Below are 72,089 nucleotides of genomic sequence, written 5' to 3'. Positions count from 1 at the left end.
CTGATTTCACGTGCCTTGGGGAGGGGCCTTGCTCCTGGCTCCCTCCCGGCGGCCCCCAGCGTGTCTCCCTTCCTGAAACGGGGGCCGCCGTGCCAGGGTCGCCGATCGATGCTACAACCTGATTCATCTGTAGCCTATGGGTAGCATAAGCCTGTTCCTGAGAGGTTAGCAGTACCCTGTAGTTGCCGTCGCCATCGCGATCGCTGTGGTTCTCCGCTGGCTCTTGGAAGGCTTCGACTCCTAACGCCCCTTCTCCCCAATCTTCTCCAACGAATGATCTGATGTCGTCCTCTGGTGCGTACCCTTGGTCCATCATGCAGGGCATGTAGGCTTCTGGGGCCGTCACCCCGAACACCTGCCGTGGTGCCCCAAGCTCCATGTTGCTTCGCCCATGATGGCGTCATGGGGATTGTCGGTGTCAAAACCGGCGGATCTTGGGTAGGGGGTCCCGAACTGTGCGTCTAAGGCGGATGGTAACAGGAGGCAGGGGACACAATGTTTTACCCAGGTTCGGGCCCTCTTGATGGAGGTAAAACCCTAGATCATGCTTGATTAATATTGATGGTATGGGTAGTACAAGAGTAGATCTACCACGAGATCGGGGAGGCTAAACCCTAGAAGCTAGCCTATGGTATGATTGTCTATTGTCCTACAGACTAAAACCCTCCGGTTTATATAGACATTGGAGAGGGCTAGGGTTACACAATGTCGGTTACAAAGGAGGAGATATACATATCCATATTGCCTAGCTTGCCTTCTACGCCAAGTAGAGTCCCATCCGGACACGAGACGAAGTCTTCAATCTTGTATCTTCATAGTCTGACAGTCCGGCCAAAGGATATAGTCCGGCTGCCCGGAGACCCCCTAATCCAGGACTCCCTCAGTAGCCCCCGAACCAGGCTTCAATGACGATGAGTCCGGCGTGCAGTGTTGTCTTCGGCATTGCAGGGCGGGTTCTTCTCCAACTTTCAAGTGTTTGTAAGCAGTGTCCGGCTCCATAAATGTTGAACCTCTTGGCTTCTGTGCCCAATAAGGGCCATCTCCCACGCGTTGAATGAATATGAGGCGCCAGGGCATTTTTACATTCGCCCCCCTAGCCAGATAAATAAATTGTCTATTAAAGGGATGGGGATTCTTAGATCCAATCCATATCATCCTCCCCCAGCGAGAATTCATTAGAGCATGCGTCGGAAAGATCCATTCCAGCATGGCCGACCTCCGCAGCTCCTCCTCCCGCCCCCGTAGCCCTAAGCCCGGTGATTGGGAGAGGTGTTCAGTCCCGCACAGTCGATTAGTCGAGCTGCAGACTAAGGGATTTCTCCCTCCGGCGTACATGGTGCCCGTTCGACTCGGGCTCGCCACCTACAACGGTGGGGAGCAAGCGGAGAACTTTCCCTGTCCCTCCATGGGGGAACGGGTTTGCCTTGTTCCTTACTTACTAAGGGGACGCGGATTTCCAATTCATCCGTTCCTCCGCGGGCTCCTGGAGTTCTACGGCCTCCAACTACACAATCTCACCCCTGCCTCCATCCTACACATCACCGGCTATGTTGCTCTCTGCGAGTTGTTCCTGGGCTGTGAGGCTCACTTCGAGCTGTGGAAAAGGCTATTTTGCCTTGTCCCTCGCACACAGAGGGAATCACTTTATCAAGTGGGCGGAGCCGAAGTATGGCGCGTCGCCGATACCGGATATTTTTTCGGTACCCCGAAGAAGTCGTCCAAAGACTGGCGTTCAGAATGGTTTTATATGGAGGACGTCCCCCTTCCGGACCCCCGGACCCTGTTCGGCGGGGTCTGCTCGAGTTCAACAATGCTCCTCTGAAGAAGCGCCGAAGTTGGCGCCCACGGATCCCCCAGGCGGAAGACAATGGAGAAGTTCTCTATTTGATGAACCGGATCAAAGCACTAGCTCGATCCGGATTGACAATAATTGAAGTTATGTCGATTTGCATAATGCGGGGAGTGCAGCCACTCCAATATCGTGGGCACCCCTTGTGGTGTTATAACGGGGCGGATGACGCCACCCGCTGCGGGTGTAAGGGTCCGGACAATGTTGCCGCTCTAGCGAAGATTCTGTCTGAACTGTTCAAGGGAGAGGAAGAGGAGTTCACCCGCATCAAGCCACGGGATGGATTCTCTATGTACAATCCTCCAAGCTGGGTAAGTTATATTTCCCTGCTCCCATTTTTCCCGCATACTTAGTCATTAGTATTCACCTTGCCACCTTGCGGCAGGAACTGCGAAAAGCCATAAAGGAGGTCAGCAGCCCTTCTCCACAACCATAGGACCTTGACCGGCCATCGATTCCGGACTCGAAGAAGATCCGGTTATCTCCGTGGAACTGATAGACCGGCAGTTCTACCAGTTAAGCTGCAACGATGCCCCGGTGGCCATTACGGCCGACTATCCCGGACTGCTTCCTGCATCACAGGTAAGAAAAATCAAAAAGTCCCAACTCCAAAACTAGGATCCCCTTTTAGGCACTTCACCCACCATATACACATGTCATCTTTTACAGGGAAGGCATTCGGGACGCCCTGCTGAACCCGCGGCAACTCGCCAACAAGAGGTGCCGAGGTCGGGTAGGCCAAAAAGGAAGGCGGTCAGGATGGAGACGCCAGCGCAAAGGTATAGGAAAAACCCTGCTCCTTGGTTGTCGTCTTTTTCAAAATGTAATGACGCCCGCGTTTCTTTAACAGAAAGAACGCTCGTCGGAATATGTCCGGCGATGCTGCCAACCAAGCTTCCACCAGTCGGGCGCCAGGACCGGACATAGAGGCGGAAGGCGATATGGGGCAGGCGCCGGATAATCCCCCGACAGAGGATGCGGGTAGATTGTCCGCTACAAACTCAGAAGTGGAAAGCGCCATGAATCATAGGCGCCGTCGGGTCGTACTCCGCGACGCTTGTTTCTCACCAGAGGCGTTCGACGCCTTCAATTCTGGAGAGGCATACCTCCGTGCTGCTCAAGATGGTCTAGCCAGAGCCACGGATCAATATGTAAAGGATGTACGAGTGAGTAAATCTGACGATTTATATGTATCAATAGCCCCTGAGACTTGTAACAGTTAGCAGAACTGATTTAAGGATCATCTATAATGTACATGTTCTTACAGAGAAGAATACTAGGCTGTCCCAGGAGCTGGAGGAATGCAAGACCCAACTGGGGGGCCACTCTTAAGCATTGCAGGAACAGAAAAAGCCTCCTGCTGGTAACATTTACTTTAAAGAATGGTGATTACCATATAGTGTGCGGCGTGTCTGCAGATCTAACAATTGATTTTGCAGATGAGTCCAAAGAAAGTCTGGGGGACCAACATGTTATGCGACAGCTAGAGGCTGGCAAACGCGTGCTGAGTAAGGTTATGCTGGAGAAAACAGTCTTCAAGATGCCAATGTTAAGCTGAACGTTGAACTAAAGAGAATCCTACTAAAGGAGTTCGGCGAAGAAGGAGAATAAGCGGCTTCGGCGCGGCATTTTTAGTAAGTGCTTGAATGAATCCTACTAAAGGAGTTCGGCGAAGAAGTCGATTAACAACGTTATGTCTGTAGGTATGCTGACGGGTCATCCCACGGAGGAAATGCCCGGGTCTGCGGGTGATCTTCTGTCCGAGCTGTCACATCTGCACGAACAAGTTCAGCAGGTGATGCAAGGTGTTGCCCAGGCTTTGTGGCCATCTGTCTCCTTGCTAGAGGGCGTTGCAGAGCTTACGAAGAAGCTCAAGGGAGCATGGCGGCGCCTCCGATTATGGAAGATATCGGCCTGCCGACAGGGTGCCAGAGAGGCCTAGGCTATGGTGAAGACTCGGTATACCAAGGCAGACCCAAATCACATGGCCGAGGTCGGACCTGTGGGGCCCGACGGAAAAGAGATCCCCGTTAGCTTAGTTTATGGGCAAGTAGAATTAGCCGCAAAGTATTCCCAACAGGATTGTAAGCTAGGCCGCCTGTTGGATGGTATAGAAGAGGAGTTTAGTCAGTCTGCATGACTATGTAATTAAAGTGACATGTATAATGCCTTCTAGCCGGATTGTAGATCATTTGTCGTTGCGGACCTTTTCGCTTCAACCTCCGGGCCCGATAGTCTGGAGTGAATCTGAATACCCGCTCAGTTACATAAGAACCGGGGTATGCGTGGAGACTAGGCGTAGGGGTCATTAGTGCTTTATCAAACAAGTGCCCAACTAGTTATGTTATATTACATGGGTAGTAAGAAACATCTTCCAAGGAGAATAGTTCCGTTAAGGGTTCCTTTCCCTGGGTAAGCATGCCCTAAAGTGCATGTCTGGACTGCGATAAGAAACGCAGAAAAAGCATCTGGGGCAGATATGGATAATAAATAAAAGTCATCTTTTGTTCAGTGACCGAATATTCCCTTAAGAATGCTAGCTTTCAGCTTCACCCAGTCTGAGGTACACATCCGGCTGACCCGGCAGTAACAATTGCAGACGTGCTCCCCTTATGCCCTAGCCAAATTAACGGGAACGTAGGGCATAAATACAAGAGCCAGGCAACCCAGCTTGGCCAAAACTTAAGTCATATTGATGCATATAATGGTGAAAAAGGTACATGCAGAAGTATAACACATGTGTTGGGCGTGAGGCCCAGGTAAATAATTTAAGCTTCTATGAAAGAAGACCCCAGGTATGCAGAGTGCGGCTAGCGCATCTGTAATGTACTAGTGAGGCACACGGTGACCCTTGAAGGCCTAGAGAAATAATAAGAAAAAGAAAGAAAGGGAAACAAGATAGATGATGCATATGCAGAAAATGGACAAAGCGAGGGGACTAACATAGAGTCCGGTGCTAGGCGTAGAATCTTCGGAGCCTGGCTGCGTTCCATGGGTTCGGCTCGAGTCGACTAGTCGATGCATCCCGCAGTCGGTACGCTCCACCGGTCAGAACTTGGTCGATAATGAAGGGACCTTCCCATTTGGGCTCCAGCTTGTTCTTTTTCTTATCCGGCAGGCGTAGAACTAGTTCGCCAATGTTATAAGTTTTGGCCCGTACTTCTCTGCTTTGGTATCTGCGAGCCTGTTGCTGGTAAAATGCGGAACGGGCTTTGGCTACGTCGCGCTCTTCCTCCAAGGTGTCTAGACTGTCCTGTCGATCGAGCTCGGCTTCTCTTTCTTTGTACATGTGCACTCGAGGTGAGTCATGAATTATGTCACAGGGCAAGACTGCCTCTGCGCCGTACACCATGAAAAACGGTGTATATCCGGTACTACGATGCAGCATGGTCCACAGGCCCCAGAGTACGGAGTCGGGCTCCTCTACTCAGTGCATGTCAGACTCCGTTAAGGAACGCACTAATCTGGGTTTAATGTCGCTCATTATAAGACCGTTTGCTCGTTCGACTTGACCGTTGGTTTGTGGGTGATAGACTGAAGCATAATCGAGCTTGATGCCCATTTTGCTGCACCAGAGTTTTACCTCGTCGGCCGTGAAGTTCGTGCCGTTATCAGTGATGATGCTGTGGGGGACGCCGTAACGGTGTACAACCCCGGATATGAAATCTATCACCGGTCCATATTCGGCTGTTTTAACCGGTTTAGCCTCTATCCATTTGGTGAATTTATCCACCATGACCAATAAGTATTTTTTCTTGTGGGTTCCCCCTTTAAGGGGTCCAACCATGTCAAGCCCCCAGACCGCAAAGGGCCATGTAATGGGGATTGTTTGGAGGGCGGTGGGTGGCTTGTGGCTTTGATTTGCAAAGAGCTGGCCACCGGCGCAACGTTGGACCAAGTCCTGTGCATCTGCCCGGGCCGTTGGCCAATAGAATCCTGTACGAAAGGCCTTGCTTACAAGAGCCCGGGCTGCGGCGTGATGACCGCCGAGTCCGGCGTGAATTTCTGCCAAAAGATTCCGCCCTTCCTCTTTGGAGATGCACCTTTGAAGGACTCCGGTAGTGCTTTTCTTGTACAATTCTCCCTCATGGACCCTGTAGGTGGATCGCCACACTATGCAGCGTGCCTCATTTTGGTACTCCGGAAGTTCCTCTCTAGTTAGGTAGGCCAGGAATGGTTCTGTCCACAGGGCAATAATGGCCATTATTTCGTGGGCTGAAGGTGTTATTTTAGTGGCGGAGCCTCCAATTGTGTCAGAGAGTTCGGTATCGGGTATTTTGGCCGGGTCCGGACTGTTGTTACCGGTGTCCCCTTCCCATGCTACGGATGGCTTGAAGAGCCTTTCCAGAAATATGTTGGGAGGGACCGCGTCGCGTTTTGCGCTGATGCGGGCGAGGATATCCGCCGCCTGATTGTTTTCCCGAGCCACATGGTGAAATTCGAGTCCCTCGAACCGAGCTGACATTTTTAGGACGACATTTCGATAGGCCGCCATTTTTGGATCCTTGGCGTCAAAATCTCCGTTTATTTGGGATATTGCGAGGTTTGAATCCCGACGTTGAATGCCCATGGAGACTGCCATCCGAAGACCATGCAACAGAGCTTCGTATTCAGCTGCATTGTTGGAATCTGTATACAATATTTGCAGTATGTAGCGAATGGTATCTCTGGTTGGGGACGTTAGGACGATGCCAGCCCCTAGACCGGCTAGCATTTTAGAACCGTCGGAGTGCATGATCCAATTGGAGTATGCGCCATACTCTTTAGGGAGTTCGGCCTCCGTCCATTCGGCGATGAAGTCGGCCAGTACTTGCAATTTAATGGCTCGGCGAGGTTTGTATGTTATGTAGAATGGGAGGATCTCAATGGCCCATTTGGCAATCCGGCCCGTAGCGTCGCGGTTGTTGATAATATCATTAAGTGGCACTTCCGAGGCTACTGTAATCGAACACTCTTGAAAGTAGTGTCACGGTTTCCATGATGCCATGAATACCGCACATGCTATTTTTGGGTAATGCGGGTACCATGATTTGCATGGAGTGAGGACAGTGGATACATAGTATACCGGCTTTTGAAGAGGGAATTTGCGTCCGTCCGCTTCCCGTTCAACAACGAGCACCGCGCTTACAACTTGATGAGTTGCTGCAATATACAACCTCATTGGTTCGCCGATGTTTGGTGCGGCCAGGATCGGGTTGGTTGCCAGAATGGCCTTTATTTCTTCCAATCCGGCTGTGGCCGCGTCCGTCCACTCGAAGTGTTCAGTGCGTCGAAGGAGGCGATAAAGGGGTAAAGCCTTTTCTCCCAGGCGGGAGATAAAGCGGCTTAGAGCCACCACGCATCCAGTTAGCTTATGGATTTGTTTGAGGTTTGTTGGGGTAGCCAACTATGACAACGCTCAGATTTTGGCCGGATTAGCTTCAATACCTCTACTGGAGGCAATGAATCCCAGGAGCTTTCCGGCTGGTACGCCAAAAACGCATTTTTCCGGATTGAGCTTGATGCCATATGTTCGGAGGTTGTCGAATGTGAGCCTCAAGTCGTCTATCAAAGAGTCGATGTGTTTGGTTTTGACAACCACATCGTCCACGTATGCCTCTACTGTTTTGCCGATTTGTTTCTCCAGACATGTCTGAATCATGCACTGATATGTTGCGCCGGCGTTTTTGAGCCCAAAAGGCATTGTGTTAAAACAGAAGGGACCGTATCGCATGATGAATGTCGTTGCGGCTTGGTCGGACTCCGCCATCTTGATTTGGTGGTAACCAGAGTGTGCATCGAGGAAACACAATGACTCGTGTCCTGCGGTAGCATCAATGATTTGATCGATGCATGGGAGGGGGAAGGGATCCTTTGGGCAAGCTTTATTGAGGTCTTTGAAGTCGACACAAAGGTGCCAGGATTTGTCCTTCTTTGGTACCATCACCAGGTTTGCTAGTCAGTCCGGGTGTTTTATTTCTTTGATGAATCCGGCCTCCAATAACTTGGCTAGTTCCTCTCCCATGGCCTGTCTCTTAGGTTCAGAGAAACGTCGAACAGCTTGCTTGACTGGCTTGAATCCCTTTAGGATATTGAGGCTATGCTCGGCCAGCCTGTGTGGGATTCCTGGCATGTCTGAGGGATGCCAGGCGAATATGTCCCCGTTCTCGCGCAGGAACTCCCGTAGTGCGGCGTCCATAGCGGCGTTTAACTGTGCCCTTATGGAGGCTGTTTTTGTAGGGTCCGTTGGGTGGACTTGAAATTTGACTATTTCATCCGCTGGTTTAAAAGAGGTGGACTCGGATCTCTTGTTGAGTATCACGTCGTCCCTATCCACTGTGGAGCGTAGCGTAGTTAATTCCTCGGCCGAGAGGGCTTCGGATAATGCCTCGAGGGCCAATGCGACTGTTTTGTTTTTGGCAGGGAGTGTTGTGTCCAGATCGCTGGCGAGAGTGATGATTCCATTGGGCCCGGGCATTTTGAGCTTCATGTACCTGTAATGTGGTACGGCTTGGAAGATTGTGAATGCCTCCCGTCCTAAAAGAGCGTGATAACCACTGCTGAATGGGGCCACTTGGAATGTAATTTCTTCGGACCTATAATTATCCGGCATGCCGAATACCACATCTAGTGTGATTTTCCCAGCACTGCGTGCTTCCCGACTGGGGATGATTCCTCTAAAGGTTGTGCTACTTTGCTCAATGTGGCTCCAGTCTATTTCCATCTTTTGAAGAGTTTCCTCATAGATGAGGTTTAATCCGCGGCCGCCGTCCATGAGTACCTTGGTGAGTCAAAAGCCGTCCACGATTGGACTGAGGACCAGTGCGGCTGGTGCTCGGGCTGTTCAGAATTTAGGTTCATCACTAGCATTGAAGGTAATAGCCGTGTCACTCCAAGGATTTATTGCTGCTACGTGGCAGATTTCGGCCATGCTGTGAAGTGTTCGCTTGCGTCTATTATTTGACGCGAAGGTCTCAAAGACCGTTAACACCGTATTGTTGTCCACGGGATGGTGCTCTGTGGTATTTGGGAGGAGTAGATCCTTAGCACTTTTGGCCACCTGCCGGAGTATCCAACATGCTCTAAGGCTGTGCGTTGGTATTGTATCCGCTGTACTATGAATTTTGCAGGGTCCGTTGAGCCATCCCTCCAGTACGGTTCCTTGCCCTGTAGAGGGCTTTTGCTTTTTGGTAGTTAACCCGGGTGTATTGTGATAATGCACCCTTTTATTTTGGACTGGGTTTGTGTTCAGGGCTGGATTATCCCAAAAGTTTGTTTCGGTTTTCCAGGCACTTTCCATCGCACAGTACTTTCATACTATGGATGCCAAGTCAGCGAAGCGTGTTATCTCACAGCGATTTATGGTGTTAAGGATTCCCTTGTCCGTGCAATTATTGCGGAAAAATAAGATTGTGTCTTCCTCGCGATAGTCCTTAACCTTGTTCATCGCAAGGAGGAATCCGACCCAGTAGTGATGTACTGTTTCCTGGGGCTCTTGCCTGATGTGGGAAAGATCGCTTATGTTTGGGTGGGTGGGTGGAATTGAATCCGAACCCTCACCTGATCTGGGATCCAGGGGGCCGAGGAATTTCCAATTTTGAAAGTTCCAGTTCCGGGGTGTGACCCGATAACCCTGGCCCGCTGCCTGACTCTAAGTTCAGGGATTGGGTGTTGTCCTCCCGCGAACGGGCGTCCGGCTCAGAGAGCTCGGGAATTCGAACATAGTTGGTCCTCAAGATGGAGGAAAAGTCGCCGCATTGTTCCTCCACCACTGCAATATGATGGGTAACCGGCGGAGAGTTAATCTCCCTTTGATCGAGTTTAATCCCAATCCGATCATAGTCCGTAGCGACTCCCAGGGCGGCGATGCGATCTAAGAGCTCGTTTAAGGAGGCGAGCTCTATTGGATCCATCTGTTCGGCGAGTGCCAATTTGACGTGGAGGCTGTTTTCGATGACCCGAGAAGTCATCGTCGGCGCGGTGGCCGAACAGGCGGTCATGATGAAACCGCCTAGCCGGAGAGTTTGGCCGACAGCCAAAGTTCCCTCGACAGTAGTACCATCTTTAAAGACGAGACGAGACATCCTTCCTTCTGGCGACAGCACAGAGGAACACTCAATGAAAGCACTAATGTCGGTGTCAAAACCGGCGGATCTCGGGTAGGGGGTCCCGAACTATGCGTCTAAGGCGGATGGTAACAGGAGGCAGGGGACACAATGTTTTACCCAGGTTCGGTCCCTCTTGATGGAGGTAAAACCCTACGTCCTGCTTGATTAATATTGATGGTATGGGTAGTACAAGAGTAGATCTACCACGAGATCGGAGAGGCTAAACCCTAGAAGCTAGCCTATGGTATGATTGTCTGTTGTCCTACGGACTAAAACCCTCCGGTTTATATAGACACCGGAGAGGGCTAGGGTTACACAAGGTCGGTTACAAAGGAGGAGATATACATATCCGTATTGCCTAGCTTGCCTTCTACGCCAAGTAGAGTCCCATCCGGACACGAGATGAAGTCTTCAATCTTGTATCTTCATAGTCCAACAGTTTGGCCAAACGATATAGTCCGGCTGTCCGGAGACCCCCTAATCCAGGACTCCCTCAGGGATGATAATATGGCATCCGGACGGGACCATGGGGGTGACGCTTGCGCTCGTGCTTCTAGAGGGTGGCATGGGGGGGTTGGACCCCCCACTCCGCCAGCTGTGCTGATGTTGACGAAGCCCTCGGGCATAGTCGACGGCGTGCAGATGTGACGAGGCTCGCCGCGCGACCCTACAATGGCCTGGGAGGGGAGTCGATAGCAGAAGGGTGGCGCTCCCGCCGCCGCCGCGTCCAGCAGCTCAACAACACGCTCAAGCAGCGTGTCCCGGCCGCTCTCTGTCAGCCTGCATCGCAGCAACTCCCTTGCCACTATGAGTGCCGCCCGCATGTTCGCTTGCTCCCACCGTGAGTGTGGCGTTGTTGCTGTGGCATGACTCACTGCTCTCGCCGTGGCTCGTACTTGTCGCGAGGTGAGGGTGGATGATGCCTGGCCGCGCTGTCGATGCCCGTCGGAGTTTGGCGGCGCCCGCGCCGCTTGGGGTGCGGGGTCGAGACCTTCATAGGCAGGCGGCGCCGTCCGGGCTGGCCAGGCTGCCCAGCGGTCGGATCCGGCCTTTGGGTCGCCAGACATCATAGCTGGTGAGCGTCGGAGAGCTGATTGGCGGAGAATAAGCTCCGGTGCACCCCTACCTGGCGCGCCAAATGTTGGATGTGGGGTTTCGGCAAACCCTTAAGGTCGAACACTGGGGTGCATGCGAAGTCTTTCCCTCCTATCGATATATGCTCTAGCTCGCTAGGATCTTGCGGACGAACTCGACGAACTCACAACATAGAAAGACACGGGGTTTATACTGGTTCGGGCCACTGTTGTGGTGTAATACCCTACTCCAGTGTGGTGGTGGTGGATTGCCTCTTGGGCTGATGATGAACAATACAAGGGGGAAGAACAGCCTCCTGAGGTTGAGGTGTTCTTGTGCTTTCAGACTTGTGTCTATCTCTGGATCTCCCCTTATCTCTGGGTCTCCTCGAGCTAAGATGACCCCCCATCCACTATGGTGGCTAGTCCTATTTATAGAGGCCCTGGTCCTCTTCCCAAAATATCAAGCGGGAAGGGAGCCAACAACGGCGGCCAAATTTAAAGGGGGACAGCTAGTACGAGCCATCCTGACAAAAGTAGTCTTCGCCTGCACAAAGCTCTGGTGGTGACGCCGTCTTGGGATCCATGATGACCTCCGTCTTGCAGTCCATGGTCTCGGTCTTGTTGCACCGAAATGGCAACCTTTTCCTGAGGCCTCGGTACTCCGCAGCTGCTCTTGTCTCCTTTGCAGCAAAGGGGAAACAAGGACACTGCGCGCGCTGGCGCCCGCCTGGTGTCGATCGTCATGGCTCACGTCACGAGAGCCTCGTGAGGTTCGCCTCACCTTGATATCTCCGCCCCCCGCGAGCCTGCCTGACTAGGCCGCTCGAGAGGAGGTCTTGCGCCATCTGCCTCGCGAGGCTTGGACCCTCGCGAGTTTCTTGGATGCTTTGTTGATGAAGATGGGCCATACGGTCTGCTGCTTGGCCACGCCGTGGGCCGCAGGCAGGCAAGTCTGGGGACCCCCATTCCCAGAATGCTGACAAAGGGCCACCAGGGGGCCCACGAGGCAGGGGGCATGCCTAGGGGGGTAGGGCGCGCCACCACCCTCATGGTTGGTGAGTGGCCCCTCTGGTACTTCTTGCGCTCAGTATTTTTTATATATTCTGAAAATAATTTCCGTGAAGTTTCAGGACTTTTGGAGCTGTGCAAAATAGGTCTCTAATATTTGCTCCTTTTCTAGCCCAGAATCCTAGCTGCCGGCATTCTCCCTCTTTATATAAACCTTGTAAAATAAGAGAGAATAGGCATAAGTATTGTCAAGTAGAATTGAGTAATAGAGAACTCAAATTAATTTTGCAAAAGACTGTTAATATATATAGAAAGAATTGGTCCAAGAAACTTGATGATGCATTATGGGCCTATAGAACTGCATATAAATATCCTATGGGTATGTCTCCGTATAAAATGGTTTATGGTAAATCATGTCATTTACCTCTTGAACTAGAACATAAGGCATATTGGGCCATTAAAGAGCTCAGTTATGATTTCAAACTTGTCGGTGAGAAGAGGTTAGTTGACATTAGCTCACTTGATGAATGGAGAACCCGAGCCTATGAGAATGCCAAATTGTTTAAAGAAAAAGTTAAAAGATGGCATGACAAAAGAATACAAAAGCATGAGTTTAATATAGGTGATTATGTATTGCTATACAACTCTCGTTTAAGATTTTTTGCAGGAAAGCTTCTCTCTAAATGCGAAGGTCCTTATGTTATCGAGGAGGTCTATTGTTCCGGTGCCATAAAAATCAACAACTTCGAAATCCGAAGGTGGTGAACTGTCAAAGAATCAAACATTATATCTCAGGTAATCCTATAAATGTTGAAACCAATGTTATTGAAACCGTAACCCCAGAGGAATACATAAAGGACACTTTCCAGAATGTTTCAGACTCCGAAAAGGAATAGGTACGTGGTACGGTAAGTAAACCGACTCCAAAATAGTTCTAATGGCATTTTTTCTCCGTTTTGGAATATTTAGAAAAATAGAAAAATAAGAAGCGGTCCGGGAAGGACACGAGGGCTCCACGAGGGTGGAGGACGCGCCCTACCCCCCTGGGCGCGCCCCCTGCCTCGTGGGCACCTCGTGCGCTCTCCGGACTCCAGTTTCTTGCATGTTACATATTTTGGTCGGTAAAAATTCATTATATAATCTATCAGAGGTTTTGACTCATGTATCACGCAATTGTCCTCTGTTCTTCTTTCGAGCTATTTTCTGTCAGGGTTGTCAAGGCCAGGCATAATGCCATCCCCCTCCTCCAATAATGGTGACAATGATGCTTGGTTAATGAAGATAGAGCTGAAGAGGGAAGAATCCGTGGAGATCAACAATGATGAAGGGATCAAGAAGGCCACGGAGGACCATGTTCCAGCAATAGAAGACATCCTTCAACTTGATCACAATCTTCTTACCCCGACTGAGATCGAAGCTTTCAAGATGATTGAGTTAGCTCGTACACAAAACAAGTTCTCACATGTGAAAATATTTTGTTGAAGGAGCATATAGTTGCACTCAAGGGCATTATCCGCAAGTTGGAGGATCTCTTATGCTCGATGTGCAACTACCCATCATCACCACCATCTTCTTCACCAACAAAGGAGACATAATCACATGAGTATGGGCACTCCCCTTGGCAACTGCCAAGCTTGGGGGAGGTGCCCTGATATCGTATCACCATCACCTTCATCTTTACTGTTTTTCTTAGTTTGATCCTTTTGATAATATTTTGATCGAGTAGAATAAAAGTTTTTCTTATGATCTAGTTTTGAGTTTTGTTGTATGGTCCCTCTATGTAATCGAGTCCATGAGCTATATAATAAAGATTAGTGTTGAGTCAAGGGCTTGATGGTTTTTCTATGATCTTGAGGGAATAAAATAAAAGAGAAAGAAATAAAAAGAAACAAAGAGATCATATGGATCTTATGGAGAGTAATGAGCTCACATATAAAGAGTATGATGAATAAAAGTTGTTGAGAGTTGACAAACATAGCTTTGGTCATCGTTGCAATTAATAGGAAGTAATAAATAAAGAGAGGTCTTCACATATAAATACACTATCTTGGACATATTTTATGATTGTGAGCACTCATTAAAATATGATATGCTAAAGAGTTGACATTGGACAAGGAAGACAACATAATGGGTTATGTTTTCTTACATCTAAGATAAATTATATTGCCATGGATCATCCAACATGGCTGAGCTTGCCTTTCCCCCTCATGCTAGCCAAATTCTTTGCACCAAGTAGAGATACTACTTGTGCTTCCAAGTACCCTTAAACCCAGTTTTGCCCTGAGAGTCCACCATATGTACCTATGGGTTGAGTAAGATCCTTCAATTAAGTTGTCATCGGTGCAAGCAATAAAAATTGCTCTCTAAATATGTATGACTTATTAGTGTGGGAGAAAATAAGCTTTATACGATCTTGTGATGTGGAAGAAATAAAAGCGACAGACTGCATAATAAAGGTCCATATCACAAGTGGCAATATAAAGTGACGTTCTTCTGCATTAAGATTTTGTGCATCCAACCTTGAAAGCGCATGACAACCTCTGCTTCCCTCTATGAAGGGCCTATATTTTACTTTTATCTCCTACCTTACATAAGAGTCATGGTGATCTTCACCTTTCCTTTTTACATTTTATCTTTTGGCAAGCACAATATGTTGGAAAGATCCTGGCATATATGGCTAATTGGACGTGAGTTTTCATGAACTATTATTGTTGACATTACCCTTGAGGTAAAACATTGGGAGGCAAAACTATAAGCCCCTATCTTTCTCTGTGTCCGATTAAAACTCCATACACATAAGTATTGCGTGAGTGTTAGCAATTGTGAAAGACTATATGATAGTTGAGTATGTGGACTTTCTTAAAAGCTCTTATAGTGGCTCTTTCCTATGTTATGATAAATTGCAAATGCTTCAATGACTGAGATAGTAGTTTGTTAGTTTTCAATGAAGTTTATGATTCATACTTGAAATTGTGATTGAATTGTTACTTTAGCATAAGAGATCATATGATAATAATTATATAAGCTGTTGTTCTAAGAATGATCATGATGCCCTCATGTCTGTATTTTATTTTTATCGACACCTCTATCTCTAAACATGTGGACATATTTTTCGATTTCGGCTTCGCTTGAGGACAAGCGAGGTCTAAGCTTGGGGGAGTTGATACGTCCATTTTGCATCATGCTTTTATATCGATATTTATTGCATTATGGGCTGTTATTACACTAGACTGTGGGTGATAAGGGGATGCAATTATATGATTAACATCATACTTAGCAAGCATTACGGAAAGCACCATGAATAAAATGTGAACCACCATCAGTCATTAAATATCTAGGGACTCCAAACCTCGGAAAAATAACTTCTTTAAGCATGTTAATAGAGGTGTTATGATCAGCACTACTAGTTGGATTAGCTTCTACCCACTTAGTAACGTAATCGATAACAACTAAAATATGTGTATCACTAGAGGCAGGAAAAGGTCCCATATAATCAAAGCCCCAAACATCAAACAGTTCAATTAGAAGTGAATAATTCATAGGCATTTCTTGACGTCTACTAATATTACCAATTCTTTGACATTCATCACTAGATAAGACAAACTTACGGGCATCCTTGAAGAGAGTAGGCCAATAAAAACCGGATTGCAATACCTTATGTGCAGTTCTATCTCCAGCATGGTGTCCTCCATAAGCTTCAGAGTGACACTTGCATAGGATCTGTTCCTGTTCATGCTCAGGTATACAACGTCTAATAAAACCATCTACTCCTTCTTTATAAAGATGTGGGTCATCCCAAAAGTAATGTATCAAATCATAGAAGAACTTTTTCTTTTGCTGGTATGTGAAACTAGGTGGTATAAATTTAGAAACAATGTAATTAGCATAATCAGCATACCATGGAGCAGTATGAGAAGCATTTATGACATTTAGTTGTTCATCAAGAAATCTATCATCAATAGGTAGGGGGTCATCAAGAACATTTTCTAACCTAGACAAGTTATCTGCAACAGGGTTCTCAGCTCCCTTTCTATCAATAATATGCAAATCAAATTCTTGTAGCAAGAGAACCCATCTAATAAGTCTAGGTTTAGCATCTTTCTTTTCCATAAGATATTTAATAGCAGCATGATCAGTGTGAATAGTTACTTTAGAATCAACAATATAAGGTCTGAACTTATCACAAGCAAATACAACGGCTAAGAATTCTTTTTCAGTAGTAGCATAATTTCTCTGGGCATTGTCTAGAGTTTTACTAGCATATTGAATAACGTTTAATTTCTTATCAACTCTTTGCCCTAGAACATCACCTACAGCAGCATCACAAGCATCGCACATAATTTCAAAAGGTAAATTCCAATTAGGTGGCTGAACGATAGTTGCAGAGATTAATGCTTTCTTAAGTGTTTCAACTGCTTCTACACAATCATCATCAAAGATGAATGGTATATCTTTTGGTAATAAATTAGTCAGAGGCCGAGAAATTTTTGAGAAGTCCTTAATGAACCTCCTATAAAAGCCGGCATGACCAAGGAAACTTCTTATACCTTTGATGTCCTTGGGACACGACATCTTTTCAATAGCATCAACTTTAGCTTTATCAACTTCAATGCCCCTTTCAGAAATTTTGTGCCCCAAGACAATACCTTCATTAACCATAAAGTGGCATTTCTCCTAATTCAAGACAAGGTTAGTTTCTTCACATCTCTGCAAAACTTGATCAAGGTTGCTTAAGCAATCATCAAAAGAGGATCCATAAACGGAGAAATCATCCATGAATACCTCACATATCTTTTCACAAAAAATCATAAAATATAGCCATCATGCATCTTTGAAAGGTAGCAGGTGCATTACATAAACCAAAAGGCATACGTCTATAAGCAAAAGTACCGAAAGGGCAAGTAAAAGTGGTCTTAGATTGATCATCAGCTGATACAGGTATTTGAGAGAAATCAGAATAACCATCTAGAAATCAGAAATGTGTATGTTTGGATAATCTTTCTAGCATTTGATCAATAAAAGGTAAGGGGTAATGATCTTTTTAGTAGCCTTATTTAATTTGCGGAAATCAATTACCATCCTATAACCTGTAATAATTCTTTGCGGAATCAATTCATCTTTATCATTAGGAACGACAGTAATACCTTCCTTCTTAGGAACACAATGGACATGACTTACCCACTGACTATCAACAATGGGATAAATTATACCTGCCTCAAGGAGCTTTAGTATTTCTTTTCTTACCACTTATTTCATCTTAGGATTCAGCCGTCGTTGGTGATCAATAACTGGTTTGGCATCTTTCTCCAAAATTATTTTGTGTTGACATAGAGTGGGACTAATGCCCTTAAGATCATCAAGAGTATATCCAATAGCAGCATGGTGCTTCTTCAGAGTTTTCAATAATTTTTCTTCCTCCTTCTCTGAAAGGTTAGCACTAATAATAACATGATATATCTTCTTTTCATCAAGATAAGCATATTTAAGAGTATCGGGCAATGGTTTAAGCTCAAACACGGGATCACCCTTGGGTGGAGGAGGATCCCCTAAGATTTCAACAAGCAAGTTGTGTTTCAGAATAGGTCCCTATTTAAACAACACTTCATCTATTTCCCTTCTTTCATTCATAAACATATCATTTTCATGGTCTAGCAAATATTGTTCTAAAGGATCACTAGGAGGTACGACAATAGAAGCAAGACCAATAATTTCATCTTTACTAGGCAATTCCTCTTCACGGTGTTGTCTACGAAATTTAGAAAAGTTGAACTCATGAGACATATCACCAAAACCAATAGTAACAACATCCTTTTGGCAGTCTATCCTAGCATTACCAGTGTTTAAGAAGGGTCTACCAAATATAATGGGACAAAAGCTATCTTGTGGGGAACCAAGAACAAGAAAATCAGTAGGTTATTTAGTTTCCCCACACAGGACTTCAACATCTCTAACAATCCCAATTGGTGAAATAGTATCTCTATCGGCAAGTTTAATTGTGACATCAATATCTTCTAACTCAACAGGTGCAATATCATGCAAAATTTCTTTGTATAAGTCAATAGGTATTGCACTAGCACCCATATCACACAAGCCATGATAACAATGATCTCCTATTTTAATAGAGATAACATGCATGCCTATCACAAGTCTATGTTTATCTTTAGCACAAGGTTTAGCAATTCTAGCAGTTTCATCACTGAAATAAATAACATGCCCATCAATATTATCAGCCAAGAGATCCTTAAAAATAGCAATATTAGGTTCAACTTTAACTTGCTCAGGAGGTGTATAGGTTCTGATATTGCTTTTACAAACCACAGTTGAAGCTTTAGCATGATCTTTTATCCGAACAGGAAAAGGTGGTTTCTCAACATAAGCAGTAGGAACAATAGGATCATTATAAGTGATAGTCTTTTCTTCAACTTTAATAGGTGTAGCTACTTTTACTTCTATTGGAGGATGATATTTAAACCACTTCTCCTTAGGGAGATCAACATGAGTAGCAAAAGATTCACAGAAAGAAGCTACTATCTCAGAGTCAAGTCCATATTTAGTGCTAAATTTATGGAAAACATCGGTATCCATAAAAGATTTAACACAATCAAACTTAGGTGTCATATCTGACTCCTTACCTTCGTCGAGATCCCAATCTTCAGAGTTGTGTTTAATTCTGTCCAATAAATCCCATTTGAATTCAATAGTCTTCTTCATAAAAGAGCCAGTACAAGAAGTATCGAGCATGGTGCGATTGTTATCAGAAAGCCGAGCATAATTTTTTGGATAATCATTTCTCTTGAGAGCTCATGATCGGGGCATGAATATAACATTGATTTAAGCCTCCCCCAAGCTCGAGCGATGCTTTCTCCTTAGCGAGGCCAAAAATTATATATATAATTACGATCATGATGAACAAGATGCATAGGATAAAACTTCTGATGAAATTCCAATTTCAATCGTTTGTAGTTCCATGAACCCATATCATCACATATCCTATACCTTGTCAATGCATCTCCCTCCAAATATAAAGGCAAGACCTTCTTCTTGATAACATCATCGGGCATACCTCATCCACATATATTAGGTGCTTATCAGGATGTAATGTTCCATCTCCTACAAAAGGGTTAGCTAGCAGTTTTTCTATCATACCCGAAGGAATTTCAAAGTAGACATTTTCATTTTCAGTAGATTCAGTTGGCTGAGTAGGTTGAGGAGAAACTCTTTGCTCTACTGGTCGAGGTGAAGATACCCCGAACAAGACCCTCAGAGGATTACTTTCCATAGTAACAAGTGACAGTAAATTTCAGCACACTATATAAATGTTTCCTTACCAAATTCCACCTACCAAAGGCGCTTCACTCCCCGGCAACGGCGCCAGAAAAGAGTCTTGATGACCCACAAGTATAGGGGATCTATCGTAGTCCTTTCGATAAGTAAGAGTGTTGAACCCAACAAGGAGCAGAAGGAAATGATAAGCGGTTTTCAGCAAGGTATTCTCTGCAAGCACTGAAATTATAGGTAATAGATAGTTTTGTGATAAGATAATTTGTAACAAGCAACAAGTAACAAAAGTAAATAAAGTGCAGCAAGGTGGCCCAATCCTTTTTGTAGCAAAGGACAAGCCTGGACAAACTCTTATATAGAGAAAAGCGCTCCCGAGGACACATGGGAATTATCGTCAAGCTAGTTTCCATCACGTTCATATGATTCGTGTTCGGTACTTTGATAATCTGATATGTGGGTGGACGGGTGCTTGGGTACTGTCCTTACTTGGACAATCATCTCATTTATGATTAACCTCTATTGCAAGCATCCGCAACTACAACAAAAGTATTAAGGTAAACCTAACCATAGCATGAAACATATGGATCCAAATCAGCCCCTTATGAAGCAACGCATAAAGTAGGGTTTAAGCTTCTGTCACTATAGCAACCCGTCATCTACTTATTACTTTCCAATGCCTTCCTCTAGGCCCAAATAATGGTGAAGTGTCATGTAGTCGACGTTCACATAACACCACTAGAGGAGAGATAACATACATCTCATTAAAATATCAAACGAATACCAAATTCACATGACTATTAATAGCAAGACTTCTCCCATGTCCTCAGGAACAAACGTAACTACTCACAAAGCATGTTCATGTTCATAATCAGAGGGGTATTAATATGCATATAGGATATGAACATATGATCTTCCACCAAATAAACCGGCTAGCATCAAGTACAAGGAGTAATCAACACTACTAGCAACCTACAGGTATCAATCCCAGACTTAGAGACAAGAATTGGATACAAGAGATGAACTAGGGTTTAAGAGGAGATGGTGCTGGTGAAGATGTTGATGGAGATTGGGGCCCTCCCAATGAGAGGAGCGTTGTTTGACGATGGTGATGATTTCCCCCTCCCGGAGGGAAGTTTCCCCGGCAGAACAGCTCCACCGGAGCCCTAGATTGGTTCCGCCTCATGGCGGTGGAGTCTCGTCCCGAAAGCTTGCTTATGATTTTTCCTCAACGGAAGACTCCATATAGCAGAAGATGGGCATCGGAGGGCCACCAGGGGGCCCATGAGGCAGGGGCGTGCCTAGGGGGGTAGGACGCGCCCCCACCCTCGTGGCTGGTGAGTGGCCCCCCTCTTGTACTTCTTGTGCTCAGTATTTTTTATATATTCTGAAAATAACTTCCGTGAAGTTTCAGGACTTTTGGAGCTGTGTAGAATAGGTCTCTAATATTTTCTCCTTTTCCATCCCAGAATCCCAGCTGCCGGCATTCTCCCTCTTTATATAAACCTTGTAAAATAAGAGAGAATAGTCATAACTATTGTGACATAATGTGTAATAACAGCCCATAATGCAAAAAATATCGATATAAAAGCATGATGCAAAATGGACGTATCACACCTCGCCGTAAAGGCAGGAACAACGCAGGCCACGACTACCGAGACAACCTGCAGAGAAACTTGGACAATAGAGCAGGACACGCAAGACCGATCTACGGATCGTGAAAGCATGCTTCGATACGCGACGATGGATACCTATTCGAACGTGTCAAACCTTGCCACGCCAAAGCCGAAAATAGCAAAGGGACTCCTTTGGAGTTACGTCGCAGTGCGGCCCAACATAGAGGCACCGCACACCCGCTTTGCTTCACTGATGAAGTAATGGATCATGAATTCCCCGAAGGATTCAAACCCGTCAATATTGAATCATACGACGGGACAACCGATCCCGCGGTATGGATAGAAGATTTCATTCTCCACATCCATATGGCCCGTGGGGATGACCTCCACGCCATTAAATACCTCCCACTAAAACTAAAAGGGCCAGCTCGGTACTAGTTAAACAGCCTACCTGAAAATTCCATAGGCAGCTGGGACGACTTGGAAGAGGCCTTCCTCGATAACTTCTGAGGAACACATGTCCGGCCACTGGATGCCAATGACCTAGGTCACATTGTCCAACAGCCCGGAGAATTAGCTAGGGAGCTCTGGACTCGGTTCTTAGTCAAAAAGAACCAAATCGTCGACTGTTCGGACGCGGAAGCCCTTGCAGCTTTCAGACACAGCGTCCGGGACAAATGGCTTGCACGCCACCTCGGCCAAGAAGGACCTAAATCCATGACAGCCCTCATTGCTCTGATGACCCGCTTTTGCGCGGGAGAAGACAGCTGGCTCGCTCATAGAAGCAATAGCGCCAGCAACCAGGGCACCTCCGAAATCTGAGGCGGCAACGGCAAGCCGCAAGGAAGCAAAACAATAGTCGCAATGATAACAAAAGATCAGGCGACACAGCGGTCAATGCCGGATTCATCAACCCCAAGCCCGGTCAGCGGACAAAGCCATTCAAGGCGAATCAAGATGAACCATCCAACCTGGACAGGATATTGGACCGACCCTACCAGATTCATGGCCACCCCGATAAACCAGCTAATCATACCAACAAAAACTGCTGGGTCTTTAAACAGGTCGGCAAGCTCAACACCGAACACAGGGGGAGGAGGCCGCCAAGCGAGAGGGATGATGGGAAGGTTCACCAAAGAAACACCAGGGGTCAGAAGCAGTCTCCACCGGAGGATCAACTACTCCTAGAACGGAAACAGCAACCCGGCTTTCGCCGCACAATCCATACACCTACAAAGTTTGTACCGCGCATACATCATTACGCACTCAAGATACCATGGGCATTGGCGGAAGCACAATACGGACAAGCCTGCAAGCACTCCAGTAACTTTTCTTATTATTATTTATTTTCTTTTTATTTCTTCCTTCGCTATCCTTTAAAACAGGTGATGAACAGGATGAACATCGGAAACTGGCTCTATCGGAGTCTGGATCCGTACTCTCACCTAAGGGGCTATTTCCATCAAGGATTCCCCCACCGAGGGCTGGCGGCGCAGATGTGTGATAGGAGGTCCAAAATAACTTTTTGTAGACCGCACTCTTTATTTCTCGAGCCTGTACTATGTATGTTCCTCCGCCTCCAACCCTGAGCATGTCAAATAGCCGGGAGGATGGCTTTTATATACATATCATAAGTAATCATTGGCATATCACTCAGTTCCCATTAAACAATATCCGAACTAATCATCCGCATCGTTTCCCCAACAAATAGGGCTCCTATGGTTATTTCACAGAAATACCTTGGCATAACCTGCCAGGGGCTTGGTGTGGGAACAAATGAGTTGCCAGTAAAAGTCCAAACAGCTCTAGAGCATACTTCAGCGTCGCAAGTTTGGCCTTATATGCATCAGCTCCGAATCATTGTCTTGGGTCAATAGTTGGGTTGCCCGTCTCCTGTGCTTGCTACCCTACGTTCCGCTCTATCGGCTAGGGTAGTAAAGGGAGAACTACTGCGATTGTGCCCTGGTCTAAACTGGATGCGCACCTCATTAGAGAAAGCCAAAAACTGACTGTCATGATGCGGCGTGAGCTGGTCAACCACTTGAAGACTTCTTGGAATCTTTAGCGATTCTCTGTGTCACACGAGGGATCTTTTTCAAATCAAATATGTAAGGCATCATACGCCGCATACATACCAGGGGCTATGTCGTAGCCCCACAATAAAAATCCTATGGCTAAGTGAAAGCGTTAACGCCCTATAGTCCGATTACCTGGTTCGCCGCATTATCACCTCCTTCATGGACCAAGACATTGGATAAAGAGTGATTAAATGCCTTCCTGAACACCCCCGTACTTCCTACGAGGGGGCTGAAGCCGGGAAAACTTTCAGATTATATCAAAATGGCCGCACAGGAGGAATTCAAGATTTCAAGCAAAACATAAATAGATTAACTATAAAATTGTCTTTTACAATTTTCATACACCTCACTCGAACATTATGTATTTTGAGCACTGACCCTCTATAAAGTGGGCGGCCTCTAGGACGTCTTCAGAATAATGCTCCGGTTCCAGGCGGTCCTTGCCTTTGGGTGGACTCTTCGTCGCAATATCGATGGCCTTCATATTCCCCCAGAATGTTTTGACTCGGGCAAAAGCCATCTGCGCACCCTCAATGCACGATGATCGCTTCACAACATCGATACGCGGCACCGCATTAACAAGCCTCTGCACCAAACCGAAATAGATATTCGGAACAGGCTCGGTTGGCCACAACTGGATTATGACATCCTTCATGGCAGCGCCGGATATCCTATGAAATTTGGCCCATCGGGACATCTGTTCATTAAGCAACAGAGGGCGCTTTGTTGCGCCAAACTGTGACCAAAAAAGCGTCTCCATTGCATATCCATATCGCGCTTGGTAATACTGTGCCGCATCGGCAGAACTCTTCGGCAAGTCCAAGAACTCATCCAGAGAACTCCATACTTGGTTAAGCTGGGCATAGTTCGGGTCACCGAACTTAGTTTGCAGCAGAAAGGGCTTGCCAGCCGCAGTCTCCCTCACATGTCGAACCTCCTCACGGGTTGCTCTAGATTCTGACCGCGCTGCTCTAGCCTCTTGTAAGGCCTTGTGCAGGTCAGCCGTTAAGGCTTTACTCTCCTTCTCCAGAAATTCAGAGCGGTCGGTAGCATTCTCCAGTTCGAGCGTCATAGTGGTTATCTTCTCCTCATCTTGGTGCCGTGCAGCTTGTTCTGCTTTTAATTCAGCCGATGCCTTTTCGGCAGCAGCATTACTACGACGGGCCTGCTCCTTGGCCCGGGCCTGCTCTGCTCGAAGAACTTCAACGGCGGCAGCACCATCTGCAGCCATGAATATTCCAGCATCTAAATCTCAGCATCATGCTTATACCACAAAACTGTATGAGGATTGCTCCGAATACATACCTTGCGACTCGTCAAGACGCATATTGATTAAAGCAAGATCATCCCCTGCCACATCAAGCTTCCGCTGCAACTCGGCAATTTCCATAGTCCGGGAAGCGGCCAAGGGGGAAGCGGCCTATGGTCAAAGTTGGTCAGGTTAGTCCTCAAACGATCCTTTTCGATCCTCCATTTTCTTCCCAGCGGAAGCCAACCCGAGTATCAGGGGCTACTACCTATACACAGGCGCATCTTTGCAAATGAAACATAGTTGAAAACATTATGTTACAAACCTCGAAGCCCTTCAGTAGGCTCATGAAGGCTTCATTTAATCCGCTCTTCGCGGACGAAATCTTTTCAATCACTGTACCCATCAAGGTATGCTGTTCCCCCAAGACAGATGGTTTTCGCAACATGTCCCGCAACATATCCGGAGTCCTCGGGTCTCCGGAAGCTGCTCCAAAAGCACAATCATCATTTGAAGGAATCTGCTCACCCGTCTCCAAAATCACTGTCGGCTGTGAACCAGACAGTCTGGGGCCTTTGTTATCATCAGCCTCGGAATCCCGGATGGTCGGAGGTCCACCTTTGGGTACTGCCTCTTTTGTCCCCTGGTCTAAAGGGACCCTCCGTGATGACGCTTCAGAGTCATCCGCCTTATTGGGCGAGGAGTTCGGAGGAGGCGTCTCGCTCTCCATCATCTCTGGGAGGAGACTCCCCGAAGAAGAGGATCGCCCAGAAAAATTCTGTGCCGACCTGTAAAAATGCATAAATGTGTTACGTGTATCTTTGGCAACAATAACAGAGCGGGACGCTATCAAAGTACTCCGGATTCTCTTATGGTTTGGCCGAGGTCTTGTCCACCTGTTGGAGCTTCTCAACGGCATCGCTTTCCAAACCTAAGCCGATCGACGGTGGCATCTTGCCCCTCTTGGAAGACCGCCCTCCCAATCTTCGGAGGCGGCCCTTTTCCTCCTGTTTGGAGATGGGATACTGGGTCCTTTCCCGCCCCCGTCTTCGGGCGAGGAAAGGACAATTTCTCTAGACTCAGTGTCCGACTTACCTCCGGAACCAAGGTCATCTTGGGTCTTCTCGCCCTCCCCTGCTGGTGCCTGGTATGGCGTCGAGGCTAGCATCCTTGTTAACACGGGAGTAGCTGAGTCTTCGGGAAGGGGAGCCAGACACCTAATCAGTTCCACTTTCTTTATCTAGCCCTGAAAAAGGATGATACTGCTAGTATCTTGCCACTGGGTATCTGATTATAAGGTATTCGGTAAACGGGTACTTACCAGGGTATCCGGACGGCTACAGTCTAGGCCGACATCTTCGGTGGTGTCCGGCCATTACCTTCGTTTCCCGAAGAATAATCTCCACATTCCTTTGTGCGTTGTGCCGAGGAAGTGCTGAAGAGTCTGCGGCCCATCTGGATTGAACTCCCATAGGCGGAGAGGCCGTCGCTGGCACGGCAGGGTCTGACGAACTAGCATTACGTGAACGACGTTGGCTATGTCGATTTCCCTCTCAATGAGGCTTCGGATGTGACTTTGCAGAGTTCGCACATCATTCGTTGATCCCCAATCCAGCCCCTTGTTAATCCACGATGCAAGCTGAATTGGGGGGCTGGATCGGAATGCGGGCACAATTGCCCACTTGGAGCTGCGGGGCTCGGTGATATAGAACCACCCCTGCTGCCACATATCAGAAGATTTGGCGAAGGATCCTTTCAGCCAAACGGCGCTAGCAAGCTTGCTCACTATAGCGCCGCCGCACTCGGCCTGCTCCCCCACATCGAAGGTCTTGAGCCACAAGCCGAAGTGCGGAGGAGTTCGGAGGAAGGCTTCGCACGTGACGATAAACACCGAGATAAGAAGAATCGAGTCCGGGGCCAAATCATGAAAGTCTAGCCCGTAATAGAACATGAGCCCTCAGACAAAGGGGTTAAGTGCAAACCCCAACCCACGGAGGAAGTGGGACACGCACACAACCCTCTCGCCGGATCTGGGGGTGGGAATAACCTACCCCTTGGTAGGAAGCCAATGATGGATTTCAGCGGTCAGGTACCTCGCCGCCCGAAGCTTTGCAATGTCTTCCTCCACAACAGAAGAAGCTACCCACCAGCCTTGACGGCTGGATCTGGACATGATTGGGGATGGTGGCGACCGAAACCCGGGTGTTGGAACTCGGGGTAGCAGGGGTTAAGAAAGAGGCAAGCGTGGAAGAAAAAGACGGGTCTGTACCCCTATATAAAGGCTGCAAATATCAAACGTCTCCTATTGGGCCTCAAAAACTTGCTTGTTTCCAAGGAGTTGTACCCAAGCGACGGTTGGGTTACCCACGTCCGGGTTGACATGAATCCCTTAAAAAGGGGAAGACGCGATCTCCGCTTGGATAAGACGTGCCAATAAGACCACGTCTTGGGACATGGGGCGACGGGCCGGCTAAAACGGTTCACAAGTAGTGGCCAGGAAGGCGTGGTGTCATATTACCAAAAAGTGGTTGGTGGAACTCATGAAATATTATGTCCTCTACGGTTGTGCATACAAGTCCGGATACAATCATTACATCTGAAGATCAACTAGGAGTTCGGAAGGGAGAACCCACCTTGCAATGTCGAAGACAATCTCCACGCCGGACTCCTCGCCATTGAAGCCAGGTTCAGGGGCTACTGAGGGAGTCCTGGACTAAGGGGTCCTCGAGTGTCTGGCTTGTTATCCATGGGCCGGACTGATGGGCTGTGAAGACATGAAGGCCGAAGAATGTACCCGTGTCCGGATTGGACTCTCCTTGGCGTGGGAGGCAAGCTTGGTGACCAACTATGAAGATTCCTTCTTATGTAACCGACTCTATGTAACCCTAGATCCCCCCGGTGTCTATACAAACCGGAGGGGTTAGTCCAGAAAGGATATATTCATTACCATAGTCATACAGGCTAGGCTTCTAGGGTTTAGCCATTATGATCTCGTGGTAGATCAACTCTTGTAACACTCATATTCATCAAGATCAATCAAGCAGAATGTAGGGTATTACCTCCATAGAGAGGGCCTGAACCTAGGTAAACGTCGTGTCCCCCATCTCCTGTTACCATCGATCCTAGACGCACAATTCGGGACCCCCTACCCGAGATCCGTCGGTTTTGACACCGACACCATCCCCCCGACAGTAGTCCCCGAAGCTGTGAAGGTCCGCCGTCTTCAGATGGGTGGGCCTTCACAGTTTCCTCCTTTGTAGAGGCGGATTTGGTGACCGCCGGGTTTGGCAACACCCACTGTGTGCCGGCTTCAGGAAGCCGGATCGCGGCATCCCGCCTGTGGCGGGAGACCGAGGAGTTCGACGAATCTTGGGCAATCTTTCGGGCTTCGCGCGGCCGCCATGTGGCGCCCGGGAGCCGAAGGGGCCTGACAGGCCACGTGCGTGACGGGACGGGGCGACGGACTGGGGCCCGCCGCCGCGCGCCCTCAGCCCACGCACGCGGATTTATGGCGGCGTTCATGGGTCGGTTGCCATTCTCGAGGCAGTTACTACGTGCGTACGTGCGCACTTATTGCGGGGAAGTGGGAGGGGCGAGCGCAAATGATCCCACCTCCCCATGTTTCGAATCGTGGCCTATAAATTGGGGGCAAGGGGGGCGGCCGAGATCATTCATGCTCGCGCTCCCCTGCCTCTTCAACCTCCCTCTGCTTTCGACGGTCACTGCTAGCTGTGACGCCCGCCGTCCCTGAGCAGAGCTTTCTTGCCATCTTCTTTTCCCGTTCCTTCTTCTTCTCCGCGCACGGGTTGATGGCGCTGCCGTCAGGGCCGTGGATGGGCTCGAACGTCACCCTTGACGACATCGCCTACCTCCACGACACCAGGTGTCTGCCGAGGGTGGAGGAGGTCTAGGCGCGCCTCCCGCAAGGTGAGCGGGAGCCGTGGCCCAAGGGCTTGGAGCGGGTGGTCTTCCTGCCGCACTTCAAGCGCGGGTTCGGGCTGCCCGTGAGCGGCTTCTTCTGCGACTTTATGGAGTTCTTCGGGCTTTAGCCCCATCATCTTGGCGCCAACGCGATCATCCAGCTGTCCGGCTTCGTCACCCTCTGCAAGGGGTACCTAGGGGTCGAGCCTTCGATCAACCTCTGGGTGCGCTTGTTCTCCCTGAAGCAGCAGGGGCCGAAGGCCGGAGAGATGTCCGAGTGCGGGGCGGCCATCATCACCAAGCGGTCGGGCGCCGACTGCCCGAAGGTGCCGCTGTAGGATTCTACCAAGAAATGGCAGAATTCTTTCTTCTATGTCCGCAATCTTGGCGAGGACCGCATCAACCTCTCGCCATTCATTAACTCGCCGCCGTGGGGGAAGCAGAAATGGGGGTACTACCCCAAGCACGTGTCGCAGGAGGTGCTCAACCTGTGCAAGAGGGTGTCGGTGATGAAGGAGCAGGAGGGGCTCACCGGCACCGACCTCATCACCACCTTCATCGTCCGGCGGGTGCTGCCGCTGCAGCAGTGCAACCGTCTTATCGATCAGATGACCGGCCTCCAAGATGCCAACCACATGGCGAACACACGGCTGGCGGCGAACCAAGTTACACGCCGGGTCAACGACATCTCCAAGGCCAACTTGGGGGCTGACTGGGTGTTCGGGAAGGCCCCGTACAGCCGTGCGAACCCGGCACCGTTGGTGAGTCCCTGGTCTCCATACTTCGTTGCTTCTTATCTTCTTGTTCGTCCCGACGAGACACGAGAGGTGCTTCTAAATGCCATCCGGCATCCTTATGACCGGGCGCAGGCGCAGGTGGTGCGGGATGCCACGAAGGAGCCCGAGTCCCATGGCGGAGGGGAGGCGGCGGCCGCCGATACGGGCGCAGGGCGCCGAGTAGGTGAGTCTTGTTTGCATTCCTTGAGTCGCCGGTTGTGCGACAGCTTCGAAAATGCTGACATGAGTGATGACCCACAAGTGTAGGGGATCTATCGGAGCTTTTCGATAAGTAAGAGTGTCAAACACAACGAGGGGCAGAAGGAAATGATAAGCAGTTTTCAGTAAGGTATTCTCTGCAAGCACAGAAATTATCGATAACAGATAGTTTTGTGATAAGGTAATTTGTAACAAGTAGCAAGTAATAAAAGTTAATAAGGTGCAGAAAGATGGCCCAATCCTTTTTGTAGCAAAGGACAAGCCTGGACAAACTCTTATATGAAGGAAAGCGCTCCCGAGGACACATGAGAATTATCATCAAGCTAGTTTTCATCATGCTCACATGATTCGAGTTCGGTACTTTGATAATTTGATATGTGGGTGGACCGGTGCTTGGGTGATGTCCTTACTTGGACAAGCATCCCACTTATGATTAACCCCTATTCCAAGCATCCCCAACTACAACAGAAGTATTAAGGTAAACCTAACCATAGCATGAAACATATGGATCCAAATCAGCCCCTTACGAAGAAACACATAAAGTAGGTTTTAAGCTTCTGTCACTCTAGCAACCCATCATCTACTTATTACTTCCCAATGCCTCCCTCTAGGCCCAAACAATGGTGAAATGTCATGTAGTCTATGTTAACATGACACCACTAGAGGGATGACAACATACATCTCATCAAAATATCGAACGAATACCAAATTCACATGACTACTTATAGCAAGATTTCTCCCATGTCCTTAGGAACAAACATAACTACTCACAAAGCATATTCATGTTCATAATCAGAGGGGTATTAATATGCATAATGGATCTTAACATATGATCTTCCACCAAATAAACCAACTAGCATCAACTACAAGGAGTAATCAACACTACTAGCAACCCGCAGGTACCAATCTAAGGTTTGGATACAATGATTGGATACAAGAGATGAACTAGGGTTTGTGATGAGATGGTGCTGGTGAAGATGTTGATGGATATTGACCCCCTCCTGATGATAGGATCGTTGGTGATGACGATGGTGATGATTTCCCCCTCCCGGAGGGAGGTTTCCCCGACAGAACAGCTCTGCCGGAGCCCTAGATTGGTTCCGCCAAGGTTCCGCCTCGTGGCGGCAGAGTTTCTTCCCGAAAGCTTGCTTATTATTTTTTCTCGGACGAAAGACCTCATATAGTAGAAGATGGGCATCGGAGGGCCACCAAGGAGCCCACGAGGCAGGGGGCGCGCCCAGGGGGGTAGGGCGCGCCCCCACCCTCGTGGCCAGGGTGTGGCCCCCTCTGGAACTTCTTTCTCCCAATATTTTTTATATATTCTGGAAATAACTTCCGTGAAGTTTCAGGACTTTTGGAGCTGTGTAGAATAGGTCTCTAATATTTGCTCCTTTTCCAGCCCAGAATCCTAGCTGCCAGCATTCTCCCTCTTCATGTAAACCTTGTAAAATAAGAGAGAATAGGCATAAGTATTGTGACATAATGTGTAATAACATCCCATAATGCAATAAATATCAATATAAAAGCATGATGCAAAATGGATGTATCAACTCCCCCAAGCTTAGACCTGCTTGTCCTCAAGCGAAACATATGATCTCTTATGCTAAAGTAATAACTCAATCACAATTTCAAGTATGAATCATAAACTTCATTGAAAACTAACAAACTCTAATCTCAGTCACTGAGGCAATTGCAATTTATCATAACATAGGAAAGAGTCAATATAAGAGCTTTTCAGCCAGTCCACATACTCAACTATCATTTAGTCTTTCACAATTGCTAACACTCATGCAATATTTATGGGTATGGAGTTTTAATCGGACACAGAGAAAGATAGGGGCTTATAGTTTTGCCTCCCAACATTTTACCTCAAGGGTAATGTCAAAAATAATAGCTCATGCAGACTCACATCCAATTAGCTATATGTATCTGGATCTTTCCAACACATTGTGCTTGCCAAAGGATAAAATGTAAAAAGGAAAGGTGAAGATCACCATGACTCTTATGTAAGGTAGAAGATAAAAGTAAAAGATGGGCCCTTCGCAGAGGGAAGCAGAAGTTGTCATGCGCTTTTATGGTTGGATGCACAAAATCTTAATGCAAAAGAACGTCACTTTATATTGCCACTTGTGATATGGACCTTTATTATGCAGTCCATCGCTTTTATTTCTTCCATATCACAAGATCATATAAAACTTATTTTCTCCACATTAATAAGTCATACATATTTAGAAGGCAATTTTTATTGCATGTACAAATGACAACTTACTTGAAGGATCTTACTCAATCCATAGGTAGGTATGGTGGACTCTCATGGCAAAACTGTGTTTAAGGATATTTGGAAGCACAAGTAGTATTTCTACTTGGTGCAAAGAACTTGGCTAGCATGAGAGGGAAATGCAAGCTCAACATGTTGGATGATCCATGACAATATAATTTATCTCAGATGTAAGAAAACATAACCCATTACGTTGTATTCCTTGTCCAACGTCAACACTTTAGCATATCATACTTTAATGAGTGCTCACAATTATAAAAGATGTCCAAGATAGTATATTTATATGTGAAAACCTCTCTTTCTTTATTACTTCCTATTAATTGCAACGATGACCAAAACTATGTTTGTCAACTCTCAACAACTTTTATTCATCATACTCGTTATATGTGAGCTCATTACTCTCCATAAGATCCATATGATCTCTTTATTTCTTTTTATTTCTTCTCTTTTATTTTATTCCCTCAAGATCACAGCAAAATAATCAAGCCCTTGACTCAACACTAATCTTTATTATATATAGCTCACGGACTCGATTACACAAGAAGATCATATAGCAAAACTCACAACTAGATCATACTAAAACCTTAGTCTACTAGATCAAGATATTATCAAAAGGATCGAACTAAGAAAAACGGTAAAGATGAAAGTGATGGTGATACGACACCGGGGCTCTCTCAAAAAAAAGCTTGGCAGTTGCCAAGGGTAGTGCCCATACCATGTGATTATGTCTCTTTCTTCGGGGTTGGTGATGTGATATTCTTAGCTATGATACCCCTCAGGATACGATTCTCCTCTACAAGCTTGTTGACTTGCTGCTTGAGGCCCATTATTTCTTTTCGGAGCTTGCCTGTGACAGCTAAAGCTCCTTTCACCCATGGATGTTGCATAGCTGCGGGAAAACAAGTAACACTCTTTTTCATAATTTTTTTTGAGGGTCTCTTTTTCATATTTTTATAAGAAAGAAATCTGACATTGGAAGGGATGACCGAGTTTGGAATGGCTGAGCTCTGTAGTTCCCCCATAGTGAATCCAGCTCAGAAACGAGAAGTAACTTCTTGATCCTCTTCCATGGCATCTATCCTTTTCAAGTCGGCCTCCATCTCTTCTTCCGTTGATGGCCCGAAGTGGTTAGCATCACTATTTTCTCTTGGTCCCGGTGTCGGATGAGACACCCGACTCTCCCCGATTGACTCTTGAGAAGACATCTTGCTCCGAATCTGCAGCAGAAACAACTCGAAACAAGAACAGGAGATATTTGTGTTGGGGAACATAGTGTCACATCCCTAGCTTCTGGTAATGCTCTAGGCTAGCTTCTTGTGTGCATCATGTCTATATTCCGAAAGTTGAAATGAGGAAATTGAAAGCCTCAGAAATCATTTTAATAAAAGGGCAAGAAACCCTAAAATTGCAATCAGTAAATCCAAAATGCCCTAGAAATAGCTCTGACAATTTTGGCAAGAGTTATAAATCAAACCAAAATTTTGGAACATTTCTAAGGGATTATTTGGGCTCTGATTTTAAATCAATATTCTATTTGAATTTGGAGTTATATTCATAATATATAATGAATATATTTTCAAATGCCCTGAGACATTTTATGTATATGAGGAGTAGACCTTAAGTGACATAAAATTATCCAGGGGAGTTTTGGCACTGTTTTCAAATTTGTTTGAATTTGAATTCAGTGGCAATTAAACAAAACAAAACAGAAAAACAGAAACAAAATAAAAACGAAAGCCCACCGGGCCTCTTACCCGCACCTACCTGGTCCAGCCCACCTACCCCCACCGCGTCGTCTTCCTCCTGCCAGTAGGAGCAGGTGCGTGTCGATGCACGTGCAGCTACAACCACCTCTTGCTTCGCGCTGGAGGCCCGTCCTTCTCCCTGATCCCATGTTTGGAGACACCCAGAGACCCCCCTGACCTCTCTCTCTCCCTCACCCGCAACCTCTCCCCTCCCCTGGCTCTCTCTCACTCACCGGCTGAGCGCCACCATCGCTGCCCCTCGCTGCCCTCACGGCCATAGCCCACCCCTTGCCTCCCTAGCCGTCCAACCGCTCCGCCAAGACGTCGCGGGCCTATCCATCGAAGCAAGCGAGCTCGGGACACGCTGATCCGTCGCCATCGTCTTCGTCTTCAACGTCGGCCACCGAAGGGAGCCGCCATCGATCTGTCACCTGCCGGTCGTCCCCGAGCTCTTTGAGCCCCAGTTCTACTCCCTGTGAGGCCGCCGTCGTTTCCCCTCTCTCCTCTTTGTTAATTTCGTCCCCTAGACCCGATCCCCATCGACGCCGTACTCCGGCCGCCGCCCAACTCGCCGTCCCTGCCGTTGCACGCCACCCCAGCGCCACCCGAGGCCACCAACGGACGCGCCTCGTTGCGCCTCTTCCAACGCGCCCGGCCGTGCGACCTCTCGTTGCCGGAGTTGGCCAGACGAGCAACCTCGCCGTGCTCTGTTTACGCCGGTGGTCATAACACCGGCAATGATGACGTGGACGCGTCATTAGCGGCTAATTGAACCACTAACTAACCCCCCTGGCTCGCTGACATGCGGGCCCCGCTGCCTAACTAACCAGCTAACAAAAATAGATTAAGATTAATCTAAACGCAGTGGCCCCATGCGTCACCGTTGACCTCGCTCACGTGGCCGTTGACCGGACCCACCTGTCTGTGACACTAAATGTCACTAGGTCACTGACCAGTGGGTCCCACTGGTCAGGTTTGACCTGGACCATGCCCGTTGACCTGCTGACGTCATGACGATATCATGCTGACGTAGTAATTAATTTCTGTTTAAAAACAATTCAGGAAATTCCAGAAAATGACTTAAACTTCAAAAAATCATAGAAATTAAACCATAACTCCAAATGAAATAATTTATATATGAAAAATTATCAGAAAAATTCAAGGAATCTGTTTATGGCATTTTCATGCATGTTAGGACAACTTATGGCTGCTGTTTAGGCCAATTCACATAAATAGAATTTAAACTCTCACATATGGAATTTGAATTTGAACCTAGGGTTCAAACCAACTCCATTTAACATGTTGCTAGTTGCATTAGCTCAAACCACAACATATTGACATGTCATGATCATGCATCATATTGTGCATTGCATTGATTGTGTTTCTTTCTCTGTTGCGGGTATTTGTCCCCGCTCGATAGACATTGTACCGACGCTGTGATCGTTGACACTGATGAAGACCCAATGATATCTTTAGAAGTGCCAGGCAAGCAAAACCCCCTTGTTCATTCCGGTATAATCCCACTCTCTCGCTCCAGCTCTCTGTTACTACATTAGGACAACAACGATTCATCTGTTACTTGCTACGGTAATTGAACCCCTTATCCTCTGCATGACCTGTCATTGCCACAGTAAATAGATGAAACCCACTAGCATGAGTAGGAGTTGTTTGAGCCCTGATGTGCCTACTCATTCATGCTTGTTTGTCATGCCTGATATTGCATAGAGTTGTGTCGGGTCTGATTCATCGGGGGATGAATCGGAGGTGTGTGAACATGCCCTACTGTGTGTGAACACGATTTGGTAAAGGTAGCGGTGAGAGGCCATGTAGGAGTACATGGTGGGTTGTCTCATTGCAGCCATCCTCAGGAACTGAGTTCTGTGTATGTGATCCATGAACAGCTACTACCACTCATTGGGATCCTTAATTTACCCTCTCGGCTTCTTAATCACCCTAGTACTCTGTCCAGGAGTTGCAACTAGTTTCTGGTGTTTGTAGTTTATGTGTTGGCGGCCGTGCGTAGCGCTGACCCTAGGGGTGGGCTATGTTACGGTAGATACACCATGGCACGGTGTACCAGGCGCCCGTTTGGTGTCTCGGGAACCCTGTTCACATCGTTCGGGGCCGTATGTGGAAACCTCGGCCGGACTCCCTGCGGATGGAACCTGGATAGGCGATAAACCTGGACTAGAGACTTAAGTGTTTAGGTAGGCCGTGGCCGACACCCTCATCGGGCTTCCGCTTGAAGGTTGCCGAGTACATGTCGTGTAAACGACGGTAAGTGGTGGGAGCGTGTGTGAAGAAGTACACCCCTGCAAGGTTATCATTATCTATTCGAATAGCCAGATTCCTCGGATATGGAAACTTGGACCCCTTGCATAGTTCATAGATAAGTGAAAGTGGATACTCTAAAACTCGCAAGATAAGTGTGAGTGCTATGGATGGCCTTCTCGTAGGGAGACGAGAGCGGATCCATAGTGGTGTATTGAATGGTGAATATGTGGACTCGTGTGCGCCACCTCAAAAGAGTTGCTTGTAGTCGTAGTTCAGGTTAGCCACTTGGTCAAAGCTGGCTTGCTGCAGTTAAACTCCACCACCCCCTTTGTTGATACCGATGCATATGTAGATAGTTCTGATGTAAGTCTTGCTGGGTACATTTGTACTCATGTTTTCTTATTTTATGTTTTGCCGAGAGACTTCAGTCTCGGTAGTAGTTCCGCTTGGACTTCGACGTTTAGCTTGTTACCTCAGCTACGATCTTGTACCCTTGGGAGGGTCTGGTATATAGTCAGGCTCCTCAGCCTTCTTCATTTTTAGTTGTCTGTACTCAGACAAGTTAAGCTTCCGCATGTGCTTTGACTTGTATGCTCTGGATGTTGGGTCATGAGACCCATGTTTGTAATATCTCGCTCCTCGAAGCCTAGTGAATAAATACTTGAGTCGTAGAGTTATGTTGTGATACCATGTTGTATTTACACATATCGAGCATATTGTGTGTATGATTGAAATGCTTGGTATGTGTGGGATCCGACAATCTAGTTGTTTATCCTTGGCAGCCTCTCTTATGGGGAAATGTAGTCTTGTGCTTCCATGAGCCATAGTAGTCTGCTACAGCCCGGTTCACCGGAGTCCTGCTAGCCCAGCACTACTGCTCAGGACACTTGACTGGCCGGCATGTGTTTCACTTCGTTCCTGTGTCTGTCCCTTCGGGGAAATGTCACGCGGTGACATCCGGAGTCCTGCCTAGCCTGCTACAGCCCGGGTTCCCGGAGTCCTGTTAGCCCAGTGCTACAGCCCAGATTCACACGCTGCTGACCGACATGCTCGATGTGATTCATGTATGCCTGTCCCCATAGGTTAGTGCCGCTTTGGGTTCACGACTAGTCATGTCGGCCCGGGTTATCTGTTATATGAATACTAGCGACACTATCATATATGTGAGCCAAAAGGCGCAAACGGTCCTGGGCCATGGTAAGGCGACACCCGTGGGAATACCGTGCGTGAGGCCGCAAAGTGATATGAGGTGTTACCGGCTAGATCAATGTGACTTGGAATTGGGGTCCTGACACATAGTAATTTCAAAAAAATTCCTACGCACACGCAAGATCATGGTGATGCATAGAAACGAGAGGGAAGAGTATCGTCCACATACCCTCGTAGACCGTAAGCGGAAGCGTTAGCACAACGTGGTTGATGTAGTCGTACGTCTTCATGATCCGACCGATCCAAGTACCAAACACACAACACCTCCGAGTTCTGCACGAGCTCCGAACCAGCAAAGCTTCATAGGAGAGATTTGTTAGCATGACGGTGTGGTGACGGTGATGATGATGCTACCGACGCAGGGCTTCGCCTAAGCACCGCTACGATATAATCGAGGTGGATTATGGTGCAGGGGGGCACCACGCACGACTAAGGGATCAATGATCAACTTATGTGTCTAGAGGTGCCCCCCTGCCCCCGTATATAAAGGAGTGGAGTAGGGGAGGGTTGGCCCTCTCTAGGGCGCGCCATGGGGAGTCCTACTCCCACAAGGAGTAGGATCCCCCTTTCCAACTTGGAGTAGGAGAGGGAAGGAAGAGGAAAGAGGGAGGAAGGAAAGGGGGGGGGGGCGACCCCCTCCCAATTCGGATTGGGCTTGGGAGGGGGGGCGCCACCTCCCTTGCTCCTTTCCCCTCCTTTCCACTAAAGCCCAATCAGGCCCATATACCTCCCGGGGGGTTTCGATAACCTCTTGGTGCTCCGGTATATTCCCGATCTCACCCGAACCATTCCGGTATCCAAATATAGTCGTCCAATATATCGATCTTTATGTCTCGACCATTTCGAGACTCCTAGTTATGTCCGTGATTATATCCGGGACTCCGAACTACATTCGGTACATAAAAACACAAAAACTCATAATACGATCGTCACCGAACTTTAAGCGTGTGGACCCTATGGGTTCAAGAACTATGTAGACATGACCGAGACACGTCTATGGTCAATAACCAATAGCGGAACCTGGATGCTCATATTGGCTCCCACATATTCTTCGAAGGTCTTTATCGGTCAAACCGCATAACAACATACGTTGTTCCCTTTGTTATCAGTATGTTTCTTGCCTGAGATTCGATCGTCGGTATCTCAATACCTAGTTCAATCTCGTTACCGGCAAGTCTCTTTACTCGTTCTGTAATACATCATTCTGCAACTAACTCATTAGTTACAATGCTTGCAAGGCTTATAGTGATGTGCATTACCGAGTGGGCCCAGAGATACCTCTCCGACAATCGGAGTGACAAATCCTAGTCTCGAAATACGCCAACCCAACAAATATCTTTGGAGACACTTGCAAAGCACCTTTATAATCACCCAGTTACATTGCGACGTTTGGTAGCACACAAAGTGTTCCTCCGGTAAACGGGAGTTGCATAATCTCATAGTCATAGGAACATGTATAAGTCATGAAGAAAGCAATGGCAACATACTAAACGATCAAGTGCTAAGCTAACAGAATGGGTCAAGTTAATCACATCATTCTCCTAATGATGTGATCCCGTTGATCAAATGACAACTCATGTCTATGTTTAGGAAACATAACCATCTTTGATCAACGAGCTAGTCTAGTAGATGCATACTAGTGACACTCTGTTTGTCTATGTATTCACATATGTATCATGTTTCCGGTTAATACAATTCTAGCATGAATAATAAACACTTATCATGATATAAGGAAATAAATAATAACTTTATTATTGCCTCTAGGGCATATTTCCTTAAGTCTCCCATTTGCACTAGAGTCAATAAATCTAGATTACACAGTAATGATTCTAACACCCATGAAGTCTTGGTGCTGATCATGTTTTGCTCGTGAGAGAGGCTTAGTCAACGGGTCTGCAACATTCAGATCCGTATGTATCTTGCAAATTTCTATGTCTCACTACACCACAACCCTTGATTGGGGGCAATTAAATGCCGGGAGAAATACGTGAACAAGGGCAAAAGATCTGCCGGAACATTCGTTACTGCCGGGAGAAGTACTTTCGGGCACAAAAACTGCCGGCAGAACTTGTGGAACAAGGGCACACATACTGCCAGTAAAATACTAGGGCCCGTTTTCTGCCGGGCCAAGTAAACCAAGGCCCGTTTTCTGCCGGGAAGTGTCTTTAGCACGAGATCAAAATTGTACCGGGCCTAAGCCCGCGCTAGCGATGGAAAAGGCGCGAGAGACTAAAATTTTGGCCCAAGACGCGCCCCAATCTCCCGAATCGACCCAATCCAAATTCGCCCCCAAATCTCGCCGTGCCCTACACCAGAACGCATCTGCCGCCGCCACAAGCACCGCACCTCCGCCTCTGCCCCCAACCATCCCATCGCCGTCGCCTCTCACCCACCGCACCCCCGCCCCCTCTCCCAACTACCCCACCGCCGCAGACCGCCCTCCGCTCCGTCCACTGCCGACGTCGCCCCAAGCACCCCACAGCAGCGCCGCCAAGCACCCAACGGACACGGACCACCACCAGCGCTGACCAGCTCCGTCGCCGAGCCACTCCACCGCCGACCACCCTCCTCCACCGAACGCCTTCCCACGCTGCATCGCAAGATTCATCTCTCGAGCAGGCGTCCTCCCCACAAGCTTCACCCGAGCAGCGAGCCGGTCGCCACCACTCCGTCTGCCGTCCCACCTCGCAGGTCTGCTCTTTCCCTCCCCGTTTCCCCCCGCATGGGCCAATCCCTGTTGGAGATGTGGACTTCTTCATATACGCTATCTATAGCTGGCATTGATTGAGGCTCAATCTGAGATGCTACTTTTTTCTGCAGCAATCTGAGACGCATCGCTACTGATGTTGCCTGCTTTTGGCCTTTTTAGACCTCCCAATAATTTATCTTCTTATCTGATTTCTCAGTGAGATAGAAAGATGGAAGAGGGTGCGGCACAAGGAAAGGGGATGAGTATGGATGCCTCCCCTTACCTCAGGAAAGTGGACCTCAAGATGTATTCTAGCCACTAAAACCTCCACTGGTTAGTGTTCGGGCTTATGTTCTTTCCTTGGATTTGGACTTTACAGATACAGTTTTAGATATACAATGTTCTCTTGCATTAGTAGTATGATTTATGGACTGTACAGTCTTGATGCTTAGACCAACTAATTTCTCAGTGGATGATACACCTACAAGTTGATGTAAGCACAAGATTAAGTTGATTTAGACCACAATTCTGTAAGAAAAAAATTATGTAGAATTGATGCCCACCAGAATTGCTTGGTTCATTTGTGTAACTAAGGTAGTCCTTTTGGTCACTTTAAATAAAAAATCACAAAGTTAGCATGTGAATTAATCTAGTCATCAATCTCCTTACATGAACACTAGATTAACATCTTCTACGAGCTCATGTTTGAGAGAAAAAACTTCTAGAAGCTTATCACATTTCCAGCCTGACATGTAAATCTGTTACAACACAACACACTTTGTAGTTGCCTGTTTCATCAGAAGTTTTGATTGATGTTAATTGCTTTTTGCTCTGCACATTAGTGTCTCCTCTGTTTGGTAATGAGCACATCTATGATCCAAATTGCGAACTACATGACTTCATCCTCGCAATTTAATCATACAAAGTCGATCCTTGTACCTGCATTCAATCTTATTAGCTCTCTGGTCTTCCACCATAGTGCACATTCAAGGATTAAGGTTGAGTAACATGTGTAAGATAAGTTCTATAGCATATTGCAACTCGTAACTTCCGTGATACAAAATTATTTGGTTCTCCCTGACAGTACACATTCCGTGAAATATATGCTAGAATTTTTTATTATTTGGAGTCTTGTGAATATGATCATTTTAGTGCGTTTTAACATATATATACTTTTAGTTGATTGCTTTCATGCCTCTGAAAATTAAGCGATTCCTTCCCTACATTTTATCTCATTGTTATCGGTGGAATCAGGGCATGATTTGCTATAATTTTTTAGTTATTGGTGTGCAACCAAAGCATCAGATTCTAAAAGGTAAAGAAAAATTCAATTCTATTTTGGTGTTTGCCGCTCATGTGTGTTAGTGTGTGTGCACCGAGCCAGGCCTTTGCAGCTGGATGCTCGGCGGAGCACACGCTGCCCTGTCCAGTGAGGATATTCCTGCGCTCGCACCGAGAGGCAAGTGTGGCCACTGCCGCTTTCATGCATGTTCATTTTTCTACACGAGATCTTGTGATTGCCAGTGCAAACCATCTGTGTTGATGTTTTTTGCCCATCCTTCTTCTAGACAGAATTGTGCATGAATGGTGTGTGAGCTTGTTAGAATTGTTTTGGATTTTTTTTTTCTCAATTTGCAATGAATCTGTTGTTGTTTCAATCTAATCTTCCAATCATGTTCTTCGTCTTATTTTGATCCTTCAGTCACAAAGATCCTAAAATGAATTAAGTAGATAGATAGATAGAAACTAACTGTGCAGCTTTGCGGCCTCGTTTGACATTGTGCAGGAAACAAAACTTTACTATTAATTGTTGAACGAGACCATGAGCAATGCAGCCTCGACCATTACATGTTTGCCTGCGATTTTCAAACTGATGAATTTGGAGCAGAGACACTGATGATGTACACATACCAATCACCAGGTATTACAGATTTCCAACCACCTGTATATGTAGTTGAACACTCTTTCTGGTATCTGAAACTACACGAACTCTGAAAAAATGAGTTAGATGTTGTCACAGACTTTGGAAAGAGGCCATCCCATTTTAGCGGATGGAAAAATATTTATGAGCTAACAATTGATGATATTTATAAACCTGTTTCACTATAAATAAGAAAATAATGCAAATCAAAAGATACTCAAGCCTGCATAGAGTCCATCGATATAGAAAAACCATTGTGGCTGTAACACTCAGTTACTCACCTAACAGAGTTTGATCCTGCTCACACTTATTCCAGCTTTCCGTTGCTTTTCTCAATTTGATCCATGCACGTAGAGAAAGGAGTTCGAAGGAGGAATTAAACACACGAAGAGAGAGAGAGAGAGAGGGGTTAATAGAGAGGAATCTTCTGCAATCCACAGGGCAGTGCACAACGTGACTACCTCTACCTGGTGCAAACCCCTTTGCATCCTCCGTAGAGCAGAGCACAACCAACAGCTCTGTAGCGATGCAATGCTTCTGTTACCTGTCCAAAAAGTAAACCCTTCTTCATCCTCGCCACATGGAGTGCAGGTCAGCGTTGCACCCCTTACTATTTTTCCTAGAACTGCAATCTCAATATGTTTATAGGAGTTTTGACATACCATGCTTTTGTGGGTCTGCTTGTGCACAAGCTCTACACCCTACAGACGAAGAAACGAAAATAATATCAATGTTGTAAGACTCGATCTACTTGTGGCACAGATTTTATAGAAACAGCTGGAAACTAGAATCAGGAACATGTATACTCGCTTTCAAGTTATCGTTTGAGCTTTGACCTAAGTCAGCAGAATTCTTTTTTGTAACATGGCTCTCATCTGTGAACACATGTTGTCTTCCTTTTATGTTAAGATTTTTTAAAACAAAACACATTAATTGACATGTGATTTGTTAGCTTTTTATAATGTTTTACTTCTCTGAAATCAATTATTGCAAAGATTCATTGCTAATGCTTTTAGTAGCTATATAAATCCAAGGTATTTCTTTAAATGACTATCTCATTACATCCAGCAGCTTCTATAAGTTGTTTCTTACCTGTTTAGGTTGGCATCACACTGGAAGATCTTCTGGTCGACGCGTAGTTGTACAAGTCAACTAGGATACATGGTGATTCTTCTGTTCATTGTGACAACACAATCAAGTGGCTTGAGGCATGTGGCCCTCTTTGAATAATGTAGCTTCACATGATGGTGGCGAGTCTTCTATTCAGAACATCCCATGATTACGGAAATGGCATTCAACAAACGGCTGAGCAGAAATATACAAAAGTGTGAACATGCCATTGTTTCCTAGACATAGCTATAGTGATAAGTCAAGCTCATACAGTTAGTGTAGCTTAGTTTGAATACATAACATCTTATTGTCTCATGTAAATTATGTTTACCAATGTAGTTGTTTGCTACTGAACACATCTATGGATGTTGAGATCTTGAATTTTTAGTCTGAATGTGTTTGAGGTCTGCCATTAAACCTTGTGTGAAATGATGTATGATGCCTGGGTGTATTGTGATTGGATATTAAATTGGGGATATGTTGCCCAGAACAGCCTAGATTGTTGTTGAAACAAATCATGATGGCCTATTATCTGCCGGGCAAACATATTTGTGCTGGCAGTAAAACTGCCGGGAGAAGTTTATCTGCCGGGAAAAGTAATCCCCGGCAGCCGTTCTCGTGGCGGTTCTATCTGCCGGGAGAACCATTATCCCGATAGTTTTTCTGCCCTTTAAAGAACCTTCCCCCGACAGTTTCTCTGTCCTTACATTAGTGTTGTGGTGTAGTGTCTCCCACCTGGACTTGATCGTGGATGGAATTGAAGCGTCTCTTGATGTGCCAAGGCAATTGCACCAGTATTGTCACAAAAGATTTTCATTGGACCCGATGCACTAGGTATGACACCTAGATCGGGTATGAACTCCTTCATCCAGACTCCTTCAATTGCTGCTTCCGAAGCAGCAATGTACTCCGCTTCACACGTAGATCCCGCCACGACGCTTTGTTTAGAACTACTCCAACTGACAGCTCCACCGTTCAATATAAACATGTATCCGGTTTGCAATTTAGAATCATCCGGATCAGGGTCAAAGCTTGCATCAACGTAACCATTTACGATGAGCTCTTTGTCACCTCCATAAACGAGAAATATATCCTTAGTCCTTTTTAGGTATTTTAGGATGTTCTTGACCACTGTCAAGTGAACCACTCCTGGATTACTTTGGTACCTCCCTGCTAAACTAATAGGAAGGCACACATCAGGTCTGGAACACAGCATTGCATACATGATAGAGCCTATGGCTGAAGCATAGGGAACATCTTTCATTTTCTCTCTATCTTCTGCAGTGGTCGGGCATTGAGTCTTACTCAACTTCACACCTTGTAACACATGTAAGAATCCTTTATTTGCCTGATCCATTTTTAACTTCTTCAAAACTTTGTCAAGGTATGTGCTTTGTGAAAGTCCAATTAAGCGTCTTGATCTATCTCTATAGATCTTGATGCCCAATAGGTAAGCAGCTTCACCGAGGTCTTTCATTGAAAAACTCTTATTCAAGTATCATTTTATGCTATCAAGAAATTCTATATCATTTCCAATCAACAATATGCCATCCACATATAATATTAGAAATGCTACAGAGTTCCCACTCGCTTTCTTGTAAATACAGGCTTCTCCAAAAGTCTGTATAAACCATATGCTTTGATCACACTATCAAAACGTTTATTCCAACTCCGAGAGGCTTGCACCAGTCCATAAATGGATCACTGGAGCTTGCACACTTTGTTAGCACCCTTTGGATCGATAAAACCTTTAGGTTGCATCATATACAACTCTTCTTCCAGAAATCCATTCAGGGATGCAGTCTTTACATCCATTTCCCAAATTTCATAATCATAAAATGCGACAATAGCTAACATGATTCGGACGGACTTAAGCATCGCTACGGGTGAGAAGGTCTCATCGTAGTCAACTCCTTGAACTTGTCGAAAACCTTTCGCAACAAGTCGAGCTTTGTAGACAGTAACATTACCATCAGCGTCTGTCTTCTTCTTGAAGATCCATTTATTCTCGATGGCTTGCCGATCATCGGGCAAGTCAACCAAAGTCCACACTTTGTTCTCATACATGGATCCCATCTCAGATTTCATGGCCTCAAGCCATTTTGTGGAATCTGGGCTCATCATCGCTTCCTCATTGTTCGTAGGTTCATCATGGTCTAGTAACATGACCTCGAGAACAGGATTACCGTACCACTCTGGTGCGGATCTTACTCTGGTTGGCCTACGAGGTTTGGTAGTAACTTGATCCGAAGTTTCATGATCATCATCATTAGCTTCCTCACTAATTGGTGTAGGTGTCATAGAAACCGGTTTTTGTGATGAACTACTTTCCAATAAGGAGCAGGTATAGTTACCTCATCAAGTTCTACTTTCCTCCCACTCAGTTCTTTCGAGAGAAACTCCTTCTCTAGAAAAGATACAAATTTAGAAACAAAAGTCTTGCCTTCGGATCTGTGATAGAAGGTGTACCCAATAGTCTCCTTTGGGTATCCTATGAAGACACATTTCTCCGATTTGGGTTCTAGCTTATCAGGTTGAAGCCTTTTCACATAAGCATCGCAGCCCCAAACTTTAAGGTTCGACAACTTTGGTTTCTTGCCAAACCACAGTTCATAAGGAGTCGTCTCGACGGATTTAGATGGTGCCCTATTTAACGTGAATGTAGCTGTCTCTAAAGCATAACCCCAAAACGATAGCGGTAAATCAGTAAAAGACATCATTGATCGCACCATATCTAGTAAAGTACGATTACGACGTTTGGACACACTATTACGTTGTGGTGTTCCAGGTGGCGTGAGTTGCGAAACTATTCCGCATTGTTTCAAATGAAGACCAAACTCGTAACTCAAATATTCTCCTCCACGATCAGATCGTAGAAATTTTATTTCCTTGTTACGATGATTTTCTAGTTCACTCTAAAATTCTTTGAACTTTTCAAATGTTTTAGACTTGTATTTCATCAAGTAGATATACCCATATCTGCTCAAATCATCTGTGAAGGTGAGAAAATAATGATACCCACCGCGATCCTCAATATTCATCGGACCACATACATCAGTATGTATGATTTCCAATAAATCTGTTGCTCGCTCCATAGTCCCGGAGAACGGCGTTTTAGTCATCTTGCCCATGAGGCACGGTTCGCAAGTACCAAGTGATTCATAATCAAGTGATTCCAAAAGTCCATCAGAATGGAGTTTCTTCATGCGTTTTATACCAATATGACCTAAACGGCAGTGCCACAAATAAGTTGCACTATCATTATCAACTCTGCATCTTTTAGCTTCAATACTATGAATATGTGCGTCTCCACTATCGAGATTCAAAAAGAATAGACCACTCTTTAAGGGTGCATGACCATAAAAGATATTACTCATATAAATAGAACAACCATTATTCTATGATTTAAATGAATAACCGTGTCGCATCAAACAAGATCCAGATATAATGTTCATGCTTAACGCTGGCACCAAATAACAATTATTCAGGTCTAATACTAATCCCGAAGGTAGATGTAGAGGTAGCGTGCCGACTGCGATCACATCGACTTTGGAACCATTTCCCACGCGCATCGTCACCTCGTCCTTTGCCAATCTTCGCTTAATCTGTAGTCCCTGTTCCGAGTTGCAAATATTAGCAACAGAACCAGTATCAAATACCCAGGTACTACTGCGAGAATTAGTAAGGTACACATCAATAACATGTATATCACATATACCTTTGTTCACCTTGCCATCCTTCTTATCCGCCAAATACTTGGGGTAGTTCCGCTTCCAGTGACCAGTCTGTTTGCAGTAGAAGCACTCAGTCTCAGGCTTAGGTCCAGACTTGGGTTTCTTCTCCTGAGCAGCAACCTGTTTGTTGTTCTTCTTGAAGTTCCCCTTTTTCTTCCCTTTACCCTTTTTTCTTGAAACTGGTGGTCTTGTTGACCATCAACACTTGATGCTCCTTCTTGATTTCTGCCTTTGCTGCCTTTAGCATGGCGAAGAGCTCGGGAATTGTCTTATTCATCCCTTACATATTATAGTTCATCACGAAGCTTTTGTAGCTTGGTGGCAGTGATTGAAGAACTCTGTCAATGACACTATCAACAGGAAGATTAACTCCCAGTTGAGTCAACTGATTATGATACCCAGGCATTTTGAGTATATGTTCACTGACAGAACTATTCTCCTCCATCTTGCAGCTGTAGAACTTATTGGAGGCTTCATATCTCTCAATCCGGGCATTTGCTTGAAATATTAACTTCAACTACTGGAACATCTCATATGCTCCATGACGTTCAAAACATCGTTGAAGTCCTGGTTCTAAGCCGTAAAGCATGGCACACTGAACTATTGAGTAATCATCAACGTTGCTCTGCCAGACGTTCATAACATCTGGTGTTGCTCCTGCAGCAGGTTTGGCACTTAGCGGTGCTTCCAGGACGTAATTCTTTTGTGCAGCAATGAGGATAATCCTCAAGTTACGGACCCAGTCCATGTAATTGCTACCATCATCTTTCAACTTTGCTTTCTCAAGGAACACATTAAAATTCAACGAAACAATAGCACGGGCCATCTATCTACAATAACATAGACATGCAAAAATACTATCAGGTACTAAGTTCATGATAAATTAAGGTTCAGTTAATCAAATTATTAAAGAACTCCCACTTAGATAGACATCCCTCTAATCATCTAAGTGATCACGTGATCCATATCAACTAAACCATGTCCGATCATCACGTGAGATGGAGTAGTTTTCAATGGTGAACATCACTATGTTGATCATATCTACTATATGATTCATGCTCGACCTTTCAGTCTCAGTGTTCCGAGGCCATATCTGCATATGCTAGGCTCGTCAAGTTTAACCTGAGTATTCTGCGTGTGCAAAACTATCTTGCACCTGTTGTATTTGAACGTAGAGCTTATCACACCCGATCATCATGTGGTGTCTCAGCACAAAGAACTTTCACAACGGTGCATGCTCAGGGAGAGCACTTATACCTTGAAATTTAGTGAGAGATCATCTTATAATGCTATCGATCTAAGCAAAATAAGATGCATAAAAGATTAAACATCACATGCAATCAATATAAGTGATATGATATGGCCATCATCATCTTGTGCTTGTGATCTCCATCTCCGAAGCACTGTCATGGCATCATTGTCACTGGCGTGACACCTTGATCTCCATCGTAGCATCATTGTCGTCTCGCCAAATATTTCTTCTACGACTATCGCTACCGCTTAGTGATAAAGTGAAGCCATTACAGGGCGATTACATTGCATACAATAAAGTGAGAACCATATGGCTCCTGCCAGTTGCCGATAACTCGGTTACAAAACATGATCATCTCATACAACAAAATATAGCATCATGTCTTGACCATATCACATCACAACATGCCCTGCAAAAACAAGTTAGACGTCCTCTACTTTGTTGTTGCAAGTTTTACGTGGCTGCTATGGGCTGAGCAAGAACCATTCTTACCTACGCATCAAAACCACAATGATAGTTTGTCAAGTTAGTGTTGTTTTAACCTTCTCAAGGACCGGGCATAGCCACACTCGGTTCAACTAAAGTTGGAGAAACTGACACCCGCCAGCCACCTGTGTGCAAAGCACATCGGTAGAACCAGTCTCGCGTAAGTGTACGCGTAATGTCGGTCCGGGCCGTCTCATCCAACAATACCGCCGAACCAAAGGATGACATGCTGGTAAGCAGTATGACTTGTATCGCCCATAGCTCACTTGTGTTCTGCTCGTGCATATAACATCTACGCATAAACCAGGCTTAGATGCCACTGTTGGGGAACGTAGTAATTTAAAAAAAAAAATCCTACGCACACTCAAGGTCATGGTGATGCATAGCAACGAGAGGGAAGGGCATTGTCCACATATCCTCGTAGACCGTAAGCGGAAGCGTTAGCACAACGCGGTTGATGTAGTCGTACGTCTTCATGAGCCGACCGATCCAAGTACCGAACACACGACACCTCCGAGTTCTACACACGTTCAACTTGATGACGTCCCGCGAGCTTCGATCCAGCAAACCTTCATAGGAGAGTTTTGTCAGCACGACGGCATGGTGACGATGATGATGATGCTACCGACGTAGGGCTTCGCCTAAGCACCGCTACGATATAATCTAGGTGGACTATGGTGGAGGGGGGCACCGCACACGGCTAAGGGATCAATGATCAACTTGTGTGTCTAGAGGTGCCACCTGCCCTCGTATATAAAGGAGTGGAGGAGGGGAGGGCCAGCCCTCTCTAGGGCGCGCCATGGGGAGTCCTATTCCCACCGGGAGTAGGATTCCCCCTTTCCAACTTGGAGTAGGAGAGGGAAGGAAGAGGAAGGAGGGAGGAAGGAAAGGGGGGGCGGCCCCCCTCCTAATTCAGATTGGGCTTGGGGGGGTGTGCCACCTCCCTTGCTCCTTTCCCCTCCTTTCCACTAAAGCCCAATAAGGCCCATATACCTTCCGGGGGGTTCCGATAACCTCCCGGTGCTCCGGTATATTCCCAATCTCACCTGGAACCATTCCGCTATCCAAATATAGTCGTCCAATATATCGATCTTTATGTCTTGACCATTTCGAGACTCCTCGTTATGTCCTGATCATATCCAGGACTCCGAACTACCTTCGGTACATCAAAACACAAAAACTCATAATACGATCGTCACTGAACTTTAAGCATGCGGACCCTACGGGTTCGAGAACTATGTAGACATGACCAAGACACGTCTCTGGCCAATAACCAATAGCGGAACCTGGATGCTCATATTGGCTCCCACATATTCTTCGAAGATCTTTATCGGTCAAACCGCATAACAACATACATTGTTCCCTTTCGGTATGTTAGTTGCCCGAGATTCGATCGTCGGTATCTCAATACCTAGTTCAATCTCGTTACCGGCAAGTCTCTTTACTCGTTCCGTAATACATCATTCCATAACTAACTCATTAGTTACAATGCTTGCAAGGCTTATAGTGATGTGCATTACCAAGTGGGCCCAGAGATACCTCTCCGACAATTGGAGTGACAAATCCTAATCTCGAAATACGCCAACCCAGCAAGTACCTTTGGAGACACTGGTATAGCACTTTTATAATCACCTAGTTACGTTGTGACGTTTGGTAGCACACAAAGTGTTCCTCCGGTAAACGGGAGTTGCATAATCTCATAGTCATAGGAACATGTATAAGTCATGAATAAAGCAATAACAACATACTAAACGATCAAGTGCTAAGCTAACGGAATGGGTCAAGTTATCACATCATTCTCCTAATGATGTGATCCCGTTGATCAAATGACAACTCATGTCTATGGCTAGGAAAGATAACCATCTTTGATCAACGAGCTAGTCTAGTAGAGGCATACTAGTGACACTCTGTTTGTCTATGTATTCACACATGTATCATGTTTCCGGTTAATACAATTCTAGCATGAATAATAAACATTTATCATGATATAAGGAAATAAATAATAACTTTTTTATTGCCTCTAGGGCATATTTCCTTCAATTTGTGAGATACGGTGGTCAAAACCTTTGGGAGATTATATAATGAATTTTTTCCGACCAAAAGAAGTATCGTGCAAGAAAACGGAGTCCGGAGAGCACACGAGGTACCCACGAGGCAGGGGGCACGCCCAGGGGGGTAGGGCGCACCCTCCACCCTCGTGGAAGCCTCGTGTCCTTTCTGGCCTGCTTCTTATTTTCCTATTTTCTTAAATATTCCAAAACGGAGAAAACTTGCCATTAGAACTGTTTTGGAGTCGGTTTACTTACCGTACCACGTACCTATTCCTTTTCGGAGTCTAAAACATTCCGAAAAGTGTCTCTTATGTATTCCTCCGGGGTTACGGTTTCAATAATATTAGTTTCAACATTTATGGGATTACTTGAGATATAATGTTTGGTTCTTTGACTGTTCACCACCTTCGGATTTGTGCCTTTGAAGTTGTTAATTTTTATGACACCAGAACGATAGACCTCCTCGATAACATAAGGACCTTCCCATTTAAAGAGAAGTTTGCCTGCAAAAAATCTTAAACGAGAGTTGTATAGCAATACATAATCACCTATATTAAACTCATGCTTTTGTATCCTTTTGTCATGCCATCTTTTAACCTTTTTTAAACAATTTGGCATTCTCATAGGCTTGGGTTCTCCATTCATCAAGTGAGCTAATGTCAAATAACCTCTTCTCACTGGCAAGTTTGAAATCATAGTTGAGCTCTTTGATAGCCCAATATGCCTTATGTTCTAGTTCGAGAGGTAAGTGACAAGCTTTACCATAAACCATTTATAAGGAGACATACCCATAGGATTTTTATATGCAGTTCTATAAGACCATAATGCATCATCAAGTTTCTTGGACCAATTCTTCCTAGATCTATTAACAGTCTTTTTCAAAATTAATTTGAGCTCTCTATTACTCAATTCTACTTGACCACTAGACTGTGGGTGATAAGGAGATGCAATTCTATGATTAACATCATACTTAGCAAGCATTTTACGAAAGGCACCATGAATAAAGTGTGAACCACCATCAGTCATTAAATATCTAGGGACTCCAAACCTTGGAAAAATAACTTCTTTAAGCATCTTAATAGAGGTGTTATGATCAACACTACTAGTTGGAATAGCTTCTACCCACTTAGTAACGTAATCAACAGCAACTAAAATATGTGTATACCCGTTAGAGGAAGGAAAAGGTCCCATATAATCAAAGCCCAAACATCAAATGGTTCAATAACAAGTGAATAATTCATAGGCATTTCTTGACGTCTACTAATATTACCGATTCTTTGACATTCATCACAAGATTAGACAAACTTACGAGCATCCTTGAAGAGAGTAGGCCAATAAAAACCGGATTGCAATACCTTATGTGCAGTTCTATCTCCAGCGTGGTGCCCTCCATAAGCCTCAGAGTGACACTTGCGTAGGATCTGTTCCTGTTCATGCTCAGGTACACAATTTCTAATAACACCGTCTACTCCTTCTTTATAAAGATGTGGGTCATCCCAGAAGTAATGCCTTAAATCATAGAAGAACTTTTTCTTTTGCTGGTATGTGAAACTAGGTGGTATAATTTTAGCAACAATGTAATTAGCATAATCAGCATACCATGGAGCAGTGCGAGAAGCATTTATGACAGCTAATTGTTCATCAGAAAAGCTATCATCAATAGGTAGAGGGTCATCAAGAACATTCTCTAACCTAGACAAGTTGTCTGCAACGGGGTTCTCAGCTTCCTTTCTATCAATAATATGCAAATCAAATTCTTGTAGCAGGAGAACCCATCTAATAAGTCTAGGTTCAACATCTTTCTTTTCCATAAGATATTTAATAGCAGCATGATCAGTGTGAATAGTTACTTTAGAATCAACAATATAAGGCCTGGACTTATCACAAGCAAATACAACTGCTAAGAATTCTTTTCAGTAGTAGCATAATTTCTCTGGGCATTGTCTAGAGTTTTACTAGCATATTGAATAACATTTAATTTCTTATCAACTCTTTGCCCTAGAACACACCTACACATAATCACTAGCATCACACATAATTTCAAAAGGGTAAATTCCAATCAGGTGGCTGAACAATAGGTGCAGAAATCAAAGCTTTCTTAAGTATTTCAAATGCTTCTACACAATCATCATCAAAAACAAATGGTATATCTTTTTGTAATAAATTAGTCAGAGGCCGAGAAATTTTTGAGAAGTCCTTAATGAAATGAACCTCCTATAAAAACCGGCATGACCAAGGAAACTTCTTATACCTTTGATGTCCTTGGGACACGACATCTTTTCAATAGCATCAACTTTAGCTTTATCAACTTCAATACCTCTTTTAGAAATTTTATGCCCCAAGACAATACCTTCATTAACCATAAAGTGGCACTTTTCCCAGTTCAAGACAAGATTAGTTTCTTCACATCTCTGCAAAACTCGATCAAGGTTGCTCAAGCAATCATCAAAAGAGGATCCATAAACGGAGAAATCATCCATGAAAACTCTACAAATCTTTTCAGAAAAGTCAGATAATATAGCCATCATGCATATTTGAAAGGTAGCAGGTGCATTACATAAACCAAAAGGCATACGTCTATAAGCAAAGGTATCGAAAGGGCAAGTAAAAGTGGTCTTTGCTTGATCATCAGCTGACACAGGTATTTCAGAGAAGCCAGAGTAACCATCTAGAAAGCAAAAATGTGTATGTTTGGATAATCTTTCTAGCATTTAATCAATGAAAGGCAAAGGGTAATGATCTTTTTTTAGTAGCTTTATGTAATTTATGAAAGTCAATTACCATCCTATAACCTGTAATAATTCTTTGTGGAATCAATTCATCTTTATCATTAGGAACGACAGTAATACCTCCCTTCTTAGGGACACAATGGATAGGACTTACCCACTGACTATCAGCAATGGGATAAATTATACCTGCCTCAAGGAGCTTTAATATTTCCTTTCTTACCACTTCTTTCATCTTAGGATTCAGCCGTCGTTGGTGATCAATAACTGTTTTGGTGTCTTTCTCCAAATTTATTTTGTGTTGACATAGAGTGGAACTAATGCCTTTAAGATCATCAAGAGTATATCCAATAGCAGCACAATGCTTCTTCAGAGTTTTCAATAGTTTCTCTTCTTCATGCTCTGAAAGGTTAGCACTAATAATAACATGATATATCTTCTTTTCATCAAGATAAGCATATTTAACAATATCAGGTAATGGTTTAAGCTCAAACACGGGATCACCCTTGGGTGGAGGAGGATCCCCTAGGATTTCAATAGGCAAGTTGTGTTTCATAATAGGTCCCTGTTTAAAGAATACTTCATCTATTTCCCTTCTTTCATTCATGAACAGATCATTTTCATGGTCTAGTAAATATTGTTCTAAAGGATCAATAGGAGGCACGACAATAGAAGCAAGACCAATAATGTCATCTTTACTAGGCAATTCCTCATCACGGGGTTGTCTACGAAACTTAGCAAAATTAAACTCATGAGACATATCCCCTAAACCAACAGAAACAATATCCTTATTGCAGTCTATCTTAGCATTAACAGTATTCAAGAAGGGTCTACCAAATATAATGGGACAAAAGCTATCTTGTGGGGGAACCAAGAACAAGAAAATCAGTAGGATATTTAACCTTCCCACACAAGACTTCAAAATCTCTAACAATCCCAATTGGTGATATAGTATCTCTATTGGCAAGCTTAATGGTAACATCGATATCTTCTATCTCAGCAGGTGCAATATCATGCATAATTTCTTTGTATAAGGAATGAGGTATTGCACTTGCACTAGCACCCATATCACATAAGCCATGATAGCAATGATCTCCTATTTTAACAGAAATAACATGCATGCCTACAACAGGTCTATGTTTATTTTTAGTATCAGGTCTAGCAATGCTTGCAGTCTCATCACAGAAGTAAATAACATGCCCATCAATATTATCGGCCAAGAGATATTTAACCATAGCAATATTAGGTTCAACTTTAACTTGCTCAGGGGGTTTGTGTGTCCTAATATTACTTTTGTTGACTACAGTTGAAACTTTAGCATGATCCTTTATTCTAACAGGGAAAGGTGGTTTCTCAACATAAGCAGTAGGAACAACAGGATCATTATAAGTGATAGTCTTTTCTTCAACTTTAATAGGTGCAACTACTTTTACTTCAATTGAAGGATTATATTTAAACCACTTCTCCTTAGGGAGATCAACATGAGTAGCAAAGGATTCACAAAAGGAAGCTACTATCTCAGAGTCAAGTCCATATTTAGTGCTAAATTCACGAAATGCATCGGTATCCATAAAAGATTTAGCACAATCAAACTTAGGTGTTATACCTAACTCCTTACCTTCGTCGAGGTCCCAATCTTCAGAGTTGAGTTTAATTCTTTCCAATAAACCCCATTTGAATTCAATAGTCTTCATCATAAAATATCCAGTACAAGAAGTATCGAGCATGGAGCGATTACTGAGAGAAAGCCGAGCATGATTTTTTTTGAATAATCATTTCTCTTGAGAGCTCATGATTGGGGCATGAATATAACATTGACTTAAGCCTCCCCCAAGCTTGAGCGATGCTTTCTCCTTCGCGAGGCCAGAAATTATATATATAATTACGATCACGATTAACAAGATGCATATGATAAAACTTCTGGTGAAATTCCAATTTCAATCGCTTATAGTCCCATGATCCCATATCATCACATAGCCTATACCATGTCAATGCATCTCCCTTCAAAGATAAAGGGAATACATTCTTCTTGATAACATCCTCGGGCATACCTGCAAGCTTAAATAATCCACAAACTTCATCCACATAGATTAAGTGTAAATCGGGATGCAATGTTCCATCTCCTGCAAAAGGATTAGCTAGTAGTTTCTCTATCATACCCGAAGGAATTTCAAAGTAAACATTTTCAGGGGTAGATAATTGTGGTTCTGGACAAGGTGAAGATACCCCGAACAAACCCCTCAAAGGATTATTTTCCATAGTAACAAGTGACAGTAAATTTTAGTACACTATATAAATTTTTTTTGTTACCAAATTCCACCTACCAAAGGCGCTTCACTCCCCGGCAACAGCGCCAGAAAAGAGTCTTGATGACCCACAAGTGTAGGGGATCTATCACAGCTTTTCAATAAGTAAGAGTGTCGAACCCAACGAGGAGCAGAAGGAAATGATAAGCAGTTTTCAGTGAGGTATTTCTCTGCAAGCACTAAAATTATCGGTAATAGATTGTTTTGTGATAAGGTAATTTGTAATGAGTAGCAAGTAATAAAAGTAAATAAGGTGCAGCAAGATGGCCCAATCCTTTTTTTAGCAAAGGAAAAGCCTGGACAAACTCTTATATGAAGGAAAGCGCTCCCGAGGACACGTGGGAATTATCGTTAAGCTAGTTTTCATCACGCTCATATGATTCGCGTTCGGTACTTTGATAATTTGATATGTGGGTGGACCGGTGCTTGGGTGCTGTCCTTACTTGTAAAAGCATCCCACTTATGATTAACCCCTATTGCAAGCATCCGCAACTACAACAGAAGTATTAAGGTAAACCTAACCATAGCATGAAACATATGGATCCAAATTAGCCCCTTACGAAGCAACACATAAACTAGGGTTTAAGCTTCTGTCACTCTAGCAACCCATCATCTACTTATTACTTCCCAATGCCTCCCTCTAGGCCCAAACAATGGTGAAGTGTCATGTAGTCGATGTTCACATGACACCACTAGAGGGATGACAACATACATCTCATCAAAATATCGAACGAATACCAAATTCACACGACTACTTATAGCAAGACTTCTCCCATGTCCTCAGGAACAAACATAACTACTCACAAAGCATATTCATGTTCATAATCAGAGGGGTATTAATATGCATAATGGATCTGAACATATGATCTTCCACCAAATAAACCAACTAGCATCAACTACACGGAGTAATCAACACTACTAGCAACCCACAGGTACCAATCTAAGGTTTGGATACAAAGATTGGATACAAGAGATGAACTAGGGTTCGATATGAGATGGTGATGGTGAAGATGTTGATGGAGATTGACCCCCTCCTGATGAGAGGATCGTTGGTGATGACGATGGTGATGATTTCCCCCTCCCGGAGGGAAGTTTCCCAGGCAGAACAACTCTGCCGGAGCCCTAGATTGGTTCTGCCAAGATTCCGCCTCGTGGCGGTGGAGTTTCTTCCTGAAAGCTTGCTTATTATTTTTTCTCGGATGAAAGACCTCATATAGTAGAAGATGGGCATCGAAGGGCCACTATGGAGCCCACGAGGCAGGGGGCGCGCCCCCACCGTCGTGGCCAGGGTGTGGCCCCCCTCTGGAACTTCTTTCACCCAATATTTTTTAAATATTTTGGAAATAACTTCCGTGAAGTTTTAGGACTTTTGGCGCTGTGCAGAATAGGTCTCTAATATTTGCTCCTTTTCCAGCCTAGAATCCCAGCTGCCGGCATTCTCCCTCTTCATGTAAACCTTGTAAAATAAGAGAGAATAGGCATAAGTATTGTGACATAATGTGTAATAACAGCCTATAATGCAATAAATATCGATATAAAAGCATGATGCAAAATGGACATATCAGCGAGCCGTTGACGCAGCGGCGCCGGGTGGAGGAGGTGGCGGTGCGGCCGGAGCCGGGTCGTCTCGGGGGGCGGTGACGGTGTGGCGCCCGCACGGGAAGGATAGCATCCCGCCACGGGCCCCATCCGTGAAGCGCACGGTGGACCCGGCCGGAGGTGCGAAGCCGCCCGCCAAGAGGAGGCGCGGCGCTCCGCAGGAGAGGGCGGCGAGGCCCGACACTCCGGTGGTGCTGGGGTAAGTGACCTTTGTGTTCGAGCCGAGTTGCCGAGCAGCCCCGCTCGGCTTGGCGTAATTATTTTTGTCTTGTGCTTTAGGTCGCCGATTTCGCTGGCGCTGGCGGCGGCGGACGCTGAGGGAGTCCTAGATTAGGGGGTCCTCGGACAGCCGGACTATATCCCTTGGACAGACTGTTGGACTATGAAGATACAAGATTGAAGACTTCATCCCGTGTCTGGATGGGACTCTCCTTTGCGTGGAAGGCAAGCTTGGCGATTCAGATATGTAACCGACTCTGTGTAACCCTAGCTCCCTCCGTTGTCTATATAAACCGGAGGGTTTTAGTCCGTAGGACGACAACAATCATACAATAGGCTAGCTTCTAGGGTTTAGCCTCTCCGATCTCGTGGTAGATCAACTCTTGTAATACTCATATCATCAAGATCAATCAAGCAGGAAGTAGGGTATTACCTCCATCGAGAGGGCCCGAACCTGGGTAAACATTGTGTCCCCCGCCTCCTGTTACCATCCGCCTTAGACGCACAGTTCGGGACTCCCTACCCGATATCCTCCGGTTTTGACACCGACATTGGTGCTTTCAGTGAGAGTTCCACTGTGCCATCACAATCAAGGCTTGATGGTTCCTTCGATCATCGGCAACGATGCGACCCAGGGTGAGGTTTTCCTCCCCGAACAGATCTTCGTATTCGGTGGCTTTGTACTGCGGGCCAACTCGCTTGGCCATCTGGAGTAGATCAAGAGCTACGCCCCTGGCCATCAGGTCAGGTTTGGAAGCTTGAACTATACTGCCAACATCCGTGCAGACTTGATCTTCGACAGATTCGAACCCATATCAGGTGCGCCGCACAGTCACGATGGGCACGATTTAGCTCTGCTGATGGACAGTGTTCGGAAGATCGCACCTGTAACTACTCCGGCCCTCAAGCCAGAACAGATTGCGCCATCCAAGGGCAGGTGGATGCACTACAAAAAAATACACTTCTGTGATGATACGTGTTTGCCACACTAGGTCGCTTTTTTTTGTCATGCATGTACATCCATGAAAAATTTATGACAGAATCAAGATAGTCATACCTGTGCTGTCGTAGAAGTGTTCCATGACATTACCAAAATTATCATCATGGAAGTGTCCACTTCCATGACGATAAATCACGCATCACAGAAGTGCTTTCGTCAAGGGTGACCGACACGTGGCATCGACCGTAACAGAACGCCGTTAAGCTATAGGGTCGGGTTTTGGATCCGATAACCCGTTAACAGCCCCGACCAATGGGAAATTTCCATGTGTAAAATTCTTATTGGCCGGACGAAACACGTGTCAGCTCGTCAGTGGGTCAGATAGGCGCCTATGATACATCGACACGTGGCACGGCCCAACAGAGGCCCATTCCTATGAAAAGGCCGGCCCGTTTGACTTGGTCAAAAGGTGGCAGGCCGGCCCATGGAAAGCCTGTTAACGACATGTTCGCATATAGCCCATTTACAGCCCGCTAACCCAAGGCCCGTTACGCCCTATCCGAATTAGGCCCAGTAGCGTCATCTGGGCCATCCAATATGATTCCAGCCCGTTTTCACTTCTGGCCCATGTATGGCCCATGACGTCTTTCGTCCCATATGAGGCCCTATGTAACTCTTGGCCTATTAATGGCCCGTGGTGAAACTGGCCCGTAATGAACAGTGTATCACTTTACACCCATTAACGGCCCGTGGTGAAACTGGCCCGTAATGAACAGTGTATCACTTTATACCCATTAACGGCCCGTTATTCCGTTGGGCCGTTTCCAGCCCATGTTATCTTTCGGCCTTCTCAGAGCCCATTTATTCTTGGGCTCATTTCCAGCATTCGTTTACTTACGGCCCGTTACTGTCATTTTCTGCTTGTGGGCCAAATTCAGCCCGTGGTTACAGTCGGCCCGTTTGTGGTCCGTTAATACGTTGGGCCGTTTTCATAGCGTCATCAAATACGGCCTATTAACGATGGCCCGTTACGGTCGGCCCATGAACGGACGATTCCAACTCTAGCCCGTTTACGGCCATAATGCGGCCTGTTATTGGCCCATGTTTGGCCAATCGATCATACGGCCCGTATAAGGCCCATTGATGATACGGCCCGTAGAAGGCCCATTGTTTCTACGGCCCGTAGAAGGCCTACTGTTTCTACGGCCCGTAGAAGGCCCACTGTTTCTACGGCCCGTAGGAGGCCCAGTGTCACTACAGTAAATATTAGCCCATGGTTATTGTGGCCTAGTTTTAAAAAATAGGTTATTGCAGCCACTAGTTAACCGCGGAAAAAGAACTGCAATGACTACAAGCAAACAAATAAACAAGACAACAAGGAAATAAATAAGCAAGCAACTAACGCTAGGCTATCACGGCTATTACACATATTACATCCACTGGGCATCAAAGTTCGCCACCAGTGCAAATATAGGGAACAAAGCAGCATATCATATACACTGGCCGTCAAAATTGGCCACCAGTGCAAATAAACGCGGCAGCAAAACAAGAGCATAACTGAAACAACTTCAGAAGAGCTCAAGAAACGTTATCCTGGGTATCCACCATGCTGGCAATAAGCTTAGCAAGCTGATTAGCTTTGTCCTGTTTGGCGCTAAAATCCTCCAACGCTTGCTGTTGCACCAGAAAGTATGCATCTGAATGCTCCAGGGACTTCCGCAGTCCTTCCGCTTCTTGTCGCAGCACAGCTGATCGATGTCTTTCAGCTTGTAGTTGAGACTCAAGAAACCGAACTGATTCAGACAGTGAGTTTGAATAGCTTGTGCAAGCGGTAGTGGCCAGTAACTCCAACACTAAACCAAGACAGGATGTGTCACTATCCTGAACCTTATCTGCATTACTTCCTTTACCGTTGCTTAATAAGGCACTCTTCCCCAATATTCTGTCAGCATTCTAAAAGAAGAAACAAGCAGACACATAACAAGTTTAGCATGTACTAGTATATGAAACTCATTTCGGTGAACCAGTTCATTAGTAAGGTGGACAGGATTAAACTACCAAGTCTTCTATTGCCAAGTACTAGTACATAATAAAAGCATCAAACAAACATATATCTATGTCCTATGGTAGCAATGGAATCTTAAATTAGAACAGTTGTTCTTCAGGTTTAGGCACTTGTTCTACATGAACAGAGTACAGTAAGACGCAAGAATATAATACTTAAAAATAGAAAATGAGCTCATAGACCTTACCACATTCTTGGTTCGGGACCAGTACAGAACAAGGCGTTCCCAGTCATCGTCCAGTAAATGTGTCTCAGGAGAACGTAAGGGAATTTGATGAGTTTCTTTGCCGGTGAAGTACGTTTTCTTCAGGTAATTCCGATACTGCCACCAAGCATTCTTGAAGATAGCAGAGGTATTAGCACAGGTTACCTCATCCTGAGTTTCCAAATCGGTCCTTCTCTATAGAGAAAAATGGGAAAATTTGCTGTATTATAACCATCATGGAGGTAGGATGTATGGGACGAAGCAAAGTAATTGCCATGAATAACATTACTTACACATAACTCCTGGACAAACACCTGCAACTGGCATTTTCCTTCATCTTCAGTATAATATTTCCAAGATGGGAAGATACGCACATACGATTTAACAACATCAAATGCGATAGATGCTAAACTACGACTAGCTGGTTGTGCTTCCTCCACAGGAATAGGCGTACTAACTGGTGGAGTTGGGGTTCGCCGTGATAGTACTGGCCCTTTGGGCACTGGAGCTGCCTTACTAACTGCTCTTGTTTGGGAGCTCTGTGGTGGAGATGGTGCTGTGTCAACAGGAACTGGGTTACTATCGGCTGGGGTTGGGGTTAGATTGGGTGAAGCTGGTTCTCTGTCCATCGTAGTAGGGGTACAATCTGCGAGAGTTTGGGTTATGTGTGGTAGGGCTGGTTCTTGTGCATGTACAACCGGGGTGCTATCTCCACCAAGAGGTAGCACTGTTTTATTTGAAGACCGTGTTTTTAGTCCGCTAGATACTGGCATCACCCGCTCCAATTCAAATGGCTGATAAACAGGAAACATAGTTGAATGTACAGACATTGTATGAGAGACAGATGCAATAGATAGTGTGGAAAAAAGAGGGCATGAAATAGTTGACATGTATATTGTTTAACTAAAACGGATAGCATGACATAATTTCACATATATGATGTCTATCTAAACTGGATAGCATAGCATAACATAATTCAAAGATATGATGAATAACTAAACAGGATCGCATGACATAATTCACCTACATGTTATCTAAGTAATCAGGATCGCATCATTTAATTCACATATGTGATTTATATGCTAAACAGAGGGCATTCGATATGATGTCTGAACTAAGAACATGGTGTTGAATATTGTGTATATGATGTCTAAACTATGCAATGCAAGACACCGTATGCATGATATGAGCAGTATAACCGTGCCAAGTTAGAGCATACACCTCAGTGGGGGAATAGGACTGGTCATCTGTCTCTGAATCCATCTCTGAGGAGCTATCGGGACCCAACAAGAGATCTGCTTCGACAGGTAGCACTGTCTGCTCTGAAGGCCTTGTTTTCACTCCAGATTTTTCCATCTCCCACCCAAATGGCTGATTCACAGGAAGAGTAGTTTAATGTACAAACATTGTCGACAAATGGAAATGTAATGAAGAAAAGGATGGGCAAGATATCATTCAAATATATGATGCCTGGTTAAACAGGATGGCATTGCACATTTCACATATATTATGGCTGGCTAAAAGACATGAGACTGCATAATTCCCATATATGATATAGAAACTAAACAGGTGGCATTACAGAACATGTCTAAACTAAGCAGATGACATATATGATGTCAAAAGTAGGCACTGCAAGGCAACATATGCATGATATGACTAACATCATCATGCCAAGGTAGAGCAAACACCTTGGGGGTAAATAGGAGTGGTCAGCGGCGTCCGAATCCGCCTCAGAACAGATATCTTCCTCTGGATTACAATCTGGAGAGGGGTGGGGAGGGTTTGCCATTGAACCCACCATGGAGCGATGTCTGCATGACATTGTATTGCCGCGCAAAACTCTTCTCTTTTTCTCTACATGTTCAGCATGACTGTGTACAATATCTGACATGCATACGAAAAAAATATGGTGAGATTATGTAAGGAGAGCATGCAGAAATTTAGAGTGATGGTAACAACCAGTGGATCGATGTTTTTCCGTTGAACCAAAATAGCCCTAATGGATCGACGTGAATGTATAGTAATAAGTGATGCAACAAGTGTACAACCTCTTTGCCGTAGCCGTGTCGACCTCAGCATCATTGGGTTGGTCGCTGAAGCAGTTGAGGCAGAGGTGGCTGTCGGAGGTGTGGAGGAAGATCTGAGGAATCTGTAGACGGCGTCCAGGGCACTGCTCTGTTGTGATGGATCGTTCTGTCGTTGGAGCAGCTCCGGTGAGCCGTAAGACGTCAAGGCTGAAGCAGCACAAGACAGACATCGTCAATCTCAAGTGGGATTCTAATAGCATCTCCAATAGATGATGTAAAATGGATGTAAAATTAACATCACCAAAAACCACCTGACTACAACAGATGAGGTAAAAACTGTTGACTCTGAACTTAACTGTCGAAACTGAAATTTACTGTGGAATCTGAATGCTACTGTCGAAACTGAACGCAATGGTAGCAGAGAGGCACTTGACATGTAGTTTAGGGAGGGCCTGCAGTTCATCTTCAACCTGCACCCCCCTGAGCCGCCAGCCACCACCGGCCGAACCGCCGGCCCCAGCGCCGCCTCGCCGCCCCGAAACAACTCGCCACCGCCGCCCCGGCCAGCCCTCTAGGCCCCCCGCCCCCACCCTGAACCCTAAGATAGATAGTGGGGTACCTCTCCGGCGAGCCCCCGTCCCCGCTGCGGGTGGTTCTTCCTTAACTCCGGCGAGCCCCCCCAACCCCTGAAAATCGACTGACCCAAAAGTCGATTCAGTCGACTGAAGTGTGGCTTAATCGGAGCAGAGCAGCAGCACGAGCGAGGGGGAGAGCAGCAGCAGCAGCTGGGCGAGCGAGCGATCGAGCGAGAGCCGGAGCAGCAGCAGCAGATCCGGCTGGTATGGACGCCGCCGCCGAAGGGGCCTCGCACTGGGGGAGAGCCGCCGTGGAGATGTCGCCCGCGGCGCCGGCTTCAAGGTAGCCGCTCCATGGGGGTGCGGGATGGAGCACCGTCGGCGCCGGGAGGTCGAGTTAAGGAGAAGGTGCGATGCGATGAGTGTACAACCTCTTTGGTGGCGCCGAGTAGGCCTCGGCTTCGTCCGAGGAGTCGGTGAGGATGCTGCGGTTCCGGTGGAGCAGGTTAAGGCGGCGCTGTGGGGATGGAGCAGCCGCGATAGACGAGGCGATCGTCGGAGCAGCTCCTTGGAGGTGGAGGACGGGGCGGCTGAACCGGCGGGACGGCGAGATGGACGACGGATCCTCATCCGGGGAGGTGGACGAGGGACGTCGAGCTGTTGCGGTGGACGACGTCGGGGAAGAGGCTCCGGCTGGGCAGCGGTGACGTGGCGGACGGAGGAGGGTGGGGTTTCGCGGCTGGAGCGGAGAGGTTATGGCGGCCTGGGATTTCGAATGGCGAAAAGGGGGCGATGGGAGGGGGTGAAGCATGACTTAGGAACGCGCTTGTCCAAAATGTAGGGTGTGTTACAAAAGTACCCCCCACCGATTTGAACTAGCGGCCCTTTCGGCTCAGGGTTAGAAGGGGGATTTCGCGTGTCGGGATTTGGCAGCTGGAGGGAGTTTTCGCGCGCGTTGTAATTTCGGGATAGCAAGGCGCGGGTTGTGAAGGCGCCAGTTTTGGGAGCACGATATCTGAATTTTCGGGATATAACAAGACGCGGGTTGAATTTTAGGGACAAGCCTAACGTGTAGTAATATTGTACTTGTACGTACCAAATCAATTCGCACTTCCCTCAACCAAAAAGAAAACGAAAAAAATAAAACTATTCACACCACACAAAGAGAGAGTCTTGCCCCGTTTTACTATACAAATGCTATTCAAAGCTACTCCCTCCTTCCATCTATATAGGGCCTAATGCGTTTTTCGATGCTAACTTTGACCAAATATTAGAGCAATGATATATGACATGCAACTTACACAAAGCACACCGTTAAATTCGTCTGTGAAAGGTTCTTTCAATGATATAATTTTCACATTGTGCATGTCATGTACTATTAATCTTGTCAATAGTCAAAGGCGGTCTTAAAAATCTCATTACGCCCTATATAGATGGAAGGAGGGAGTATGAATCCATGTTATGTCCGATTAAATTTTTTCGCTTGCTGTATAATGCATGTAACCTACTCATACCAACATTTTAGTGCATTCCAAATGTCTATACTACCGCTGCAATTCGAACTAAATTTGAATTCGTTTCTCTATTTCAATAAGAATCTACAATCATGATTGTTGCCAACTTCAACCATCATAGTTTCCTTGCTATCCGCCAGATATAAATCAGACGGCCTATAATGCAGGATGGCAGGCACACCATCATCAACAACTCCGTTTTTTATAAGAGTAGAGATAAAATATATTAAATGTAGTATACCATGTTCATAACCACACCATGTGTATCACCGTTATATATATTCACACATCCGTCGGTTTGAAACACTATGATAAATTCTTCAAATATCCGAATTCGCTTTTTATAATGAAGTATATATGATCTCTATTCGTCTTTTACACCCACACAACCCTCTTATCTTTGTAGCTAGCGCTAACTTTCTCTTGTGCATGCACACGCCCGCATCCCTCTCACCCTCCCTCAGCATTCTCTAGCTCCATCGCGCAAATTCGTCTTTTCACTTTAGGTCGTTCACCCACGGTGTGTGTAGGCCCCCCAGCTCCTTCTTTACGGCACACATCGATCGATATGCCTCTCTAGCCAGGTGTGCCTAGCACAAACACAAGCTTCCCCTCTTCTCTTGTCACCGTCCATGCCTCACTCCCACCACTCTTTTCATCGTTCTCGTACTCGCACACTCCTCCCCCTCGATATAGTATGCCTCTCGTACCACCTCCTACATGCATCCCTCTCTCTCTATCCTTCTCCTCGTGCCTCATTTGCTTCTAACACACACATGCATGTATACCGATCGATCTCCCAACATATACCTAGATCGACTTTAACTACCCCCCCATCGATCGACGTACCTCACAAGTTATGTCTCTCCTTTCTCTTACAAAGGGCGATTGATCTTCCTATGTAGTTACGTCTGCTTACCACAGCCACATCGTCCCCCCTCATCATTCGTGCATGCCTCCTGACCCGTCTCTCACACGCACGTGCACAGACAACAAGCAGCCATCTCCTCTCTTATTGATATTGCGGGCGTGCCCTCCGTTTGTCTAGCAAGCCTATCCCACCATTTGTTAGAAGCAACTCCACTACCACCCCCTCCAACACTCTAGCTCTGTCTCTCTCCCAACCTTATTCATCTCCTGCACATATGCATGGATGCCGATCGATCTCCCTTAATACATGAGGCAGATCGATCTCCTTAATACATGAGGTAGGCCTCTCTCCTCCTCCACACATATACCAGCCATTGTACCTCTATAGTTAATTGGGCCTCCCTCTTCCCCCACCACACACCGATAGTCGAGCGCTGCAGGTAGGTATCCATGCCACAGAGACAAACTGCACATGTCCCATCTCACGTTCCAGTAGGCCAGCCACTCTATATCTTTGACGTGGGCACACACAAATTCGATGGCACTCTTTATCGATCGCGCGCGCACACACACACACACACATCATCCCTCTCTTCGATTCTATGGACACCTCAAGCCGATGATACCTCCACTCTCTTCTCGTGGATCGCCCCCTCTATATATATGTTATATCCAGGACTCTATTTCACACACATTGCATATGTTAAATTTTTTGATTGACCCCCCCCCCCACAAAAAAACTCTCAAGAACCCACACACTATATCTCTCTAGGTTTGTATCTCTCTCACACAACCCCACGTAGGTGGTGTACGTATACAAGAAGAGAATAGGTGCACCGTGCACGTACTCACGCTTCGTGCCCAGCCACACCCGCGCGGGTACACGGTGGAGCTCATTTCTCCGCAGAAGCTGAATTTGTTTTTGAAACATCAAGTGGCCAGAGACTCGAAAACTTATTTGCCCATTAGTGACTTGTCAGGGCGGTGGATTTTAGTTTGTACGATAATGCTGCATCCACCTAAAGTAACGAAAGTTCTTACGTAAACTTCCTAGTAATTCCCTCTTCGTAGGTGCAGCATTACTCCTAACATTTGTAATATCAGTTTGAAACTTGTAATATTGCCGTGTCCTATTCCTGCGTTTTCAAAATCCTGCGAATCAAACAGGTCCTGAGTTGGTGATGATGTTGTGCCTCCCATCTTTCACCAATAGCCGTCGGATCTAGATCTGACGCATACAAACCAAGCTTCTCCATTTTTGCAAAAAGATGCCCGCACTTGTTCCCTATTTACAAACAACTCCTTGTCTCTCACAATCAGCCTCATCTCCTCCCCACCACATCTAGGAGTAGAAGGCCGTGGAAAAATCTGGCGCGATGGCCGCTGCCGGAGCCGTCCACCCCCAATCTTGGTGTTCCGTGCAATGCACGGGCATCTACGCACGGGAAATTATGTCGAACAGGGCTAGTTGTAAGCAGGCTAGCTCTACAGCCATGATGATAGTGACTGCAGACGGTGAAGCTGACTATGGTATGCCGAACACGGCGCCTATACCCAGGTGTCATCTCCGGTGCAGGGTCTTGTCACTTCACTGTGAGGAGCAGCACGTAATAATTTGACTAATGGATATTCACTGTGAGGAACTGCCTTTCGGTGAATGACACGTGGCCCCAGGGGGTGGCTGGCCCACCTATCATACAGCCAAATGCAAGTGCAGTAGAGGGCCGAGGAGTAGTACGAAATCCTACGCACCTACGCACACTAACCTAGGGCTAAGTGATCACTCGAATCGCAAGATCAGTTGACTAGAAGCTACGCTAGACCCATGGAGGCGATGACCGCGAGCATCAGCCGGCTGTGCTAGATGGTCCATGACGCCGGCCTGTGGCCCGACATCGAGGAATGTCTCCAGGTAGTATTGCTTGAGGCTGCCAGGGCGAGGGGCCGCTTGGACGACAGCTTCGTCTCCTTGTTCGACGAGGTCCTCGTCGGTTTCCTCAACAAGTTCACCATCGTCAAGAAGCTTGCGGACGACTTTGACGTAAGCCTCCAGCCGACACGCCCAGGCTCTGCGATGCCCGCCACCCTCAACGGCCACTATGGTAACAACCTCTTCGACGCACTGGTGGCCCTGCGACTGCCCGCCGTCGCCGGAGAATGTCCACCTCGAGGTCGCGCTCGCCGCGCAGCGCCTGGCGTAGCAAGACACCATCGACATAATCACCCACGTCTACGCGCAAATCGTCCACAAGGACTACTACATGCAAGAGGAGGACGATAGGACGCTGGCCTTCTTGGAGCGCAGGGCAACCTTGGACGACACTGTTCAGAAGCACGTTGAGCTCGCCGCCAACGCCGCTGCTCCTCACACGTCGGTTGGTGACCCGGCGCACTAGGGCGTGAGGATGTCGTTGAACGTTGATGGATCCGTATGTATTTTTATCTTTCCGTCAAATCCATGTAGTAGTATATGATACTACAGTAATTATCTTACCTTTCGCATCAACTTCATAATTTTCGTACGTACTCCATGCATGAACGGCGCCAGAACCAAACTTCTCATTACTCTAGGCAAAATCGTTATTTTCTATCTATCGGTCGCGCCATGGAGCAGAACCAAATTTTACAAGTTACGAGTTCAAAAGGAAAAGCCTGCCGTGTTCGCGTCGCACCCCCACACGGTTGGTCCGGCACGCCGCTCAAGCGGGAATGCGTGCGGTGTTGCATTTTCACTTACAAGTGGGACCGCAGTTGAGCAAACCGACTATCGGCAAACCCCCACCCCGCCCACCGCGCGATGGCTGAGAAAACAGGAGGGAGAAGAGATGGTTGTAGCATGGACTCCAAGAAAATTGGTGTCGGATGGGACTCGTGTGGGTGGCGTGTGCCGTACTGCTAGACGTGAATGCTAGTTATGGCCCATGCCACCCCACTATATCGAGCCTATATCGAGGTACGTAGAACAAATTTCCTGCAGTCCGTGCTCAGCCCTCCTCTATCTCTCTTCTCAGCCAGCCAGCGGACGCGCGGAGCCCATCGTCTGTTTGCTCACATGCGGCCCCACATGTCAGTGAAAACGCAAGAGGACCCACTGAACCTGCACATCTTTCACCTCGACGTGCTGGTGATGAAAAACAAATCCAATAAAGATCTTCGGTGGCCGCTTTTGGAGTTACTCAAGAGTAGTAAGATTCTATTTACAGTTTAACCCAAGATGCACATCTCGTGGCTTCAACTACCACTCTATTTTCTTTCATGACACGACCTGGATGCTGGATGTCCCACGTGTCGGCAAAAGGAGGAAGAACCCGACCAAATCTTCGGTTCTGCTCTCGGATGAGATTAGTGCACTTGTTGATACTCCTACTAGAATAGAGGCTAGACATGAGACTAGATGCGAGGAAGCAACGTCTACTTCTTTACACTCGAAGAAGAAAGAAGCACGCAAGATCGAGCCTCCGCAGATCAACAATGAATGCATCGAGAAGGCACTAATCCAACTTACAGGAGTAGTAAAATGTATTCTTGTGGTTCTTGTTTTCTTTGGTCTTGCTTTTCTAGTCAAAATTATCGTTGGAGTTCGTGCAAAACGGAGGTGCGTTTGGGGTCGTGCGTTGGAGTTGGCCTTACAAGTGGGACCGCAGTTAAGGAAACCGACTATCGGCAAACCCCCACCTCGCCCGCCGCGCGATGGCTGAAGTTAGAGAAACGACGAGGTTGAAGAGATTGCTCTAGCACGGACTCCAAGAAATAATATGGTGTCAGATGGATGTCGTGGTGGTGGCGTGTGCCGTACTCCTGGACGTGAATGCTTGTTCTGGCCCATGCCACCCTACTACTCCTACTACTTACTCCTACTATATAGTACTAGTATCGAGGATTCGAGGTGCTGGTTACGTACAGCGAACACATTAACATATGGCTACAGTAAAAACACCCGCCCGACGCGCGAAGCATGTGAAGCTAGTACAAATAGTGTACTACTATTGTTGATTGGCCTCATCCGATAACCTGTTGCAATGCACGTACAATTATGTATTCGGAAAATATTTTTTTGCCTCGTCGCACCACTCACTCAGAGAAGCGACTCGAAAGCCATTCATAAATTTAGTAAGTTTATCACATTCATATCATTTTATTACATACAACAGGTCATCAACCCACATCGACAACGAGGATACATTATAAATACTAAAGTTTTCACCACACAACAAATAACAAGCCATGAAATGAACTTCAACTCAACCATTCCGCGGCGTTGGAAACGCTTGCTTTGAACCACAAGTGATTCTCTGGGACGGGCCATCCGTTGTCGATCTGGAGACCAATGCGGGACCGATCATCCAGGCTGAAGCGGCCTACTATATCAGTACCAGGGTAGGGAACCACCCAAATGTCCGAGGTATAGACACAGTTGCTTCTCATAAATGTGTCAACAGCAGTTGGATCGCCTTTCACCATCATCGAATAGTTTTGTCCAAGGAAGAGCGAGTTTTCTCCAAGACTATCAATTCTGTGCCAGGGAGAAGGAGTTGGCGCTAGCACACTAGTATCCATCCCGAATACCATGCAACGGGTGTTGGAATAGGTCCGGAGAGTGCGACCATGGGAGACACCTGCTTCCTTAGCAGTAACATCATCAGTGGGCTGTATACACACAAGAAGAGGTGATCCATCGGAATTAGTTGCCAGGCGCCACAGAGTATATGGGCGCTGCTCGTCCTCATGCTCGTGATCATCACCATCGGCATCTCCCCCTTGGTTATAAAATTTTCAAGTATAGGTGGTGGGATGTTCACAGGACCTTGGAAACACAAGAAGAAGGTTAATTAGTAAAGGGAAACTTGCTAACCCGCATGCATGTGGATGAAACAATTATAATTACGGTGGAAGACAAACGTACCGAAACTACTAGGATGCCATGCAAAAACAGTGCCACGAGTGGTGGCAGCAAACACAAGGCCCTCGTATTGAATTGCATCACAGTACTCATCCGTGTACAGAAACTGATTTTTGAGCAATATCCATCGAGTCGAACCACGAAGGACGGCAACAAGCTTGTCGAAGATAGCAACAACTTGATAGTTGTTGTAATTCCAAGAGCGGTTGGGAACTCGACAAATTGCTATCTTCCGTAGAAGACAGTCACCATGATCGTATTTGAACGTGCGTACATTACCGGTGTGCTCAACCTCTGGGCAGTGTGCTGAGATTTTTGGAAGTGGAACCCGGTGACGAGTGTACACATTCACAAGTTCCCACTCGCAGTTGGACCCAATGTAAACAACCCAATCTCCATTTGCGCCCGCCCAAGCCTTGCCCTCAAGCGATGGCATCTTAACATCATACGTATCATTATCAAGCGGCATCAACTGGCACAGGGCGAGGCCTCCGTCGTGCCGGCGCCAGTCATCAGGGTCACGGCGAAGAAGATAGGGGAGATCAAACCGCTCCTTGACTCTTGGGTTCTTTGTAATGATGTTATTAGTTGAGTCGAGAATGGGCTTGAACGAACCTGCCATGCTAGCCGAGGTGATGACGTCGCACCGATCAATGAGTTCCTCCACCACGTCATCTTTCAGATCGGGGCAAGAATAACGGGGTCGTTTCCGGCCTGTTCCCTCCATGGAGAAGACGATCGAACAATGGCAGAAGAAAGGGTGAAGGGCTGAAGGAAAATGGAGGAGGGAGAGGAAGAGCGTGCGACAGCAGTTCCAAATCGAGAGGGAAAGGCGAAGAGTCGGTGGACGGTTGCGAGTTTGCCACGGTTCACGAAGAGGCGCCCCGGCCTACACGTCCGTTCGGAAATACTCCTACTACTCGCCGTCGTCTCACTGATATGTTGGAACGGGACCACATGTCAACGAAACATGGTGTGTAATTTCTCGTGCAAAATGCGATCTGGCCGCGTTGGCCCGAGGTGCCGCATTAGTTATCGACCTTTATTTTTTTAATGGCGTGCCGATCAGTTTTGAAGCACGACTAACTGGTACTGTACGTGGAGAGGATGACAGCAGGGACCCGCCAAGGTCATGGCAGTACGCAAGCAAGTGCCTCCTTATTTCAAGCCAATAAAAAATGGCTCCTCCTAGTGGATTTCTGACATCTGGGTCCCATGCCATTGTCAACGTAGTCAATAAACGAGAGAATTGCACAACGAGCGGCTGACACCAGGGACCCAGCAGCTCGCCCAGTTATTTTTGTTTTGGGTTAATTTGATAAATGCCACTCCAAATCTGGTGTATCCGAGAAATGCCACTGCAATTTCCAAACTTTGAAAAATGCCATTTCATGCCATTTCTAGTGGCATTTTTCGAAGTCTGGAGTGGCGTTTTTCAAAGTTTGCAAACTGCAGTGGCGTTTTTCAAAGTTTGCAAAAATTGCAGTGGCATTTTTCAAAGTTTGGAAATTGCAGTGGCATTTTTATGAATCGCCATAATTGGAGTGGCATTTATCTAATTTGTTTTTGAGACGGAAGCAGGGTGTCAACTGGGCTGTGCGGGACACTCTGGCCTGTCTAGACAGCCTTTTCTTTTATGTTTACCACAGACCAGCCCAGTAGTTTTTTTTCTTTCTGAAAATGGCTAGCCCAGTTCTTTTGTGATTTGTCAAGTAAGTCGCTTTATCAGGCCTGCTGGGCTGCAAATCTTTCAAGACGAGGAGAGCTTCATTCGGCTGGCCGAGAAAATGGCCTATCAGTAATGAGAAATGGGTTGTACATTTTTAAAACACATCAAACCGGCAATTATTTTCAAATATCTTTTTTTCATTTCGAGATTTTAAATTGCATTGATTTTTATGCGTGGACAATTTATTGGATTTTATATTGATATACATTTATTTTTAAAATCAGTCTGAATGTGACTCGAAATTTCGGGATTAAAAACAGTTCAGACCGCACCGACATATGCAAAATTTCGTATAATTTTTTAACCGTGGCCACAATATGGGCTGTAATGCTAACATAAAGAATATGGGCTCCAAAAAACCCGTAAGAATTAGCAAATGGGCTGTAAATTATTTGAAATAATGGCAGATGGGCTGTATGCTGTTTTCCACAGATTTGAGGCTTTCCACAGATGGCCTGTATACTGTTGGATGTCCATCCAACGGCCGTCGTGCTTCTTCAATCTCTGC

The 72,089-nt window shown here is 46.0% G+C and overlaps 1 long non-coding RNA gene across 3 annotated transcripts; it reads left to right on the top strand.

Moving 5' to 3' along the window:
- Window positions 1-38,971: 38,971 nt before the first annotated feature.
- Window positions 38,972-42,795, top strand: LOC123052674 (uncharacterized). Of its 3 annotated transcripts, none has more exons than XR_006424939.1 (5): window positions 38,972-39,354; window positions 39,484-39,685; window positions 41,139-41,273; window positions 41,628-41,864; window positions 42,374-42,795. It is a non-coding gene; the product is annotated as an uncharacterized lncRNA (long non-coding RNA). The 3 variants fall into 3 exon arrangements; XR_006424928.1 differs by having other exon boundaries at window positions 38,973-39,354; window positions 39,570-39,685; window positions 41,590-41,864; XR_006424917.1 differs by having other exon boundaries at window positions 38,978-39,354; window positions 39,570-39,685.
- Window positions 42,796-72,089: the final 29,294 nt, after the last annotated feature.

This window comes from Triticum aestivum, chromosome 1A (assembly GCF_018294505.1).
Source record: "Triticum aestivum cultivar Chinese Spring chromosome 1A, IWGSC CS RefSeq v2.1, whole genome shotgun sequence".
Taxonomy (NCBI): domain Eukaryota; kingdom Viridiplantae; phylum Streptophyta; class Magnoliopsida; order Poales; family Poaceae; genus Triticum; species Triticum aestivum.
This window is presented reverse-complemented; position numbering and strand designations above follow the sequence as displayed.